The sequence below is a fragment of the Lontra canadensis genome, unplaced genomic scaffold, assembly GCF_010015895.1.
Source record: "Lontra canadensis isolate GAN:19392208 unplaced genomic scaffold, GSC_riverotter_1.0 scaffold240, whole genome shotgun sequence".
In the NCBI taxonomy this organism is placed as follows: Eukaryota; Metazoa; Chordata; class Mammalia; order Carnivora; family Mustelidae; genus Lontra; species Lontra canadensis.
The window spans coordinates 160,369-232,457 of NW_022631234.1; the positions used below are offsets into that span (position 1 = coordinate 160,369).

The 72,089-nt window shown below is 42.9% G+C and overlaps 2 pseudogenes; both read right to left on the bottom strand.

Moving 5' to 3' along the window:
• Positions 1-20,556: 20,556 nt before the first annotated feature.
• LOC116862397 lies at positions 20,557-27,578 on the bottom strand (annotated as a pseudogene).
• A 1,633-nt stretch (positions 27,579-29,211) lies between these two features.
• LOC116862398 lies at positions 29,212-37,433 on the bottom strand (annotated as a pseudogene).
• Between the last annotated feature and the right edge of the window lie 34,656 nt (positions 37,434-72,089).

Below are 72,089 nucleotides of genomic sequence, written 5' to 3' on the forward strand. Positions count from 1 at the left end.
CACTCTCCAGGTCATCTGCACACACACTGCCACTTGGTACATCCCTTCACCTTCAAAAAATCTAACTATCTCCTGAGCATCCTCCCTAATATCCACATCCCTGAGGGTTACTTCTGCCTGAATTCCTCACAGATGCTTCAAACTCAAATCCTGAACAGGTTCATACTTGGTCCCATCTTTGATAGCCTGATGATGAAAACATTCCAAACCTTCAGCCTTCCTTACATCCAGCTCACGCTCGGCCACATACTGTTAGTGCCTTCACACACTGCTTCTAGGCTCCATCAGGTGACTTGACTCAGCCACTGGAGAGTTCAGGTAATATGACTCCAGCAGTGGTTGGAAACTGCTTTTGCCATTTGCCTTGCCCTCTCCCATGAAAAGGACATGCTCAGGCTAGCACTGCCTTCCTAGCTAAGTTGTCCTAGACCAGCCAAGATCCAGCTAAACAACACCCATGTGAGCAAACTCAGTCAATGTCCACTGTCAGGACAAATAAAAATTAAGGCAAAGAGGCTTAATTGTCCCTGCTGAAAATAAAGGAAGAAAGTCCCTTCCTTTTTTTTTTTTTTTCACCATTTATTGAGAAAACTTGTGACTGTGGGTGCTTTTTCACCTCTTTGAAATGTACATAAGTCCACTGAAAAACACAGATAGGCCTTTTGCCAGCTTTGTGATCCAGGAATGTCTTTCTCAAAGATCTGGGAAACTTCTCTTTGAAAGGCTCACTCAAGGAAGACAATACCCCTCTTTCCTCCTTCCTGTGCCAGGGTAAGGACCTTACGTCAGTGGGCACCAGGATCCTCATGTAAAACCACTTCCTGTTATAAAAATGGGAGACTTTGTTTTTCTTCTGGATGAGGACAACTAGCTAACATAGATGGTCACCCTATTACTATGTAAATCTAGGGTGAACTGTTTGTGACAGATGGTGCTGTCATGTCCACTTACTGGAGAGCTAGTAACCATCTATCCTGAGAACATATGTGTAATGAGCTGTGTCTGCATGGCTATGGAAAAGAGTGATTTTCTTTGTCTTTGCATCTCTTCAAAGATTGCCTATGATACACATCACATTTTGGTAAATCTAATTCTATAATAAAAGGGTTTTCTTTCCCACTATCTGTGTGAAGGAGATTTCTCGGAGATTTCTCAGAGATTTCCTTTTAATTATATTTCCCCAACATGACCAAAGATGTATGAGCAAACCCAGTTAAGAGTAGCCAAATACTGCTCCAAATGGCTAACAGACACAAGAAAAAATGTTCAACATCACTAGCCATCAGGGAAATAAATATCAAAACGACACTGAGGGGTGCCTGGGTGGCTCACTGGGTTAAGCCTCTAACTTCAGCTCAGTTCATGATCTCAGGGTGCTGGGATCGAGCCCTCCGTCAGGCTTTCTGCTCAGCGGGGAGCCTGCTTCTCTCCACCCCCCCACTGCCTGCTGCTCTGCCTACCTGTGATCTCTCTCTCTCTCTCTATTAAGTAAATAAATAAAATCTTTTAAAAAATAACACATTGAGATACTACCTTATATCAGTTAGAATGGCAAAGATTAACAAGGCAGGAAACAACAAATCTTGGAGAGGATATGGAGAAAGGGGAGCCCTCTGACACTGTTGGTGGGAATGCAAGTTGGAGAAGTCACTTGGGAAAATAGTGTGCCAATTCCTCAAAAAATTAAAAATAGAACTACGGGACTTCATAAGCATCTCTAACTCAACAGTGCAAGATCTCAGTTGAACCCAAGTCTGCTCTCAGATTGCCTCAGCAGTTTGCTGCTCTGAGCCCCACACCCTGCTTCCAAGACCAATACAGGTGATGCTGGCTTCTCTTGTCTGAGAGGTAGTGGTTCCCAGGTAAGTGGAGAAGGAGAGCCTGGCACAAGTTGCAGGGGTCTCTCCTGAAACAGGGACCTGGGGCACTAAGCACTTCCAGATTGCAGAATATGCCCTGTAGCGACCCTTTCCACCATTTGAAAGCGAAAGCTTACAAAACACAATCCCAGCAGACTCTGCCCTCCCCACTGGATGGTGCACCCTAGTTATCCGGAAGGAAACAGCATGATCAGAGCCACAGAAACAGGACAAGTACAGGTACACTGACCCACTCTGCAAGAGGACACACAGAGACACAGATTTAGCAACAATTTATTGAACAACTACTACTCTTCTGGTCACCTAACTGTTCACTACTAAGATGACACCATGTCTGTGGGTGTATCTTAGGTGCAAGAGCCTTTGTGGAATCACCAGTGTAGCTGCTTTGCTCTTCTTCACCAGGAGACCACCCACATCATCCCACAACCTGGCAACAATTTAGTATTGGGCATCAGGATCCTTCAGGAAACTGTCCCAGCAGAAGTAAATGCACAGTGCTGTGTGGCTGCTTAATACTTTACTATCACACATGGCCAGGATGTACCATTCAGCTGCTCCCTATCAGGTCACAGTCTGCACCAGGAAATGTGGATTCTATGGCCTCTGAAGGAAAACCATGGAGCACTAGAGCTTCTTCTCCAGCCACTCCCTTGCTGCACTTCCTCATCTCAGTAAAGGACACCTGGCTTCACCCAGTTATGTCTGCCAGAAACTTGAAGCACATTCCTGATGCTCCACATTCTTAGTCTACTTCCAACATACTAGAAAGTTCAAGAGTTTCTCAAATTCATATTCACTGCCAGCACCTACCTACAGCACACTTATGTCCTCCCTGGTCCAAACTGGGGGTCCCTGCATCCTGATGAGTTTCCCTACCACCTCCAGCCTTACCTCCTCAAGCTCATTTTCTTTTCTTTCTTTCTTTTTTTTTTTTTTAAATGAAGGCCCATAGAGTGTGCTTTCACCAACATCACAGATTTGATATATTCCAAGGCTTATACAACCATTATCTCAACTTAGGTTTACAACATTTTCATCACAACAAAATCAATTCCTGTACACATTAGCAGTTATTTCCTATTCTCTCCCCTTTCCTCATCCTCTCCTAGGGAACTAAGCAATCAGGAATTTACTCCTGTTCATTTTCACTCCAAGGTCATGATCCTTTCAAGTCAGCTTATGTCAGGTCACCTCATCCCTTCGAGGGACCCCCCTGCTAATGAGATGAAAGGCTTCCCCCTCTTATCTATAGGGATCCCCCTCTCATCTATAGCTCTCAGGTCCTGTCTTTGTCTCTGACATCATCCATTACTTACCCAGTTGGGTGCTCACTGGCCTGGGTGAATTTCTCCAGTTCATGGAGCTTCCCCAGCCTCAGGCCTTCTCACAAGCCACTGAATGTTTCTCTCTCTCACTCTCTCTCTCTCTCTTTCTCTCACCCCTCAAACTGGTTACCAATGCAATCTTGCCTAATGTTATATTCCTCAGTGGGGCCTTCACCTACCTGCTCATCCCCACATGTGCCCCATACATGTGTTTGTTGGGGGTTTAGTGGCACCCTGTTCTCCTCCACAGTCCTGATGTGTGTTCTTCTGTGAACGGTTTGAGGCATCCACAAAGGGAGGCACTGTGTGCCCTGGTCACATGTCTAACACACAGCACTCAAGAAACTTTGCTTGAGTTCATGTGCAGAGGAGTCATTTCAGCAGCACATTGGCTACCCAGCCCTGTCCAAATTTGGAAAACATTTCAGTTCACTGAGAAACAAAAAGACTGTTAACTCTGACCTAAACAAGTCAGGCCCTGGGCGGATACAGCAATTCCACCATCTTCTCCACTCTTTTTTTCTTCCTACCCCAAACATATATGCAACACTGAAACATCACCAGAATAGAAACTGAGATTTCACACCTGACCTTTGTTTGCTCCCTCAAGCCTTCCCAGTGCTCAGGTGTTCATGTGTGACTGGTGTTAAAACACTAATTTGGGCCAGCACTCCATGGCCACACTTCTGCCAGCTTCCTGTCACTACTGTCTTCATTCTACAGATGAGGAAACCAAATCTCTCAGTTTCACAATCACGCACCCAGCAAAACCTCTCCCAGCCTTTTCACTCTCAACTGTTCTGAATGATCCACTGTATTTATTTTCAGGAAGCAAGAACTGACAGACCCATGATGCATGGGAGTGATAGTTTTCTGCCAGGACGTCTGGACTGAGATATTCTGGGCAGAACCAGGACTTCTGGATATATCTGAAAGTATCCCATGTTGTCATCCTCAATTATCCATTCTGACAATATACACTTAGACTCAGGAATACTGGGGAAATCCTTAATTTAAAAAAAAATATGGGATGAACAGGAGCCAGTATTTACTTCCAGATCCATCCCCACTGTCCCCACCACACCCTGGCCCACAGAGAGACTCCTCAAGGCCTGAGAGACATTAGGGAAATATTATTAAAAGACACAGGGAATGGGCACCTGGGTGGCTCAGTCAGTTAAGTGTCTCCCTTTGTCTCGGGTCATGTTCCCAGGGCACTGTGTTCAAACCCAGCATTGGGCTCCCCACTGAGCCTCTCTACCTACTTGTGCTCACTCTCTCTCTCAATTAAATAAATATTTTTTTCAAAAAATTCTCCTATTTAAAAAAAAAGACAAAGGGAAGAAAGTCATATTTTATTGAGTACCTCCTAAGTGCCAGGAACTAAACTACACAAGTTGTATTCACAAAACATGATTCTCACACATGCAAACAGAGATGAAGATGTCAGTCCTGCCATCTACTAACCTTTCATGCAGGAACTTCCCGGAGGAGGGAGGGCTAGAGCTGCAGAAACACTGCCACCCACACCCCTACACACCCCAGTTCTCAAGCCCAGCCCAGCCCCCAACTCTGTACAATGTAGGGTGAAAGAGGAGGAGGAGGGGACCTTGGACCCAGCAATGATGCAGATGATAGGGCCTGAAAGCTTATCCCCCTGCATACCCGCCCTTGGACCGTATGTTGAGAGGGGAGAGGAAGGAATGACAAAGCACAGGGAAGATTTTCCTGAAGGATAGTGGAAGGATATCTGAAGACACCATGGAAAGGAAACAAAACAAAAAAAGGAGCAAACTCCACTGTCTCCTCCAGTTTATCAGGCTTACGTTCTGGCTGTTTTATGTACAAACACTGTTCACTGACCATGAATGAGTTTTCTTGCTCTAAATATAGATTATTCTGATGATAATTGAGTTAATATTATACTATCTACTTTCACAGCCTTATAACAATTCTTTTTTTTTTAATTTTTATTTACTTTTTAAATTTCTTTTCAGTGTTCCAGAATTCATTGTTTATGCACCACACCCCGTGCTCCATGCAATATGTGCCCTCCACAATTCCCACCACCAGGCTTACCCAAACCTCCCCCCTGTCTCCTCCAAAACCCTCAGTTTGTTTCTCAGAATCCACTGTCTCTCATGGTTCATCTCCCCCTCCAATATTTGTTTTAATTCAATTATTGACATATAGTATATTATTAATTTCAAAGGTAGAATTAAATAATTCATCAATTGCATATAACACCCAGTGCTCATTACATCAAGTGTTACCCTTAATGCCCAACACTCAGTTACCTCTTCCCCTCCACTGCCCTCCCCTCCAGCAACCTTCAACTTGTTTCCTTTAGTTAAGAGTCTCTTATGGTTTCCCCACTCTCTGATGTTTAGTTGCTTCAAGTGCCTTTGAAGCAGTTTCAGAGAAATACCTAAGCCAGAAAACTAGGGCTAAAATAAAATGAATTATGATTTTATAATGTGCCAGTTGGTGGAAAGGATTAAACCCACTTATTAAAAACATGAAATAAAGTTTAATTTATTCTAAATTTTTATTAATTTTTTAATTTGAGTATACTTGACAATGACACATTCATTTCAGGTGTACAACATAGTGATTCACAAGTTAAACATTATGCTATGTTTACCCTGAGTGTACCTCCCATCTAACCGGGAGCCTATCTCCCTATCTCCACCATTTTGGCCCATCTGCCTACCCCATCTCCCTCCTGCAACCATGGGCTTGTTCTCTGTGTTTATAGACCTGATTCTTACTTTGTTTGTTTATTTATTTGTTTGGTGTTTTAGATTTCACATATGAGTAAAATCATATGATATTTTTCTTTCCCAGTCTGACTTCTTTCACTTAGCTTAATACCTTCTATGTCTGTCCATGTTGTCACAAACAGCAAGATTTCATCATTTTCTTGGCTGCATACATAATATTCCATTGGTTATAGACCTCCTCCTCCTTATCCATTCATCTGTCAGTGGACTCCTAAGTTGCTTCCATATCTTGGCTATGATAAATAATGCTGCAGTAAACATAGGGATCCATACATATTTTCCAAATAAGTGTTTTCATTTCCTTTGTGTAAATACCTGATGAGAAAAAAACAGAACAAAGGCTCAACTTTGCTGCAGCTTGAAGTGTCCAGGCTTATAGATGTAACACTCCTGCAGCTCCCTCAAGCACTTCCTTTCATGCTTTACCCCTATAGCTTTGTTCTTCTTAGCATTGCTTCCCTGTGACAGTAGTAAATAATCTTATCTTAACAGTAGCAAGCCCCTCAAGGTCCTGGAAGTCTTGCTTCCAAATTCCTTAGAGACTTAACACTATTCCTAACCACCACTAAATAAAAAAAAAATATATAACCAGTTGCATCTCACAATACCCATGCAGCTCTTTCTGTCCCTGTGCTAAGCATCTTCTTGCACCAAAAACATTTCAAGAATTATTTCTTGACTGTTTGCTCACTGGCCCCACATCAATATCCATAGTAACATTATTGGATCACATGGCCTTTCCATTGTTAATTTTTTGAGGAACTTCCATACTCTTTTTCACACTGTCTGTACCAATTTACAATCCCACCATCAGTGTACAATTGTTCCTTTTTCTCCTCATCCTCACCAATACTTCTTATTTCTTGTATTTGTTTTTGCCATTCTGACAGGTGTGAAGTGATCATCTCCTGTGGTTTTGATTTGTATTTCCCTAATGATGAGTGATGTTGAGCATCTTTTCATGTAACTACTGGTGATCTGTATGTCTTCTTTGGTAAATATCTGTTTAGGTCCTCTGTGCATTGGTTAATTGGATTGACTGGGGTTTTTAGGGGGTTGACTTGTATGGGTTCTTTATACATTATGAATATTGACACCTTATGGGATAGATCATTTCCAAATATCTTCTCCCAAAGAAGGTTACCTTTTGTTTTGTTGGTGGTTTCCTTCGCTATGCAAAAGCATTTTTTCATGTATTCCCAATACTTTGTATTTCTTACCATATCCCTTGTCTGAGAAGACATATCTAGAAAAATATTTCTATGGTTGATGTCAGAGAAATTATTCTCTATGTTTTCTTTTTCATTTATTTACTTGAGAGAATGAGAAAGCAGTGACAGAGCACAAGTGGAGGAGGAGGGGCTGAGGGAGAGGGAGAAGCAGACTCATCCCTGAGCAAAGAGCCCAAAGCAGGGCTTGATCCCAGGACCATATAAGATCATGACCTGAGCCAAAGGCAGACTCTGAACAGAGTGAAACATGCAGGAACCCTTCTGTATTTCCTTCTAGGAGTTTTATTGTTTCAGGTCCACTGAAATATGTCTTTAATCCACTTTGACTTTATTCTTCTACACTGCACCACAAAGTGACTCAGTGTCATTCACTGATGTGCAGCTGCCCACTTTTCCAAGCATCTTTTTGGAAGAGACTCTCTTTTCCCCGCTGTATGTTCTTGCTTTCTTTGTCATAGATTCATGTACCACAGATTTGTGAGTTTATTTCTGTGCTCTCTATTTTCTTGCATTAACCTAGGTGTCTATGTTTTTCAAACTATTGTACTGTTTTCACTACTACAACCTTGTAGTATATCTTGAGATCTGAAATTGTGATACCTCCAACTTTGGTCTTCTTTTTCAAGAATGCTTTGGCTATCAGGGTCTTTTGTGGTTCCATAAAAATTTTAGTATTGTTTGTTCTGGTTTTGAGAAGAATGCTATGGATATTTTTATAAGGATTGCCTTGAATCTGTAGACTGCTTTGGGCAGTAGGTATGGACATTTTAACAATATTAATGCTTCCAATTCACAAGTGTGTATATCAGTGGGGAGTCTGCTTCTCCCACTCTCTCTGCTTGTACTCTCTCTCTCTTTCAAATAAAAAAATAAAATCTTTTTAAAAAGAATAAAAGGGGATGCCTGAGTGGCTCAGTTAAACAGCTGCCTTTGGCTCAGGTCATGATCCTAGGGTCCTGGGATCGAGGCCCACATCGGGCTCCTTGTTCAGTGGGGAGCCTGCTTCTCTCTCTGCCTCTGCCTGCCACTCTGCCTGCTTGTGAACACTCTCTCTCTTTCTGAAAAATTAAAAAAAAAAAAAAGAATAAAAGGATGTTGAATTTTGCCAAATGAGTTCTTTCTATATCTTTTGACATGATCATACAATGTTTTCCTTCATTATGTAGCTGAAATTTGTCACATTGATTGACTTGCAAATGTTGAACTATCCTTGTATCCCCAAACTAAATTTCACTTCATAATGGTGAACGGTCATTTTAATGTATTGCTAAGTGTGGTTTACTAATATTTTCTTGAGGATTTTGCCTCTATGTTCATTTGGGATTTTGGCCTGTGTATTCTTTTTCTATGATGTTTTTCCGTGGATTCAATATCAGATTAATTTTGCCCTCATAGAATTTATTTGGAGTTTTTTTCTCTACTGTGGTTTGGAATAATTTGAGGAGAATTGTTGCTAGCTCTTCTGTAAATGTTTGGTAGAACTCACCCATGAAACCACCTGTCCCAGACTCTTGTTTTTGGTAGGTTTTTTTATTACTATTTCAATTTCAGTTGTAATAGGACTGTTCAAAATTTTATTTCTTCCTGATTCTATTTTGGAGGATTGTATGCTTCTAGGAATTTATCCATTTCTTCTAGGTTGTCCAACTGTTGGCAGATAGCTTATCATAGTGTTCTTTTATAATCCCTTGCATTCTGTGCTGTCAGGTGTTCCTTCTCCTCTCTCATTACTGACTTATTTATTTGGATCCTTTCTCTTCTTGAAGAGTCTGGCTAACAGATTTTTCAATTTTTGTGTATCTTCTCAGACAACCATCTCTTGGTTTCATTGATTTTTAGACTGTACCATTTATTTCTGCTTTGATCTTTATTAATTCATTCCTTCTAGTAACCTTGAGCATCATGTGTACTTCTTTTTCTAGTTCCTTTATGTGAACAGTTGGATTGTTTATTAGAGCTTTTTCTTGTTTCTTGAAGTAGCCTGTATCCATCAGTATTTTCCACCTAGAACAGCTTTCCCTATTTCAAAGACTTTTAGTATTGTGTTTTAATTTTCATTTGTTTCCATGTACTTTTTTCCCTCCTCTTTGATTTTTTTTTTTGACCCACTAGTTGTTTTGTATCATGTTGTTTTGCCTCTACATGTTTCTTTGGTTTCCAGGTTTTTGTTTCTTGTGATTAAATTCTAGTTCCGTCAAAAAGAAAACCTTGTATGATATACTTTCAGTTATTTTATTTTATTTTATTTTATTTTTTGGAGACAGAGTACATGAGCAGGGAAGGTTGAGGGGCAGAGCAGATAGAGAGGGAGACAGAGAATCCCATGCTAACTCCATGCCCAGTGCAGCGCTGAAAGGGGGCTGAATCTAAGGACCCTGAGATCATGTCTTGTGCCAAAATCAAGACTTGGAAACTTAACAGACTGAGGCACTCAAGTGCCCCACTTTCGATCTTTTTAAATTAATTAAGGCTTATTTTGTGCCCTAACAAGTGATATGTTCTAGACAATGTTGCATATGTACTTGAAAAGAATATGTATGCTCTTTTGATGGGCTGGACAATTCTCTATACATCTCTTATGTCCATCTGGTCTAATTTATCATTCAAAGACACTATTTCTTTATTGATTTTCTGCCTTGATAATCTATCAGTTGCTGTGGGGGAGTTAAGGTCCCCTCCTATTTTTGTGTTACAGTGCTTTTTCACCTTATGTCCATTAATATTTGCTTTATGTATTTAGGTGCTTCAGTGTTGGGTGGGCAGATGTTTAGGATTGTTATATACTTTTGGAGGATTGATCCCTTCGTATTAAATAATGTCTTTCTTTGTCTCTTGTTAAAGTCTTTGTTTTAAACTCTATTTTGTCTGATTTAAGTATTCCTACTCCAGGTTGCTTTGTATTTTTTTGTTTTTGTTTTTGTTTTGTTTGTGTATTTTTTTTGTTTTTTTCCTTCCAATTGCATGGTATGTTTTCCATCCCTTAACTTTTAGTCTGTAAGTGTCTCTACATCTGAGATGAGTCTCTTATAGACCCCATACAGATTGATCTTGTTTATTCAATCATTCTCTACACTTTGTCTTTTGATTGCAACATTTAGGCCATTTAACAGTTAAAGTAATTAATGATAGGTAGGTATTTACTACCATTTTGTTACTTGTTTTGTGGTTGTTTTTGTTATTCTTCTCTGTTCTTTCTCCATGTCTTCCTCTCTTTCTTCATGATAGATGAGTTTATATAGTGTTACGTTTGGCTTTCTTTTTATTTAATTTCATCTATTCATTATAGGTTTTAGGTTTGTAGTTACCATGAGGTTTTTATATAATATCCTAGGTTACAGCAGTCTATATTAATTGGATGGTCACTTCAGTCAAGCACAGTCTTTTTTTTCCCCTTTATTGTTATGTAAGTTCCTCCTTTTTTTTTTTTATGTTATGTTAGTCACCATACAGTACTTCATTAGTTTTTGATGTAGTGTTCCATGATTCATTGTTTGCATATAACACCCAGTGATCATTGCAATATGTGCCCTCTTTAATACCCATCACCAGGCTACCCCATGCCCCACTTCCTCCCCTCTGAAACCCTCAGTATGCTTCCCAGAGTCCATAGTCTCTCATAGTTCATCTCTCCCTCTGATTCCCCCCATTCATTTTTCCCTTCCTTCTCTTAATGTCCTCCATGCTATCTTTCAAAAAAAAAAAACCAAACTTTTTAAATCCCTCCTTCATGTTCTATGTATATGCTATTGTATTTCACATCTTTTCTTTGTATTTTACAACTTTTACTCATTATACTGATCTAAATTTATGAACATTTTTTCCAGTTTAAAAAGTCCTATTAACATTTATTGTAAGGTTGTTTTGTTGGTAATAGCCTCCTTTGTCCTTTGTTTATCTAAAAAAATATTTATCTCTCTCTCAATTCTGAATGATAATCTTCCTGGATAGATTATTCTTGGTTGTAGTGTTTTTGTTTTTCCCTTTCAACATTGTGTATATATTATGTCACTTGCTTCTGACTTGCAAAGAACTTCATTTCTTTTGGCCCTGTGAAGATGAAGGATTCAGTGGATTATCTTCCACTGCGTGCAAATATTTAAAGAACTGTTTCCTGCGTATTTGCTATTGGAAACAGGTGGAATATGACAGGATACACACACACGCACACACACACATACACACACACACACACAGTGATAGTATCTGTTTGGACATTCAGATTTATCCTCCTCTTAACCAGCATGACCCTTGTTGGCAAGCTGAATTCTACCCTCGCAGCCTGCTAAGGAGAATCTCAAGGGTACAACAGGAAGAGTCAGGATCCCCTGAACCCACAAATATGCCCCTCAGGTGTGCACAGCCACTCCCAATGGAGATTGTCTTCCCATAACTGAAATACCCAACCAAAGGTACCTTTAAGAACTCCTTAAGATCCTTATCACTCCCAAGGGTAGGGACCTGCCCAGACCCACCTAGAGATAGGCTACAGGTGCACAAGGCCAGGGGCTCCCGCCCCAGCACTCTCTAAGTGGGCAATCCACTCTGCTTCCAAAGTCTCAGTTTCCAGAGGAAGTGAAGATACAACATTCCCACTGAAGCCCTGAGTTTATGAAGGTAAAGGACTTAGACCAAGGACAAAGTCATTGTGATAGAAACTTCAATAAATTTATTATACTCATTAGTCAGCAATAGGTAAATAAGAAATTACCAGAAAAAGAAGCAGAGAGAAAGATGATGTAAGAATGGAAATAGGAGGAGGAAGGAGGAAGGGAGGGATTAAGGGAGAATGGAGGGAGGGAGGTAGAAAGAACAGAGGGAGGGAGGGGAGAAGAGGGAAAAAAGAAGTAGCAAATTCCTTCTGGCATTCATCCCTGATATATCTGGGGGACAAGACACCTGGATCAGACTCAGGTCTGCTCAAGTGTCTCAACCACATTCCCCAGGTGCTATGATGTCAGTAAATGATTTGCTGAGAATGAGTGCACCTATTGCCCATGTGGGAGACCAAGTCGGTGACCTGGGATGAATTTACTCACTCTCCCTTTGTTAAGACTGAAGCAAGCAAGTCCTGGTGGGAAGGATGTGGGTGCCGAGTTATGGGAAAGGACTTGGAGGACTGGCACTTTGGTATCTCACCTTGAAAGAATGAGAGGAGGGAGGCCTTGGGCAGAAAAGGCAGGAGAGTCCCTGACCAACCCTGAGAGGTTGACACCAACAGTCCCCAGGATGTCTGTCCCACACCTTGTTCCTCCATGTCAGGGAGGCTTGTCTCCATAGGCTGAGCTGTAGGTAAAGTCCTGAGACCAGGCTCCCACTTGCTACTGACTTTCACCAAATATTCAGACCCACTATATGCCAGTGCTATTTTACTCTGAACTTTAGCTAATTTATTTCAGCAAATTACTTCCTTGAATCTTGAGAGGAGAGTCTCTCTTCATTCGAAAGTTGTGAGACAGAAGCTCAACAATAGGAGGGGACTTGCCCAGGGTCACATGGTTAGGTGGCCAACACCTGCAGGAGTGAGGTCCATGCCACAGCTCAGCTGAGCTCTAATCAAATGGCACCAGACGGGGTTACCAACACTAAGACTGCTCCAGAAGTCTGGGGCACAGGAGGATAGAAAGAAATCATATTAGAACTTCTTTTTTTTTAAAATGTTATGTTAGAACTGCTATTATATAAGCTTTTAATATTATCTCTTTTACACATGCTGGTTGTGTTTCTTTTTATAATCTGTACAATGTTATAACAAATGTGTTTGTTAATCCCTCCCTGATGTTTTATGTATATGCTCTTGCATTTATATCTTTTCCAAAGGTGTGAATGATCCAACGAGTCCATGGTTCTACTTGTGTTTTTCCAGTTTTCTGAGCACCATTTCTTGAAGAGACTATCCTTTTCCCATTGGGCATTCTTGGCTTCTTTATCCAATATTGGTTGACCATATATGTTGGGATTTAATTCTGGACTCTCTATTCTGTTTTATTGGTTGATATGTCTCTTTTTGTGCCACTGCTACACTGTATTTTGTTACTATGATTTGGAATCAGCTAGAAGTCAAGAAGTACAAAACCTCCAGCTTCATTCTCTTTTTGCAGGATTTCTTTGGTTATTTGGAATCTCCTGCAGTTCCACACAAATTTCAGAATTATTTTTTCTATTTCCATCTAGAATGCCTTTGTTTTTTGGATTGAGATCACATTAACTCTGTAAATGGCTTTGGGTAATATCATCATTTTAACAATACAATTTCTTTCAACCCAAAACATGAGCTGTCTGTCCATTTGCTTGTGGCTTCAACTTCTTTTCGCAAAGTGTTGTGGTTTTAATTGTACAGATCTTTGAGCCCCTTGGTTACATATATTTCTAAGGATGGTATTTTGATGCTGTTATGAGTAGAATAGTTTTCTCTATTTCCTTTTCTCATGCTCCATCATTAGTGTAAAGGAATGTCACGGATTTGTGTAAGTTTATTTTGTAACATTTCACTTTATCAAATCTCTGATTACAATAGAATTTGACGTCTTAAGTTTTTCTATACTCAAAATGGCATCATATGCAAAAAGTGACAATGTTACTTCTTCCTTCTTGATGTGGATGTTTTTTATTTCTCTCTCCTGCCTAATTGTTCTAGCTAGGACTTCCACTACTATATTGAATAAGGGTGCTGTGAGTAGCCTTCTCTGTTATGTTCCTGTTCTTTGAGGAAAGGTTTTCACTTTTTCTTCATTGAGTACAATGTTAGTTGTAGATTTCTCATAATGGTCTTTATTATGATGAGATACAGTCTTTTTTATTTTATTTAAGTTCAATTAATATATAATGTGTTATTTATTGGTTTCAGAGGTAGAGGTCAGTGATTCATCAGTCTTACATAATACCCAGTGCTCACTACATCACCTGCCCTCACTCTCTATATCCAATCTATCAAGAGTTTTTATCATGAAAGAATGGTGTATTTTGTCAAATTTCTTTAGGCAACTATTGAGAGGATCATGTGATTTTTATCTCTCATCTTATTGGTGTATTGAATTATACTTGCTGATTTTATATGTTGAACTATCTTTGCATCCCATGGATAAATCCCATCTGGTCACAGTGTACAGTCCTTTTAATGTGTTTCAATTTGGTTTGCTAACATGTTGTGAGAATATTTGCATCTATAGTCGTCAAACATATTGCTTTAAAGTATCATTATCTTGTTTGCTATCAAGGTAATACTCATTTTGTGGAATGGTTTAGAAACATTGCCTCTTCCTCAATATTTTGGAAGAGATTGGGTAATTTGTTTGATGCTGAAGGAGGTACCACAAAGTATTTTAAGCAGCAGAACACAAAATCAGTACATTTAGAAGTCTGCTACAGTGACTGGGATTGTCCATGGCTTAAAGACGCTAAGGTCAAGGACGCTTGGGAAATCCCAGGTGGGACAGTTTGGCCTCAGGGTACCTGGGGTTACAACAAGTACTGGGGTGCCTGAGTGCAGCAGAGTTCCCAGGCATCACAGCAAAGAAAACGACTAAAAACAACATGTCTAGGCACTGGCTTTCTGCTCAGTTTTGTCATAAATTACAAACTGCTACATGATCCCACTATTGCTCTCTGGGCAGGGGCCCAGCAAAGGCAGAAGTGTGCCAAGATGCACCTCCTTCCCCTGAGAGGAACAGCACAGGTCTGCACCACGGGAGCCTGTAAAGTTTGAGACTTAAAGTGGGATTTCATGCCTGAGATAAAAATGTTCAGTCACAGGCTGGGTAAACACAAAGTTTGTAAGGAAACCAGGGAGACAAAAGTGATTAACTACTCATCCGTGAGGGCTCACTGAAGAGTGGGGGAGTGTGTGAACTTTCAACTCCAGGTATAGATTGGGGCACCATCATATTCATCTCCCCCCGGCCCCCATTGGTGCTGAAAGCCTTCGAGGAGCGCATACTGCAATCTGGAGCCACGGGCACTGAGCCCAGCCCCCTGGCAAGGGAGGGGAAATTCCTCCCCTAGAAGTTCACTAAGAATCAGCACAAGAAGCTTCTCCCCCAGTAGACTAGCAGGAACATCCAGCTAAGACCAAGGTTATGTATCATAGAGAACACCTAAACTTCAGCCTAGGCAAAAACAGTTCATAGCATCTGTGAGTATTTGATGACAATGATGATGATGATGATGATGATGTAGTCTTGGGGATTTGTTTATCCATTCTCTTATTTTATCAGTTCTTTTAAAATTATTTTAAAAATTTTATTTTATATATAATATATGTATAAGTAATTTTTCATTTCCTTTTACTATTTTCTACTTTACATATATATGGGTTTTTTAAAATTTAATTTTATTTTTTTCAGTGTTCCACGATTCACTGTTTATGCACCACATCCAGTGCTCCATGCAATACATACCTTCCTTAATACCCACCACGAGACTCACCCAACCTTCCACTCCCTCCCCTCCAAAACCCTCAGTTTGTTTCTCAGAGTCCACAATCTCTCATGGTTTATCTCCCTCTTCTATATATATGTGTGTGTGTGTGTATATATATATAAATATACATAAAATGTATACATATACACACACACATATAAAAGTAAAACAGAATACAGTGAGAGGAAATAAAAATATTTTTTTTTCTTTCTTTCCTCTTTTGGGACCTTGTATTTTTTAACAAACAAACCAAACACCCAGAATCTAGTGTATTGTTTTGTTATGTTTTACTGCTTGTATGCTTCTTTCTTATTTTGTTTTGTATCTGTTTTCCTCTGTTTTGTTTTGTTTATATTTTTCCCGTGTTGTTGTTGCTATTTTTAAATTTTTTTTTATTTTCAATTTCTTTTTAGTGTTCCAGAATTCATTGTTTATGCACCACACCCAGTGCTCCATGCAGTATGTACCCTCCACAATACCCACCACCAGGCTCACTCAACTTCCCAACCCCCTCCCCTCCAAAACCCTCAGTTAGTTCCTCAGAGTCCACAGTCTCTCATGGCTCATTTCCCCCTCTAATTTCCCCCAAGTCTCTTCTCCTCTCCATCTCCCCATGTCCTCCATGTAATTCTTTATGCTCCACAAATAAGCAAAATCATATGAAAATTCACTCTCTCTGCTTGACTTAATGCTATTTTTGTCTTTTCTCTGTCTTTCATCTATTCTTCCCTGGACATAATGACTAGACAGAGAAATTCACCCAAAAGAAAGATCAGGAGACAGTAATCACTGCCAGGGATTGAATCAATATGAATACAAGTGAGGTGTCAGAACTAGAATCAAGGGGCGCCTGGGTGGCTCAGGGGATTAAGCCGCTGCCTTCGGCTCAGGTCATGATCTCAGTGTCCTGGTATTGAGCCCAGTATTGAGCCCCGCATCCGGCTCTCTGCTCAGCAGGGAGCCTGCTTCCCCCCCACTCTCTCTGCCTGACTCTCTGCCTACTTGTGATCTCTCTCTCTGTCAAATAAATAAATAAAATCTTAAAAAAAAAAGAACTAGAATCAACACAACAATTATAAAGATAATAACATAGAAGACAGTAGAGAATCTCTTACTGGGGAAATAAAACAACAAAAATATAATCAGGCTGAAATTTAAAAAGCTATTACTGAGATGCAGTCTCAAGAGAGATGTATAAACTACCAAAACTGAAACTGGAAGAAAAAGAAAACCTAACAGACCCATAACCAGCAAGGAAATTGAAGCAGTAATAAAAAATCTAGCAATAAACAAGAGTCCAGCCCAGATGCACCCAGAATTCTAACAAGCATTTAAAGAAGAATTAATACTTATTCTTCTGAAACTTAAAAAAAAAAAAAAGAAATGGAAGGAAATTTTCCAAAATAATTCTAGAAGGCCAGCATTACCTTGATCCCAAAACCAGACAAAGACCCCACCACGAAGGACAATTACCGACAAATATCCCTGATGAATGTGATGCAAAAAGTCTCACCAAGATACTAGCCAACAGGTTCCAATAGTACATTAAAAGGACTATTCACCATGACCAAGTGGGATTTATTCCTGGGTTACAAGAGTAGCCCAACACCTGCAAATTAATCAATGTAATACACTACATTAATAAAAGTAAGGGCAGGAAATGATATGATTTTCTCAATAGATGCAGAAAAAGTATTTGACAATATACAGCATCTTTGCCTGATTAAAATTCTCCACAGTGGTGAGATAGAGGGAACATACCTCAATATCATAAAAGCCATCTAGGAAAAATCCACAGCAAATATCATTCTCAATGTGTAAAAACTGAGAGCTTTTCCCTTGAGGTCGGGAATATGACAGGGATGTCCCCTCTCACCACTGCCGTTCAACATAGTACTGGAAATCCTAGCCTCACCAATATGACAAGAAAAACATAAAATAATTAAAATAAATTAATCCATAGTTTTTTGTTTAAGTTTTAAAGTTAAAAAATAAATAAATAAAAGGCATCCAAATTGGCAAAGAAGTCAAACTCTCATTCTTCACAGATGATATGATCCTCTATGTGGAAAACCCAAAGAATTCCACTCCAAAATCATGACAACTCATACAGCAAATCAGCAAAATGGGAGGATATAAAATCATGGCACAGAAGTCATTTGCATTTCTATACACTAAAAATGAGAAATAAGAAAAAGAAATCAAGGAATCAATCCATTTACAATTGCACCAAAACCCAAAAATCATTTTACCTAAGTAGCCTAACCAAAGTGGTAAATAATCTGTACTCTAAAAATGATAGAACTCTCATGAAAGAAATTGAGACTGACACCAAAAAATGGAAAAACATTCCATGTTCATGGACTGGAAGAACAAATATTGGTTTTTACTTTGTCTTTTTTTAAATCTTTTTAAAAATTCTATTTATTTAATTATGAGAGAGAGAGAGAGAACAAGCACAGGCAGGGGAAGTGGCAGGCAGAGGAAGAAGAAGACTCCCCACTGAGCAAGGAGCCTGATGCGGAACTCAATCTCAGGACCCTGGTATCATGATCTGAGCCAAAGGGAGATGCTTAACGGACTGAGCCACCTAGGCATCACATAACAAATATCATTGATATGTCTATCCTACCCAAAGCAATCTACATATTCCGTGTAATCCTTATTAAAAACACCATCAACATTTTTCACAGCACTGGAACAAATAATGCTAAAATTTGTACGGAACCAGAAAAGAACCCGAATAGCCAAATGAATGCTGAAAAAGAAAACCAAAGCTGGTGGCATCCATCACAACTCCATACTTCAAGCTGTATTGCAAAGCTGTCATCATCCAGACAGCATGGTATTGGCACAAAAACAGACACATAGACCAATGGAACAGAATAGAGAACCCAGAAATGGACACTCAACTCTGTGGCCATCTAATCTTTGACAAAACAGGAAGGAATATCCAATGGAAAAAAGATAGTCTCTATGGTGCAGGGAAAATTAACAGCCACATTGGAAGAATGAAACTGGACCATTTTCTTACACCATACACAAAAATAAACTCAAAATGGGTGAAAGTGCTAAATGTAAGACAGGATTTCATAAAAATCCTAGAGGAGAACACAGGCAGGATCCTCTTTATACTCAGTCATAGCAACAACCTGCTAGACATGTCTTCAAAGGCAAGGGAAACAAAAGCAAAAATAAACTATTGAGATGTCATCAAGACAAAAAGTTTTTGCACAGCAAAGGAAAAGGTTGAGAAAACTAAAAGACAGCATACAGAATGGGAGCAGATATTTGCAAATGTCTTATCAGATATAAGGCTAGTATCTAAATCAATGCACAGAAATCGGCTGCATTTCTTTACACCTGCAACAAGACAGAAGAAAGAGAAATTAAGGAGTCAATCCCATTTACAACTGCACCCAAAACCATACGATACCTAGGAATAAACCTAACCAAACAGGGAAGGAATGTATACTCAGAAAACTATAAAGTACTCATGAAAGAAATTGAGGAAGACACAAAGAAATGGAAAAATGTTCCATGCTTATGGATTGGAAGAACAAATATTGTGAAAATGTCTGTGCTACCTAAGCAGATATAAGGCTAGTATCCAAAATCCATAAAGAACTATCAAACTCAACACCCCAAAAACAAAATATCCAGTCAAGAAATGGGCAAGAGACATGGACAGACATTTCTGCAAAGAAGACATACAAATGGACAACAGACATGTGAAAAATTGCTCCATATCCTTTGGCATCGGGGAAATACACATCAAAACCACAATGAGACACCACCTCACACCAGCAAGAATGGCTACCATTAACACCTCTGGAAACAACAGATGTTGGTGAGGATGCAGAGAAAGGGGAAATCTCTTACACTGTTGGTGGCAATGCAAATTAGTACAGCCACTCTGGAAAATAGCATGGAGGTTCCACAAAAAGTTAAAAATATAGCTACCCTACCCTACCCAGAAGTTGTACTGCTAGGTATTTCTCCAAAGGTTACAAACATGGTGATCTGAAAGGGAACATGTACCCCAATGTTTATAGCAGTGATGTCCACAATAACCAAACTATGGAAAGAGCCCAGATGTCCATCAACAGATGAATGGATAAAGAAGAGGTGGTTCTGGATAAAAGAACAGAATATTACTCAGCCATTAAAAGAATGAAATCTTGCTATTTGCAATGATGTGGATGGAACTAGAGGGTTTATGCTAAGTGAAATAAGTCAGAGAAAAACAAATAACATATGATTTCAATCATATGTATAACTTAAGAATTAAAACAGATGAATGTAGGGAAAGGAAGGAAAAACAAAATAAGACAAAATTAGAGAGGGAGACAAACCATAAGGCTCTCTTAACTATAGGAAACAAACAGTGTTGCCGGAGGCAAGGTGAGTGGGGATATGGGGTAAGGAGGCATTGGACATTAAGGAGGGCACTTGATGTAATGAGCACTGGGTGTCACATGCAAATGATGAGTCACTAAACTCTATCTCTGAAACTAATACGCTACATGTGTATTAACTGATTTTATATAAAAATAAAACTATTGTTATTATTAAAGATAAATAAAAATAAATAGATATAAATGTTTGTTAGAATTCACTAGTGAAGTGATTTGACTAGAGGTTTTATGTTTGTTTGCTTGTTACTGACTCAAATCTTGAATTACAAGTTAAAAGTGCATTAGGCCCTCCCTTGAGGTCCCCAGGCCCACCCCTTGTGTGGAATTTAGGTGCCACCTGGACAAACCCCTTGCTTTTTCTCATTCTTGGGATCCCTCGTTCATGTTAGAAAGAGGATCTAGAGGCAGAGTGGAGTCTCTACTGTCCAGGGGAAAGGGAGAAAAGGGACAGTGATGGGACAGGTCCAAGAAGAATGATGCTGAGAAACCCCTCAATGCAGCTACTCACTGCAGAATGAATCCTACACAACAGGATCACAGAGCAGGGCACAAGGTTAGCTCAGCATGTGGAGCCCATCCAGGCCCAGTTGTTCCATGCCCAGCTCCTCCTCCATTCCCAAACCAGCCACAGCCAGGCTGTGGACACCTCACGTCAGGCACTCTAGCCAACTCTGTCACAGTCTCCTTAGAGAAACCTAGGGAGGACTTTCCTGGGAGGGTCATGTTGGGTCCTGAGCAATGGGACAAGTTCTGGTGGTTGAGAGCATGGGAGTCCTGGAGGCCATTAACTACTCCCTCACCCCATAAAAGTCCAGGCCCTTCGGAAAACATGGGAGATCCTGCACAAGGCTAGTTGCTGGGCTCTCCCTGCCGAACTGCTCCAGCTGCTGGGACCAAGCTGTGCATGCCAGGAAGAGTTTGAGTCAGAGCAGCAGTCATCAAAGAGCATTCTATATGGAAACAGTCCCCAGGCTGAAGTCACTCATTGGCCAGTGGTAAGATTGTTCCTTACACCCATGGAGCTGTGTGGGTAGTGCACCATAGTGCCATGGCCTGCTCAGGGGCTGCTCACTAGGGAGCTGCATTGAGCAGGCTTGAGGAGACAGTCCTAGCTGAGGTAGAAGTTTCAGGGTGGGTGGCTGGGTGGGCAGAACCATACTCAGGGGCCGAATGGGTATAGAGGCAGCCATTGGTCAGTGGGTAGTTTGTAGGTATCCAGGGAGCATCCTGAGTGAAAGAGGATGATGTAGGTGACATTGTTGGCAACAACTGTTTGGGCAGCTACTGTTGGGACTTTCTGGTGTCAGGTGGGCCCATGAGCAAACCGAGGGGGCTGAGGGGCACATGATGGTGTGGGTAGGTCCCAGATGTAGAACCCGGGTAAGGGGAGGAACCCAGCATAGGAGATGAAGAAGGGGAGGAGGAATTGATGGAGGAGACAGCCAGTCCACTGAATGAGAGGGAGGAGTCAGGTAGTGATCAGTAGTTGTAGGAGCTTGGACCTGTGGTGGGAGACTGGTCAAGAAAGTCTAGAGGTCAGGATTGCTGGCAAAGTGTTCCAGGATGAGTCGCTGATCAGGGAATAATGTCATGGATCATCATAGTCCAAGCTCAGGCCCAGACACTGGCCCCCACTGATGCCAAGGGGGATCACGTTGTGGTTCAAATTGGAGGTACTGTTGCCCCACTCAGGCTTGTGTAGGCCATCTCCTCAGGGTCCAGTCAGGTGGAAAGTGCCAGGGGAAAGCACAGTTTGGTGAGATCCAGTAGGGAGCCTCCTGTGGTCATGGCAGATGGGAGGACAGGCACACTGGCAAGCTGGTCAGGAGATAGAAAGATGTTAATTCCATGAAGTTCCAGGGGGTCAAGATGGCAGAAAAGTAGGAGACCCTGTTTCAACAGGTCCCCTGAATTGAGCTAAATATCTACCAGAACACTCTGAACACCCATGAAATCAGCCTGAGATGTAAGATTATACACTTCTGCATCTCTACGGGGGCAGAAGAGCATCAGTGGAGAGGTCAGTGGATTGGGAATGCTGGAAGTGATATCAGAGGATAAACAGAAGGGGAGGGAGCCACCAGAAGCAATGCATTAGAAAGTAATACCCCAATATGAAAGTGCCCTGTGCTTGGGGACCAGCTTTTACCTGGAGTCTGGTTAAAAGCACTCAGAAAGAACAAAGGGTCTTAAGGGGCAATTGGTGGAATTGGGCAGTCACAGTCACGGACATAAGGTCACAGCCAGTGCCCACTCATGTCTGAGAGAGCCCGGCAGGGGCCCCAGTTGGTGGTCCCTGAGCCTGCTGCTTTCTGCTGCTTGCACCACTGCACAGGCTGGGCACACCCTCATCTGCGCCTGAGAGAGCCTGGCTCAGGCTCCTGCCATAGGTCCCTGGACCCACACCCTTCTGTGACCTGCACCGCTGCTGGGTGTGAGTGCACCCAGTATGGGCATGGACCCCAGACAGCAGTCCCAACCACAGCAGCCACCAAGATTGGGCTTGCCCAGACCAATATCACCTGTGGTTGTAGTGGCACAGGGATGCAGAGATAAGCAGGGGCCTCGGGCAACCACAGAGATGATGGCTGGGGGTGAGCACCACCTGTGGGAGGTTGCACTGTTCAGTGGAGTTTGCAGAAGGAGAGCCTGTTTGTTTTGGACCACACAGAGGGGAGCAGACTGAGGCTTCTCTCTGAAGCCAAGGACTAGGAGCAGACCATTTATTTGCACTAACCCTCTGAAAAGCCACAAAAAACCGCCAAAGAACAAAAACCTCCAGAGAACCAAAGCCTGAAAAACTGGTTTCCACAGCCCAGCCCAAGCAAGACTGACTGAAAAACAAGGAGGCAGGTCCCTTCCCCAGAAGACAAGCCCAAGGAATAAGAGAACAATAACCACAGGGTCTCCATTAAACTATAAAACCCCAACATCGGGGGAAAACAATATATTAAGCCTCTGGTATTGTCACAAAACCTGTACATTTCATAGATACAACTTTTTTTTTTAATTCGTTCTCACGATTCTTCTTCTTTTATTTTTTAACCTATTTACCATTACAACTAGATGTTTAATACAACATATTACAAAATAACTTGAACTTGAACATTTTTCATACGTACACCCATGTTTCTTTTTCTTTTTCTTTATAGATAGAGAGATAGATACATGATAGATATAGATATAAGCGTCAAGGTAATCCTTTTTCCCTGTTCAATACCACCCATATATGTACAACAGTTTTAATTTCCCTATATCTCTGGAAAGTTGAATCCTTTAACAAACATAACAAGATACACCCAGGATACTGAAATAACCTTCCTCACCCACATCAAAGCTTTATAAACACCTTCCTATTTATTTCTCTGTCACTGTTTCTGTGTATTTGTGGTTTTTTTTTTTTTTTGTATTATATAAATCTTATTCTTTGCTTTCATTTTGGCTGTATTGTCCCTTTTTTTTTTCTTTCTTGTCTTTTACTTTTATCGATCTTTTTGTCTGTTTGTTTTCCTTTATGTATTTTATAAATCCAGGAAATTCACAGGACTGAGGTCAGGAGGAGCATGAAGATAGATTCCTAGCATCCTATGGCTTCAGCAAATGTTTGTCTCTAGCAAGATCCCCTACATAGCAGAGACTTTTGAGTCCACTTCACCATTCAGAAAACCTCCACAGTGGCTGGGCATGTGCAGGGAGGCTTTGGGCCTGGATAAGTGTCCTGAGGGCTGGTTTTGTCACACTGCTGTGAAGGGCAGAGTGACAGGATTCCTGTTCAGTGCAAATGGTAGTCAAAACAATCAATCCTCTGTGTATGGAAATTGCCCCAGGGCACCATCCTCCACCAGCTGCATTCCAGGGGAAGCAACAAATAGGCAGGACCACAGAGACAGCTATCATTGTGTTGGGCATAGCAAGAAGTGGGGACACCATTCTTTGGGGATCTTGCTGCACCTGTTTCACAGCCCTGGTGTCCAGTGCTCCAGGATGAATACGGAGGCAAGTGGAGGGGGCTCTGGCACTCAGCCAGGTCACAGCCAATCTCATTATCACTGGGCAGAAAACCACCATAACCAGAGATCCTTGTGTATGCCTGTCACAATTTGGGGACATGTAGGCCCCCACATGTCATAACCCGAGACCGTCATCTCCATCTACCTCAGCAAGCCTGTCTTCCTGCCCCTCAGCTTCCACCTGCACCTTACAGATGGTGGAACTGATCTGTTCTGATTTTGTACATCCTCCTAATTCAGTCTTGGTTGGTGCATGTTTCTAGAAATACACTCATTTCCTCTAGGTATGAAGTTATTGGTATTTAATTGTTCATAGTCTCCTATGATTCTATATATTTCTGTCTCCTCAATTGTAATAGCTCCCTTTTATTTCTAATTTTATTCAAATCTTTCTTTTTTCTTAGACTAAGTAAAAGTTTGCCATTTTCTTCATCATTTAGAAGAACGACCTTGGATTTCATTAATCCTTCCTGTTATTTTTCTGGTCTCTATTTCTTTTACTTCCACTCTGATGATGATGATGATGATGATGATGATAATGATGATGATGATGATGATGATATTTCCTTCCTTTTGTTGACTTGGGTTTAATTTTCTCCCCGTTTTCTAGTTACTTGAGTTGTAAAGTTAAATATTTTATTTGAGATCTTTCTAATTTTTGTTGCTATAAACATCCTCTCAGAACTGCTTTTGCTAAAACCCACAGAATTTGGTATGTTGCATTTTATTTTCACTTCCTTGAGATAATTATTTATTTCACTTTTATTTATTTATTTTTTATTACATAATGTTAGTCACAATACCATACATCATTAGTTTTTGATGTAGTGTTCAATGATTCATTAATTCCATATAACACCCAGTGCTTGTTCCAACCTGTGCCTCCTTAATTTAATACCTATCACCCAATTACCTCTTTGACATATTGGTTGTGTCACCAATATCACATTATTCAAGCACCCAGTGCCCAGTAAATCAATGTCTGAAATGCTGATTTTGAAGCCAAGAAAGCTTTTTTATCACAAGGATAGCCCAATGAGAAGGCTTGGGATCCTTCCCAAAGTTGCCTTGCCCCTGTGGAGACAAGGGACACCTTCTATATGTTTGGAGAAGGAGGTGAATACATGAGAGGTATGTGAGGTGTTTCTAGAAACCTTGGGAATGTGGGTCTTGAAACATCTGGAGCTCTCTGTTCTTCCAGAAAATGAGGCACCTTCAGGACTTGGTATGATTAGGGATGTCGCATAGTTTCCAGACAAATGTTTCCATCTGGTTCCCATTTAGTTTCTATAACCAGTAAGTGAATGGGAGCAGAGGTAAAAAAAGAAAAGTTAATGATTGATCCTGCGTAAGGTTGAGAGGTACATAAAACATAATTAAGGACAGAATAAAACACAGTGTGAAGCTAAAGTGATAATGGAACTGATACAACTATAGTTCTACATATGCTTACAAAACAGGTCCAGGAACCATGGGTCCATGCTCAGTTGTTTAGAATTATTTTCCACATATTTTTAGGTCTACTCACTTTCCTCTTGTTCATTTCTTTTTTTTTTTAACATCTTAATTTTATTTTATTTTTTTCAGTGTTCCAAGATTCATTGTTTATGAACCACACCCTGGGTTCTGTGCAATACATGCCCTCCTTAATACCACCACCAGACTCACCCAACCTCCCAACCCCTCCCCTCTGAAATCCTCAGATTGTTTCTCAGAGTCCACAGTCTCTCGTATTTTGCCTCCTCCTCTGATTTCCCCCAATTCACTTTTCCATTTCTTCTCCTAATGTCCTCCATGTCATTCCTTATGCTCCACAGGTAAGTGAAACCATAGGATAATTGACTTTCTCTGCCTGACTTATTTCATTGAGCATAATTCCGGTCCCATCCATGTTGATACAAAAGATGGGTATTCATCCTTTCTGATGGAGGCATAATATTTCATTGTATATATGGACCATATCTCCTATATCCATTCTTCTGTTGAAGGACATTTTGGCTCCTTCCACAGGTTGGCAATTGTGGCCATTGCTGCTATGAACATTGGGGTACAGGTGCCCCTTCTTTTCACTACATTTATATCTTTGGGGTAAATACCCAGTAATGCAATTGCAGGGTTATAGGGTACCTCTATTTTTAATTTTTTGAGGAATCTCCACACTGTTTTCCAAAGTGGCTGCACTGACTCACATTCTCACCAACAGTGTAAGAGGGTTCTCCTTTCTTCATATCCTCTCCAACACTTAATGTTTCCTATCTTGTTAATTTTTACCATTCGAACTGGTGTAAGGTGGGGGTATCTCAATGGGTTTCTTTTTTTTTTTTCTTTAAAGATTTCATTTATTTATTTGACAGAGAGAGAGAGAGATAACAAGTAGGCAGAGAGGCAGATGGAGACGGAGGGGGAAGCAGGCTCCCTGATGAGCAGAGAGCCAGATGCAGAACTGGATTCCAGGACCCTGGGATTATGACCTGAGCAGAAGGCAGAGGCTTTAACCCACTGAGCCACCAGGCGCCCCATGTCAATGTGGTTTTGATTTCAATTTCCCTGATGGCTAATGATGGAACAGAATAAAGAGTCCATATATGAGCCCTCAATCTACGGTCAAATAATCTTAAACAAAGCAGGAAAAAATATCCAGTGGAAAACAGATGGTCTCTTCAATAAATAGTGCTGGGAAAATTGGACAGCTATTCTCCCACACCATACACAAGATAAACTTGAAATGGACAAAAGACCTCAACATGGTGCAGGAAGCTGTCAAAATCCTAGAGAAGAACATAGGCAGTAACCTCTTCGACATTGGCCACAGGAACTTACTTCAAGACATGTCTCCAAAGTCAAAGGAAGCAAAAGTGAAAATGAACTTTTGGCATTTCATCAAGGTAAAAAGCTTCTGCAAAACAAAGGGAACAGCCAACAAAACAAAGTGGCAATCCACGGAATGGGAGAAGATATTCGCAAATGATACTACAGACAAAGGGTTGATCTCCTCTTGTTCATTTCTACCTTCATAGCGTCGTGGTCAAAGAAGTTGGTTGATATGATTTCAATCTTCTTAAATTTGTTATGATTTCTGTGCTCCATCATATGATCTAACATGGAGAATATTTCATGTGCATGTAAGAGGAGTATACATCTGTTGTTGGACAGAATGTTCTGTAAATATGTCTTTTGTTCTAAAGGGTGGTTTCATTCCAATGTTTCCTTGTTGGTTTTCTGTTTGTTTGTTTGTTTTTTTGTTGTTTGTCTGGACAATCCATCCATTGTTGACAGTGGGGTGTTGAGGTCCCATACTATTTCTTCTGCTATGTCTTGCTGTTTACCCTCTGGTGCACTATACTGACCACAGCTAACAGTATTATTCCACATGACAAAAATGAAATTGTTATGGGATCCAGCACCAGTATCAACAAGTAGGGCAAATACAGGGTAGATTTGAATCCAAAAGGCAGTAAGTTGATAATGGGCACAGTCCGTACCTTTAGTTCCTCAGCTTCCACATGCACCATTTACCAACATTGTAAGTTTCATATAACAACACAACAAATCCACATTTTCACCCATCTACAAAGCTACCATTACAAATGAAGAAGTTCTCTCTTTCTCCAAAATGAAACACACATTGAATCCAACACTGTTATATTATTTATTCCTCAATTTCAGTCAAAATCCCTTTGACTATTCTGTTACGTAGAGACAATATTTTAAGTATCACCAACAGAAACCTGAATAAAATCACATTTCTAAGAGGAAGAGACAGGAATAAAGTAGATAATAAAGACAAATAACACATCTACATGATAAGAAGGAGAAAATATGCAACGCTTCTACAGTTCTTTTTTTGTTATCGGTCACATGCAGGAACTGGTATCTGTGACTTCCATCTTCCACTTCTAATTCTGTGTCTTCTCATTTCTCCCAGAACCACAGCAGGTCAGCATTCTCTACCTTGGAAGTGAACACACCTTCACCTGAAAGTCTGAGTCCTCAATAGTCTGGTTTCCTTTTCTTTGCTGTAGTTTTCTATGCACCTATACCATTGGAATTGGAAATACTGAGAAACAGTACAGTGTTCAAGGTCAAAACTTTCAGCAGTTCACCAAGGGTTTAAAATTCTCTTCTTCATATACGTCTTAATTCTTGTAGCAGTTCTGTTCTTTCCAACTGGTGTGGCACACCAGGGAATTCAGACCCACATCCTTCATTCCCTGAAGTAACTAGCACAAGTTTCACAAGTAACAGACAGGTAAGTGTGTTTCATCCATCCCAGGATAGGAAGTATATAAAGTAGAATATTAGACTGTTCTCCTCTTAAACACCCAACAACCATCATTTCTCCAGAAATTTTTGGATGACTAATGGCTCTGGTCAGAGTGCACATTTGCAAAATAGAGCTAGTGACCCACCCATAGGTCCTCTGCACAACTCAAGCTGTGTTTAATTTGCAGAGTCATTCAGCCCTCATCTCCTTCATATCAAACAGTATAAAGGCTCCATGAAAAAACACACACACACGCACTAAAAAGGAAAAAAAGCGACAAACACAAAAGACTCAACTATAGGGAACAAACTGGTCGTTGGTGGGTGACGGATGGGTGAAATATGTGAGGGGGATTATGGCGTACTTACACTTACCATGATGAGAACTGAGACATGTATAGAATTGTTGAATCACTATATGGTACACTTGAAACTAATCTAACCCTGTACATTAACTCTACTGGAATTTAGAGAACAATTTTTTTAAAAAAATTATAAACAAATAAGAAATAAGAAACTCTAGGACACTTTATAAATTCATTTTTTGCTGAATTTACATAGGGACACTGATAATATAAATGAAATATAAATGATGATTAAAAATTTTTTTAAAAGAAGTAATTTTCATTACCAAAAGAAACATAATTTCCTATAGTAAAATTCAGCCTACCCCAAATCAGCTCAAACAAGAGTCAACTTTTATCTACTCCTACCTGAGCATAAGGTATGAACTAACTATTCTCATAACCACACCAGGAGTCTGTATCCAGAGCAGGAGGGCAGGACACCAGCTCACCCAGGACAAGCCTCAATCCTTTTGCTTCAGGGAGTCTGGGGTTCCAATAAGAACCACCATGAGGGGTCTGAGACTATGTTGGGGCCCTAAGGGGGATATAACATTGGGCTACAAGAAAGTAATAAAGATTTGGCTCCTTGGGAAGCACCATCAACACCAGAACCTGGGCTGAACCCCTGCCCTGAAAGGTTCACAGTCTCTTCCAAAGAAGGAAAAAGCACAGGGTCCTCCCCAGGCCCACCCACCACAGAGAAAATGGTCAGGGACACATCTCCTGACCTAGACATGATGTATAGAAACAGAGAGCCAGTGGAGGAAGCTAAAGGGAAGGAGAAAATGTGGAAGCTATCAGTCATGTTATAAAAGCGGACATCATGTTTGTTGAGGTCCAGGAAAACCCCTACCCTGTGGAGAACTTGCACAAGGATTAGTTGAGTCACAGTGATGGTGCAGGCATAATATATATTGGCAAAGTGCCCACAGTCCGGAACCCATTTTCTGGGAACTCTTGTGCCAGTCCTACTTCTTCACATCTTCCCTACAGACCCCCAGAGCCCACTCATTTCGGTTTCCATAGTTGATATTCACCTTGCAATAACATCACTGTGATGTTTTGAGCTCACAGTCCAGGATACTGTGTCTCTCCTGTATCCTCAAATGTGTCCATCCAGATCATATTGGTCTTTTTATTGGAGACATCAAGGTCAGGATGTGCAGACTCTGGATCTACAGTGCCAGACACTGCAGAGAGTGTTGCCAATCATGCAAGGCCTTCCCCTACCCTATAAGAAGGCACACCACCACCACCGCCACCACCCAAGACACCTAGCTGCAGGGAGAGCTAAACCTTCTGAGATTAGAGCCTTGTGATTCAAGCCCATAGCCCTCTAAACAAGAGAAGTAACCATGAGAGTGATTAGGGGGTTAGAGATATCACAGGACACTTAAGGATCAGATGATACTCCATGGACTGAGGGATATCTCTTCAGCATCCAATATATCACTCACACCCACCAATCCCAGCTACATGACTTTCACTGCCCCATCTGAGCCCACCACCATTGATGGTGCCAGCATCTGTATCATCACAGCAAGCTGAAGGAGATGTCAGCAGCCATCAGGCAGATGACACCTAGAAAGAAATCAAAGTAACTCACAGGCCTGGAACTTCTCCTTCTGCCAATCTACAAGGGAAACACATTTCCCAAAAGTGAACAAAAACTAGAGATTTAAGGAGACTGTACACAACAATGTCAATATCTAGGCATCTGAAATACAGTGATGCAAAACTTACAGGGAAATATACTTTGGAAACATTCAACAATAAATTTATTTCTTTTACACACACACACACACGCACACACACACACACGTACGTAGCCATCCTACTACACCCTTCCCAGGAAAGAGGCCATAATACTTAACACCACTGAGAGGTTGGGTAACAATCTGAAAATAAGATTCTATTCCCAGATTTCACTATCAAATTATTCTTTCTTAAGCCCTAGATACACATCCACCCTGAAAGCTAAGTTTTCTTAAGAAAGAATTGGAGGGATCAAAATTTCTGAGTTCTCTGAGGCGTTTGGGTGGTTCAGTCAGTTAAGCAGCTGAATCTTGATTTCTGCTCAGGTCATGATCTCAAACAGTCATGGGATCAAGCTCTGTGTTGGGCTCTGCACTTGGTGGGGAGTCTGCTTGAGTATTCTCTCTCTCTCTCTGTCTCCTTCTGCCCCTCCTCCCACTCATTTTGTCTGTCTCTCTAAAATAAATAAATAAATTTCTTTAAAAATTCTTGAGGCCTCCATTTATTTAACGGATTGAACAGAGCTTGTAGGCTGACAATGTAGAGACAATGCTCCTTGGTGGAGCTGCACTTGGAGGATGACTATCAGCCATGGGTGAGGAGAACTCAGGATACTATATTAGAGAAATTTGGCCCAGTCAGGAGGCAACAGAGAGAGTTCAAGGAAGGTAAAGAAAGAAGTTCAAAGAAAGAATGACATACACCCAGTGAGAGGTCAGACACTAATGAATATGCTTCCCTTTTCAATGCAGTATTGGGAGGAATATCATCACTATATGTATGGGGAATCCTGAAATTATTGGATTTACTCATCCACTTCTCTCTGTAATAAGTCACAGTGATCAAAAGCACCAGGAGACACATTATGTCTGGTAGTATGTCTACCAGACACATTATGTCTGGTAGACACATTATGGTGGTAGGTTCCAACTATGGTCATGTCCAATGCCCCAGAAAGTATGAAATTGTTGCAACAGAGAGAACATTACGGATGTGATTAAGATTAAGAAACTTGAGATGGGGTTGGCACAGAGGGAGAAAACAATGTCCCCAAACACCTAAATGGAACCCCAAACCCAAGTGTCCTATGCATCAGGTCAAGTTACCCTCTGTAGCCTGAGGTCCTGAATTGAGCAAGAGGAGAGCACAGGGCCCACCTCCCGCAAGGGCCCAAGGACACATAAACTCTTTCAACCTTCATACACCCTTTTAGGAAGACAAAGGACGCTAACTGATAAAGCAAAACTTACATATGTCAGAAGACTGAAATGTCTGCAGTGGGAGAGCTATTACCTCCAATAGGGCAGAGACTCTGGAACAAAATTAGAACATTCATAAAAATAAGGAAATGACATTTTCTTGAACATTTGGGATGTAATTCTGTGACCACCACTCCCACTTACACAGATTTATTCAGATAAATGGGCTTTTCTGTCTGCGTTGATTTGCTTGATGGAAACAGATCACTTAAAATGGGCTGACCCCTGTGACCCTTTGATAAAAAGAAACTTTGTTTACTTGTTCTTCACTGAGAGATTAGTTGACTCCCAACAAACACATTTCTATATAAATACTGATACGCATTAGCAAAGAAGAGGAATCAGAAGGAGAAGGAGAAGGAAGAGAAAAAAGGGAGTTGGCATTCCATTCTGAGACTCTACAATGCATCCAGAGCTATGCTATGCATTTCAGAGGCTGAAGTGCATTCTTCACTTCATTTCCACAGCAAGTCTTTCATTATGATTTATTTTTCCAATTTCATGAATAAGATGAGGTAAGACATTAATCCACCTCACACTATGAGCCCATCAATGTGAAAATGTTGATTCTACTGTAAGAGTGTTCTGTCCTGACAAAATAAATAGGTATACAAAGTTCACATTATTTTCCCACATAGGCTTCTTTTTCTTTCCAAGTTTTTATTTAAATTCTAGTTAGTTACCATACAGTGTAGTATTAGTTTCAAGTGGAGGATTTGGTGACTCATCAGTTACATACAACACCCAGCGCTCATCACAAGTGCCCTCCTTAATCCCTGTACCTCATCTAGCCCACCCTCACCCATGCCCCTCCAGTAATCCTCAATTTCTTCTCTAGTGTTAAGAGTCTGTTACAAGGTATACTTTGAAACACATGCACTTCAGTTCAATAGGGAAGGGAGAGATGCTAAAAGAAGAATAGTTGATCCCCATTTTTAACAAATAAATTTCAAGAAACAGTAAGGCTCTCTGAAGGGATTTCCTCATACATCTGGCCCCCATGCCTCCTTCACCCATGGCACCCCCTTCTCTGCAGTCACAGTCATTATCCCTGATCCTGAACACAAACAGCCAAACACAGAAGACCACATGTTACACAGGTTCAAAGGGCACAGATCTTAACTCATTGTTAAAGGATGCTCTGGATAAACTCTCATTGCATTAGGATCATCCTGATCACACTCTGGTCCCAATTCCACTAGAAGGTTGAGATGGTCCCATTATCAGAAGCAAACTCACTTAGATAATTAAAATAAATATAAGTCTTTTTAGAAATGTCTCAGACAGATGTCAAAGTTTATTACTTTTCATGCACCCAAATACCTTGCACACCCTCGTAGTACTTCCCAATTTAACCACTGTGACTGCGATTTCTGGTCTCACTTCCACTGCTCTGAGCCGCCCAAAACCTCTCCAAGAGGAATCATAGGATCTCTACTTTCCTTCTTATCTCCTCCTCTCTTCCCTACCAGCTTTCCCTTCCCTGATTTGCTCCCCACCTTTCTGTGGTAAACAATTCTCACTCCTCTAGATGTGTCCTTCTACAAACTTCACACATTGCCCCCAATAAACCCAAACAAGGTGGAGCCCATCAGGCAAGTGCAATATTCTCCTAAAAGGAATGACAATGGTTGGGAACAATCATTAGTAGCTGTTTTTTGAAATCTATACATATCATCTATCATAATGTTATATATTAAAATATACTATAGATTACAGTGTAATATATTTTAAAATATGTTATTCCTCAAGCTACACAAATATATATACAAGATTTTGTATATACTGAGGGTGGTTCATAGACCCCACTCCTAGGAATACATAACTGTCCTGGGGGTTCTGGATCTCACATTCAGAACACCTGGTCTAAAGCATTTAATTCCTCAGCAAATAAGATGTTTAAAGGAAGAAACCCAGCTTGGACAAGGAGTCAGCGCATGAGAAAGTGAAATGAAGAACATACCAGGGGACCAGCAAGAAGCAGGTAAACCAAACTTAGAGCTATGAAAAGTAGGAATTTCAGGGTAAAATGGATTCAGGCCCAAGAATCCACTTAGGAAGATCTAAGTACTAAGCAGGCAAACATGATTTCTGAAATCTTCTAGACATGGGAATTTCTAATTATACCATCACTACCCTTTTACAGACTCTCCTTATAAATGACCTCTTTATTGACATTGAATAAACTAAAAAGGTGTGTTCAGAGGGTGTTGCTAACCCAACAGCCACCTATAGCCACCTATAGTAGAGAATGGGTCAGAATGGAGGCATATCTGTGTTCCCAAGAACAGTCCCTGCAGTCTTCCAGAGGGAGAAGACAGAAGTTACAAGGACAACATGTACACCAACCCTGTCCTGATGTGGGGTACATGACACAGAATGGGGCAGAGTTGAGGCTAGGGAGGTAAGGCCACCAGGAACCCCAGAGTCACTTACCTGCATACAGCTGTGCCTTCCTCCTGGCTGAAAGGGAGCACACCCTGGTGAGAACTCAGTCAGAACAAGCCTGCTCAGCGTTCATCTACTGACCCTTGCCTGCCCTCTGGAATATAGATGACACTAGCTGCAGAGCAGGGAAAATCTGGAGAGGAGATGACCTCCTGCCACATGCTGACAGCAGGGTATTGTGGGAAAGTCCCTGGACCACAGGTCAGGAAGTCTGCATCGCAGGCTGAGTTTCACTCCTGTCTACAGCCATTTTGAGACCTTCGCCAAGTAATTTAGCTGTCATTTTCCTCAAAACCTTAAAAAAAACTTATTCTACTTGCATTGAATTTTGCACCTATTAACTGAGAATTATACAATATAGGAAAATATTTTAGGGAATAAAATGTACGTTATTCCATAATTGTAAAAATTATTACTAAATTCAGTAATAAATAAAGAATTACTAAATTTTCAATAACAGAGGTACTTAAGAAAGAAGTCAAAAGGGAGGATGACGTCAGGACAGGGATGTGAGGTGGCCAATCTTTCTCAGATAACACATCGCTATTTGGGGGCATTGACAGTTCATCCCACCGTATTCTCACACATAGTCTTTCCAGTCCTCTACCCACCACTTTGTGACCACAACTTCCAGGAACTGGAGAAAACACACTCTCCCCAGTTTGTATTATGTGGTCAGGACCACTCCTTTGTTTAATGAACCCGATTTATTTCAATAGCTTCTTTAATAAAATATCAGAGCAGCTGGTTTTGGATTCCTGGTGCTAACAGAACTAGTTATATTAAAGGCTAAAAAGCAAGCCATGTGGTGGGTAGGTCAGCATTAGAATAAAGCCAAGATGCACAACAGACTCCAGGGACCACCATCACCCCCAGATTCCCAAGCACTGGGTAGGAAACAGGGGCACAGATCAGGGAAAGATAACAGAGCAGGGTCTGCCTCCCACCAGCTTCCACTTCTGGCTCAAGGAAGGGTCCACATGCCTCTGCATGACACAAGGAGAGGGGATACCTCTTGGCTTAATTAAGATGAAGACACAAGGATATCTGGAAAGTCACTCACCAGCCAGGTAAACGTATTTCCTCCAGTCTGAAAGGCAACACAGGAAACAGTGAGCTGAAAACCAGAACATCTCCTACAAAGGGGAAGCAGAAAGTCCTGGAGAAAGAACAGAACTTACCAAGATCTGCTTGCAGATCATCTGAAAGAAACTGAAAGATACTCATGAATTCCCATCACTAAGAACAGCAACGACTGCACCTGGAAAACCCACAAAAAGTTCTCTCTGTAACCTATAAGAAGATCTAACTCCAGACCCCTTGAGCCTCCACAGCCCAAACTGTCCTCTCTGAAACTACTTGGCCACCTTCCCAGGCCAAGGGCCTTCCTATCCACTTTTCCTCCACACCAGCTTCCACATTCACAGGCCTTGGCCCCTGCCCTGCCTTACCTCAGCACATTTTCCTTTGCGTTCTAGTCCTTTTGCTTGTCCTTGTGTAGTTTCTCCTGTTCCTGCATCTCCTGCCACTTTGCGGTATGTTCTCTCTTGCTGTGGTAGGCAGCCCCAAGGGTTAAGAGCATCAGCAAGTTCAGGCTCACCGTGAAAGCTGGCTTCCAAGGAGAGGCCCTAGGAAAGAAGGCCTCTGTGCCCAGCCAGAGACCCTGTCAGGGACACGGACCAGAACAGACCAGCCAAGCACACCCAGGAACACCCGCCCCTCCCTCCCAGAAAGAGCACTGACTTTAAATGAAAAAAGCCATTGCCTTCTGGCCCAGAATGAGGTTGAAGATGCGCCAGATCACATTGCCTGAAGAGCTGTTCCTCACCCACCAGAGCAGCCTCCACACTAAACAGCCTCCCACTGTCTTGGGCATATATCTCAGAGAATACCAGGAACTTCTCCCTTCTAAGAGCTCTCCACTATACCTAAGGCTTCAGAAACCACCCCAAGGCCATGCACAGCACTTGGACCCGATCCTCCTCTGGTGCTTGGATGTGCACTTGAGGGGTAGAGCCCATACCTGCAAGAGAGAAGCTGGAGAATCCAGGAATCCCGGCAGAGTCTTTCTGTGCACAACTCTAGGGACAGCATTGCATTCTGGAGTCTCTTTGAGGAGTGGCCTCTACAGGGAGCAAAACAGTAGCCCTGCCTCAGGGAACAGAAGGAAAGAGCACAGGGACTGCTGCAGGCAGAGTACGGTCTCCTCTCTCCAATCATGAGGGTAGAGGTCCATCATCCAGAGGGACAGAAGGAGGAATTTGGTCCCAGGATCCATCCTTCTCTGCTCTTTTCACCTCACGCACTCTCTAGGGCATCTGCTTGCACAACCACTGCCACTTGGTTATCATTTCCACCATTGACAACCCTACATACCTCCTGAGCTCCTTCCCTAATATCCACATCCCTGGGGGTTAGCTCTGCCATTTCTCACAGATACTTCAAACTCAAATCCTGAACTAATTCATGATTGGACCCATCTGTGGTAGGACAATGATTAAAATATCCCTAATCCTTCAGCCTTCCTTACATCCTGTGAGCCCCCTGACTCTCTGTAGTTTTCTGTCCCACCTCTAAACTCTGTCCCCAAACCTTCACACTCAGTTGAGTCTACTTTCCAAACCTCTCTGAAGCCAGATGCCTCCTCTTCCACCCAGCTGCCCCTACATGGAGTCAGACAGCCAAACTTCCTCTGTGTAAATACATCCATGCCTCCAGTCTCCATCCTTCATGCTGTTAAAGCAAACCCTTGCACAGTTCTGTTTAAATTTTCCTTAGGTCTGCATCCAAACTCCATTACACAGCACACAAACACTTCTCTATGCTGACATCTGCCTCCACCTGCCCCCCCCACTCCCCACAAAATCCCTGTCCACTTCCACCCAAACTCCATACCTGTGCCCCACAGAGCACACACATTCCAGTCTCTGGACTACTTGGTTAACTCATAACCACAGTAACCATGCTCTCTCTGCCCCTGATAGTCCAGTCCATCAAACTGCACGACTATTTGGAACACTATGTACTTCACTCAGGTACCAGCTCAAGTGTGTCCTCCTCATGAGCTTTTCATGATTGATCTCTTCTCTGTGCCCATGGACCAGGAACACCTCTTTATTCCAGGATTGTCTCTTCTCCCCACCTTCCCATTCACCTTTCTTACCAACTATGTGGACTCTGGGTGTGCACAGACTCACCAGCTACCCTCCTTCCTCAAGTGTTTCACATGCATGCTCCTCTTCTTGGAACTCTCGCCCTCAGATATCCACTCTTCAAAATGCCTATTCACTAACATCTAACATCCTCTAGCCCCCATCCATGTGTCAATTTTTTGTCTCTAGAATATAAATGCTGCAATGCAGGGACCGTTCTTTGGTTCACTTATGTGTCCAATTATCTAAAAGGGAACCTGGTACTTAGTAGGGTGTTCTATATATTCATAGTGAATAACTGAATAAGTTAAAGACTTCCTTTCCTTCATCTGAAAAATAAGGGGCTGATACTTGGCTCTGAAGTTGTTCCTAACTCTAATACTGCAGGACCTAATATAGGTCAACCACCCATCCATCACTTTCACCTCCGAACAGACAGATTCACAGTTGCTTCCAGAAGCAGGCATACAGCCTGTTGTCGAAAGCCTGGACATTATGGATGTGCAGGATGGCCTCCTTCCAGGTGAGGAAGGTCGTCACCAGTGAGGCCATGAACTCCGCTGTGGACACAGACATAGGAGTGAGAAAGGCCAGAGGCAGGGAACAAACTGTCAGTTGGGAGTCCCAGGCAGGAGGAGGTAAGTGTCAGGCAGGAGGCCCTGACCTGAGGGACTCAGCTCTGACAATTCTGAATCAGGGAAAGATCATCTTACAATTTTGAGACCCAGAAATGGTGTCAACAAGACTCCTCAGCAGCCTGTGCTCCTGGCTCCAGGAGGTCCTTCCACGAAGGAATCTAACTCAATGGTTCGAACCTTCCACAAGCATCACAATCACCAGGAAGGCCTGTGAAACACAGACTGCTGGGCTCCACCCCCAGAGCTCCTGGTTCAGTAGTTCTGGAGTGGGTCCAAGAATGTGCATTTCTAAGGAGGTGGTGGGGATGCTGAGACTGATGTCCCAGGGACCACACTCTGAGAACCACAGCTCTAACCTGCCTCCTCTTAGGACAGGACTGAAAACGAACCAAAGAGCACTACTGTGGCCTAGTTGGGAAATCTCTGCTCATTGGTCCACACCCAGCAACTTCCCCACACCTGCTCCTAAGTTTATTATTTCTGTACATGTGTTTCTTCTCTGCTGAATTCCATGTGCACTGAAAACTGGAGCCCACAGCTGCTTCCACTAAAATCTTCCCCTATTCTGTAGGTCACAGGCACCAAATCAGTACTAGCTACAGAAGAAAATTCCCTGCACCACCACCTCCGACAGCCCTTGGCCTTCTGAGGTCTGGTGGACAAGCCATGAAACAATCTTCTGCAGGACCAGCCCTGCTAGACTTCTGAAGGGCTCTATCAACTCCTGTGCTACTCAAATGTGGCTGAGTTATCTGTCTCACCTGGGGGATGACAGTGACTAGTCTCCCTGGGACTATCCTCTCCCCAACCCCATGTATGTGACCCTTTTAACCTGTAGGTAAAACCATGTCCTTACTTGGCTCAAAGCCCTGCAATGGCTCCCCAGTTCCCCACATGGTCTGAAATCCCAAGAGGAAGACCTTACAGAGCTCTCTGACTCTCAACTCCTGCTTTTCTCCTTCTCATTCAGTCTGCTCCAGCCAATACTTGCCTTTTCTTCTCTTTGATGATCCAAGCACTCTACCAGGTTTGCTCTGGCTTTTCATCCCTGTGGAGACACTCTTTCCATTGGGATCCTCACAGGCTGGTACCCCACCTCCTCCACATCTTTGTTCCTATCTCACTGCCTACACTGGTCACCTTATGGAGCACCGCTGCCTGCCCACAGCAACTCCTGCCCCCACAACTGCCCCACCTGCTCTACTTCCTTGTCCCATGATCCCCACTCCTCTAACAGATGTAGATTATATGGCATTGTGGTTTGCTGTCTCCTGACAGAATGTAAATTCTGTGAAGATAGGGATTCTATAAGCTTTGTACATAGACTATTACCTAACACATACTCCATACCCTGTAAATAGCTGTGGGTGCATTGAATTCATTGGAGAATAACTGCTTAGATACCAACAAAGCCAGGAAACAAGAAATTGGGGCAAATTTATTTTCACACTTTTCATGGTGAAATTCACATTTTTCATTTTCTAAGACATAACCTCCTCATTAGACAAGCATCATGGTCCCTTGTTCTTGTTTACATTTGGGAAATCTTCTTAAAATTTAGATACTACTAACAGTTGGAAGATCACAAGAATCTTTCAAGAGCCAGGGCCTCCACTAATAGGACAGATGGAGACACCAGCGGAGCTCCCTGGTGTTCTCACCCACCCCAGGGAGACACAGGGAGGCGTAGGGGACGCACTCTCCTGCAGAGTCCCCAGCAGGCAGCTGGAAGAAGAGAAGCAGGGAGGACACTGTGGATCCCACCACACACACCTTGTCCTGCTACTCCCTAGCGTTTTCCTGCTTGGGAGCAATGACACTGCCTTGCTCCCAGCAAAGCCTCTCTCAGCCTATGTTCACTTTTGGTTGTTCTGAATGATCTGCTACATTTGTTTTAATGAAACAAAGACTGACCCATCAATGCATGCAAGTTTCTGCCCAGATATCTGGTCGGACATATTAAAACTCTGGGTAAACCCATGACTTCTACATATACCTGAACACATCCCATGCTGTTATCCCCCAATGTGCATTTCTGCCAATATCCACTTAGAGTCAGGAGTATTGAGAAAACCCATCTTAATTGAAAAATAATGAATGAACAAGGACCAATATTAACCTCCAGGTCCACCCCCCACTGCCACCAACTTTCCCGGCCCAACAGGGAGACTCCTCAAGGCCTGAGAGACATTAGGGGAATTCTATACAAGAACAGAGGGAAAAAAACAAAAAAGAAGAACAGAGGGGGAAAAAAAACCAAGTTGTTCTTATGACACTTCTTTCTCACACATGCAACAGAGATGAAGGAAGACATGAGCCCTGCCATCTAATAATCCTTATTCCAGGAACTTTCTAGAAGTAGGAGTGCCCGAGCTGCACCAACACTGCCCCCCCCCCCACACACCCCAGTCCTCAAGCCCAGTCCAGCCCCCAGCTCCACACAACTCAGGATGAGAGAGGAGAAGGAAGGGGACCTTGGATTCAACAATGGCTCAGCATATTGGGCCAGAAAGTTTATCTCCCTTGAATGCTGGCCCTTGGATCCCATGTTGGAAGAGGAGGGGAAGGAATGACAAAGCACAGGGAAGATTTTCCTGAAGGACACTGGAAAGACACCTGGAGACATTGCAGAAAAGACACCAAACAGCAAATTTCACTCCCCCCACCACACACTGCCAGTTCATCAGACTCACGGTCCAGCTATTTGTTAACAAACACTATTCACTGGCCATGAATGATTTTTCTTGCTCAAAATAAATTATCTAGTGGGGTGTTAAGATTGCACTTTCTACTTTAACAGCCATATAATAGCTGTTAGCATATAATATAATAGCACATAATAGCTTCACGTGCCTTCAAAACACTTCCAGACAAACAACTAGGCTTTAAAACAATGGCTAAGGTAAAAATAATTGTGAATTTCTAATGTGCCAATTGGTAGAAAGTATTAAACCCACTTTTTAAAAACCTCTAATAAGGTAAAACTTAATTTAATTTCTTATGACTCATTTTTATCTGAGTGTAATTGACAGACAATGTTATGTTATTTTTCAGATGGCAGTACGCTGATTCAACAAATTAAACATTATTCTGTGCCCTCCAAAAGTGTACTTATCATCTAACTGGGAGCCTATCTCCCATTCTCTTCACCCACTTTGGCCCACACCTAGGGAAGTTGACTGTAAAGACTAGGTGCATTGGGATGTTACTTAGACCATGATGGATTTCTATCTTTACAATTTTTCATCAGTGTCCTCTAATGATAGCTTGAATCACAATGTTTGGGTAATTTCTCCTCATAAAACGTCTATTGTTTTCCATAGGTTAAAAATGGCAGGTTCTTCAGGGTATGTCACGATATTTCAGTGAATTCACCAGCACCAATTTGTAGTCTAGAATGCTATGGGGAGGTGGGGGCCAACAGCATCCCTCCTATATCCCTCCTACAAGGCTGGAAGTGTTCACAGCTTTGTTCTAGGCACACCTCCAGTCGCTTTGACACTGGGAATCTCTGACATATCCTGCATAGGATGTCACAGGGGAGTATGGGGGATTTTCTTGTTAATGGACCTGCTTTGCTTCTCTAGGAACATGGGATCTTCTTCAGTCCCCAAGGGCTCTCCCTTGGGGTGTCTTTTAACCCACTAGCATCAATTCAGATCACAAGATTTAAGAAAGACAAAACTGATTTTCTCTGTAACCGTTCATGGCCTCAGTACTCCTTATTAGATGAAGAAAAATGGCCAATACATGAGACGCTGAGTTTCAGTATGATCTACCGTTTAGATCTATTCTGCAGGAAAAATGGCAAATGGACTGAGGTACCCTATGTCCAGTCCTTCATGACCCTAAATCAGGATTCTGACCTTGACAGAATATGTCTGGCCACTCACCAGGCTAATAGTAACCCGCCTGATGTGTTGGATGATGATATCTAAATAAGCCTACTCCTCCTAATAAACACAGCTTGCCAGAGGAAGCTAATAAAGGGGACACTGACTCTTTCACTGTTCTTCCTCTTAATAGACCCAGGTTATTCTTCTTGTATGTGGGGCCTTCTTCCTCATTCATTTACTGGTTAATGGTTATGATAATTGGAGCCAATTATCGGTTAGTCTACCTCAGAACAGGGCCCTGAGGGAATATTCCCATGCAAAAATATTCCTTTTGTTTCAGGGACATTCCCTGTCTTTGGCCTGGAATGGACTCCCTGAAATGGACATCTGCTCCTCTGTCTGAACTGATGAGCTTTAAGAATGGGAGTCCTCTTTCTTTTGTCTTTTTTTTTTTTTTTAAACCATGTGTTAGCTACTCTACTATAAAATGTGATCAAAACTCAATCATGAGAGCTCAAGAAGACATTAAAAAACCATACATTTCAATTTTTTTATAAGCTTTAAAATCTAGGAGTAGTTTGCAAAAAATGTATCTGCTAATTTCAGCCCAAGGTTAATATTTTACAAACAAATGAAGAATCACTACAGGCAAACATCAATGCAACAAACAAGTCCAATTTACAAACCCAGGTCACGCACTTACTAACAAACTCACTAATCATGGTAAGGGACACTGCCAAAGTCCAGCTGATGCCCAGTTAAATCAGAAAGAAACCTTTCTTAATATTCATTTGTTAATCTATTCATTAGTCAATTAGTATTTAAAACTTTTCTTAACTTTTTATTGAAATATAACACACATATATAAATGTATACAAGTCACAGTTTTTACAGCTCACTGAATTATCACAAAATAAACACAACTTGGTGACCACCATCTAGACCAAGTACCTTTGAAGTGCACTACTTCTCCCCAAAGTCATCACGGTCCTGATTAGTATTTCTTGATTTTTAAGTTTCATACAAATGGAATTACGCAATATGTAATATTTTGTGTCATGCTTGCTTTATGGTAGTCCATTGTTTTGAATTTACTCCAGCTCTTTGTCCTACTGTTTTTGGGATTTGGAGTGTGTCCAGTTTGAGACAATTATGAATAATGTTATTGCAGGCATTCTTGTGTGTGTCTTCTGGTGCACATGCGAATGCATTTTCTGGGGGCACGCCTAGTTCTGGAATCGCTGGGTATGCCAGTGCTTAGCTGTACAGCAAATGCGGACAGTGCTCAGAACTGGTCTTCCATTCACACCCCATCAAGGCTTCAGAAAGCTGCTTCAACAGCCTGGTCAGCTTTGCAGTTTTGACCACTCTGGTGGTGCTCAGGGCCATCTCCTCATGCTTCCAGTGTGTTTCCCTAAAAAGGAGGTGGAACATCTGTCCACCTGTCAGTAGGCCTTCTGCTGCCCTCATTAGTACTTTCTAGCCTCTTGGCCTTTTTTTTTAAGTTTGGGTTGCCAATCTTTATTTCTCACTGATTTGGATCATTCTCTATACATCTGGATGTGAGTCCTTTGTCAGTTGTATGTATTACAACCATCATCTCCCAGCCTGGCCTGGCTTTTTCATTGTCTTAATGTTTTTTTTTTTTTTTTTTTTTTTTTTATGAACAGAAGTTTTTAATTTCAGTGTTGTCCACTTCATCAGTCTTTTTTTATGGTTGGTGCTTTTTGTGTCCTGTTTAAGAAATCTGCTCCTATCCTAAATTTTAATCCCCTTCTCCTATTTTGCCCATCCCTCCCACCTTCTCCCTTCTGACAACTACCAAATTTTTCTCTGTGCTTATGAAGTCTGTTTATCTTTCAATCAACAGATATTCTTGAGTGGTGACTATAAGCCAGACACTGAGCTAGTGCTGGGAATATAATGATGAATGAGAAATACATAAACACAGGCCCATATCTAGTGTGGAGGACATGAAATAAATAACTGAATGTCTACTTTGTTATAAAAAAAAGAAAAGAAAAGGAAAGAAAAGAAACTTTGCCTTCTGTGAAGGCAGAAAAACATGCAAATAATTCTGCTTTAAGAAATTTGCATAGAAGTAGAAAATGCTAAAGCCTCTACCACAAATCAAATTGAAAACATTCAACATATTAAATTTAATCCAAGGAGCACCAAATATTAAATTGAAGCAAAGGGAGAACTCAAACTTTTAATTTCCAGGTATGCTACTAACAGAGGCCAGGAATTTCAGGTGTGGAAATTAGCTGTAGGCAAGCTCTTTAAAAACATTAGTTTATACTCTTTAATTTTAATACAAGGCAGGTGTTTCTGCAATGTTAAGATTTTACAAGGGCACCATAAGGTCTCAGGGTCTCTTTTCAAAGTCATTCTCAAATACTCTTGATTTTCGGTTGGCAGCAATGACATCTTTACAAGTTAATACCTTTTCAGATACACAGGCAACAAAATCCCACTTTCTGTCTGGTCCAAGGTAATGTCTGTTTGTAGAATGACTTGACATTAAATCTGTTAGGGTATGGAGTTGACCACCCCTCAATTAGACAGAGAACACTCTCGATAATACAAGTCACACAGCGAGGTTTATTTCCAGCTAGCTGGGGTCCAAGTATCCGCCTGGCACAGCGGGTTTCAACAAGGACCCCAAGCACTCAAAGCCAAGGGTTTATATAGCATTTTCAAGGCACTTCTTCATGGCTACATATATATCTTGCACCCCACTTTGACAGTCTTTGTTTAACCTTTTGCCACCCTGGCGTCACCCTGGCGCCATCCTGCCGGTTAAGGGAGATTTAGGTTTAGAAGAACTTTCACCTTAACTACATTTCCTTCTGCCTCAGCCTCCCACAGTTTTGTGGTGGGGAGGGCAACCTTAGGCCTTGAGGAACTGAGCCATTTTTCTCTGGAAATTGGGCCATTGAAGAGATGGCCTTTTTGTTGTAAATCACCAGGACATTTGCAAACCAAGGGAGACTCCTGACTTGCAGGATTGTGATCTCTGCAAGTTAACTATTTGTTTTTCTTTAACATTTGGTCCCTGTGGCGCCATCGCCTAACCGCCCTGGTGGTATGTGATTAAGTTGTTTCTTAGGTTTTAGCTACTTTCTCTTATCTCGTTACGTGCGCCCTATGGGCTGGTTAGGGACGCTCAGTAAAATGGCTTCCCGGCCTTCAGGATGGCCATTCTTAATGCTAACCCACTCTTACAGTGCAAGGTGCCAGCTTTTGCTTTGCCAAGATGGCTGTACTTATGTCAGGGCTAGACTCGAGGTGGGTACAGCCTTGTTTTTCTTGGCCTCCACACCTGGAGCTGGTTTCCAGGACTTGTTTTTAAGTCCTTTGGGGGAAGGGGAGCAGGGACAGTTTAAGGGTTAAACAACAAAGTTGTTCAATGGAAGCCTCTGGCTAAAATGGAAATATAAAATAGGTCCTTACAAAATCAATTCATGGCCTAACTGGCACAGAAGATACTATTTCCTGGGCATGTCCACGTTTTGTTCCCATCTCATTGGCATGGACTGTCTCTCAATCACTTCTCCTTCACTTTTCCATCCCCCGTCAAAATCTCCAGGGGATCCCGGAAAGTTGCACAGATGTCCACGCTGGAAGCTCTACTATTGCTTATTCCCCTGCTGGCAGCCAAAGCAACAGTTTTGAAGAACTGTGCAAACAGTAATTATTTATAAATTCATTTTTGTGCACTTTCACGTACTTTAAAACCTGGTGTAGAGGGCACTTTCAGGCAGCAGTCTTGAGCTCTGGAACTCTGAGTAAGGAAGAAGGGCCCGAGGTGACTGCCAGGCTGAGGACAAACAGGCACATCAGGAAACCCATCTGGAAACAGGAGGAAGCCCTAGTTTCTGACCAATGGGCTACTTATGGCTGGGCACAGGTACCAAAAAAGGAAAAATCCATACCTTTCCATACCTCCTCGCTCCCTGAGTTCCCTGTAGCTACACCACCACTGCCCCCTGGCGGACAGTATCTCCTTTGCTGTCCTGTCCACTGCTCCCATGCAGTGCATTCCATAAACTCGTTATTTCCTGTGTCCGGCCTTGGCCGAATTCATTCACCACAGGAGCTGCCGGTCCCACACCAGGGACTTCTACAACTGCTCTTCAGAGTCTTTTCTGGAGGGTAGTAGAATATACGGCACCACAAAACGACACTTTATTTCCACAGGAAGAAAAAGGTTTAGCTACATAATAATTGTGTGCATCAAGGAAGCCATAATAAAAAATTGAAGTGCCCCAGAACGCTGAATTTTTATCAACCCTGCAATTTCCTGCAAGAAGAGAACCTCAAAGAAGTCACTGCTTTTGCTTTCAGTCAATTAGGAGTTGCCATGGCTGTATAACTGATTCTCTGAGAAAGGCACCAGATGAAACTCACACTTTTTAAAGTAAATTAGTGACTAACTACAGAGCACGCAGCTGCACACCCTTATCTGTAAGGGCCTATTCAGCCAGAGCGGCCCCACCCTGGTTGAACCGCCATTTTGTGGTAAAACTTAAATTGACTTTGCCCCCCCACCCAGGGGAACTTACTTAAAACCAAGTCTGGGAAACCAGACCCAGGTAACAAAGTCCAAGTACAAAGGTGGGTCAGGCCAGGTGGAGGTATTCAGTGGGCGCGCATACTGTCTCCTAACCAACAAGGTGATGGGCTAGTTTCCATGGCTACTGTGGGATGAATTGTAAATCAATTAGCCACCTGTGTGTGGCCAGGCCCAACCACATGGCCTTTGCTCTATAAAAGTTAGTCTGGAAAGCAGGGAGGGGTTGTCCTCGCTGTAAGGGGCGGCCCCGACAGGTCTGTTTGAGGGTCAGTTTGATTCTTGATGCTTGGTGTGAAATAAAGCTTTGCTTGACTTTCGCTTTGAATCAGTCTCGCTCCTTTAATCATGGACCCATTATTGGGGTACCCATTTTTTGGGGGGACCTAACATCTGTAAGGACCTTTAGAAACTGTCCCTGTTCCCATTCCTCAGGGGACTTACTTGGAGACAAGTCCTGGAAACCAGCTTCAGTTAACAAAGCCCAGATACAAAGGTGGGTCAGGCCAGGTGGAAACATCCGATCAGTGGGGGGATGCATACCGTCTCCCTGGTTACCAAGGAGCATGGGCTCCGCCCTTTGGGAGCATTTTGGGCGCCAATCCCAATCAAGGTGTAATAGGCTGGTTCAAATGTCTACTAGGGTAAATTGTAACTCAATTGGTCACCTAGCATTAATGAAGTTCTGGAACCTAGGTGAGGTTCGGTGGGCTGAGGTCCGGAGCCGCTGACCAAGAAAGAATTCTTGAGACATCTTTGGTGCAAAATGGTGGTTTATTAAAGCACGGGGACAGGACCCCATGGGCAGGAAGAGCTGCTGCCCAGAGTTGTTGAGATATGGCAGGTTATGTACCTTGCAGCTGGGGGAAGGTGAGGGGAAGGGGGGTTTCAACGGAGCTTTCATATGCTAAAGAGGGCCTACCTTGCGGCTTGATCAGTGTTGTCTTTTGGCAAGCCATTCACATTTCTGCTATCAAGCGTCTGCGTTAGTGAGATTTGGGTTTAGAAGAAATTTAACTTTATTTAGGGCTTGAGGAACTGAGTTATTTGCCTCTGGAAATTGTGCTATTGCAAAGGTCACTTCTTTGTTTGTAGATCTCTAGGACATTTGTAAACCGAGGGAGACTCCTGTCTTGCGGATTGTGATCTCTGCAAGTTAAGTATTTGTTACTTGTTTATGGCAGTCAGGGGTGCCTGAGGAATGCTATTACACATTACCGAGGGGAGCGGGTGGAGAAGGGGTGCAAGGTGCCAGCTTTTGCTTTGTCCTCAGCCAGCCTCCTGCTCCCTCATCAGCATTACTGTGGAGTTTCCTGTGTGTGTTACGATCTCATTGGCCACCTGTGCATGGCCAAGGCCCCACCGCATGGCCTTTGCCTTTAAAAGCTAGTCTGTGAAACAGAGAAGGGTCTCCCTCTCTTGGGAGAGGTGCGGCCCCAAACGTTCCATTAGATTCTTGATGGTTGGCATGAAATAAATCTTTGCTTGACTTTCGCTTTGTATCAGTCTCGCTCCTTTAATCACGGATCCATTATTGGGGCATAACATATGGGGGCTCTGTCTGGGATTAAACGACAAGAACTGAGCCAGCATCGGAATTTCTGGGAAAAGCCTCGAGGTAAGATCTCAGATTTTACTCTGTGGGATCCGCCGATCTCCGGGTGCTCTGTGAGATCGGTTGGTCTGTCTGGGTGGGACTCCGGGTATAGCCCACCGGGGTGAAGCTGGACGCGGCCATGCTCCCCAGGGCTGGAGAGGATGTGGGGATGCCCCTTCCCTCCACTGGTAAATCGCCAGGGGGTTCGAGTCCCCCTAGGCGGTCACGGGGTTCGAGTCCCCCCCCAGGTGGTCACCGGGGGTTCGAGTGCCCCTGGACGGCCAGAAGATCAAAAAGTCCCCACTGGTGGTAGGTTGGGTAAGAACTGCTGGGCCTGCGTTTGTCTTTGTCTTGTCTTTTTATTGTCTGCTGTGCTGTTTGTTGTGTTTGAAGGAATGGGGCAAACAGAGTAAGGGAACTCTGACTCTTAATGGCTATAACTGGAGCCAACTGGGGTTAGTCTAACTCAAGACAGAGACTCTAAGGAATATTCCCTAGCAGTTGTGGAAAATTTTTTTTTGGGAAACATTCCTTGCCCTCTCTGGCCGGTCGGAGACTGCCTAGCCCCTCCCCCTTGCTGGCGGGAAAGCATAGCGTGTGCTCCTCTCTTGGAGCTGATGAGCCCTAGAACTGGGAACCCCTTCTCTGCCTTCTGGTGGCACCTTTTTCTGTTCTTCACTGTCAGGAAACAAAAAGAGCACCCCCTGTACCTAACACCCTCTACTCCGGATCTTCCCACCGGGTCTCAGGTAAACATTCAAAATGGAGTGGGCCCAGGTGGAACGTAAATCAGTATTTGAACTAAGTTAAGCTTGTTGGGTTAATTAGGATAAACATGTCTTTTGAGTTAACAGTAGTAAAAATCTGTGTTAAAATCTGTGTTGAAATCTGTTAGCAAAGAGATGACTAAACTGATGGTTAATTGTCTGTCTCAGAGTTTTAATGGGTAATTGTTAAAGTAGCTTTCAAAGTCTTCGCTAACCTGAAACTTCAACCAAATGGGATAAAATGCTAGAGCGCTAGTTGCTGGAACTAGGTTTGTGCTTTTGAAATCTGTTGGTAAACCTGTTTTGTGCTTAACCTGATTGATAAATTTGCCATCTAAAGAATTCTGTTGTAACAGTTCACAATTGGTTTATATTTAATCTTCAGTAGAGGTTAAGATATTTCTGAGAGTACAAAATTCTGTTAAGTGAAATTAAGACTGATGGAAATAAGGGAAACAACTTGGTAGAAAAGTAGGAAATATGTAAAAAGGAGAGAAAAATACCAGATGCCTGATCGTGTTTGAATAAGAAAGAAAAACAGGCCCGGGGCCACTGTCTGAGCTAGATCCATTCCTAAAGAATGGAAGGGGAGACCCGGTGGGGGGAGATGTCCAACCTGTTTGAATCTGAAGAGTGCCTGACTGTGTGAATGTGTCTGTATGGCTCCACCGCTTTGGTTATGGAGTCTGAGTGGGCTGCACCCTGAGTCTCGCGGGGCGTCATATGGCATAACGGTCATCTACTCCATGGAGTAGCCTGGTCCAGGGTTTATACGGACAGACCTTAGCTAAGATGCTCCTAAGTTCCCTTGAGAGATGCAAGCAGGACAGCATCTGAAAGATCCCCCTCCCTTTGTCTGCGACATCATTCATGATGGTGATGAAGTTCTAGAACCTAGGTGAAGGTCAGTGGGCTGAGGTCCGGAGCCGCTGACCAAGAAAGAATTCTTGAGACATCTTTGGTGCAAAATGGTGGTTTATTAAAGCACGGGGACAGGACCCCATGGGCAGGAAGAGCTGCTGCCCAGAGTTGTTGAGATATGGCAGGTTATGTACCTTGCAGCTGGGGGAAGGTGAGGGGAAGGGAGGTTTCAACGGAGCTTTCATATGCTAAAGAGGGCCTACAAGGTGCGGGGATACCAGAGGCCTTGCAGCTTGATCAGTGTTGTCTTTTGGCAAGCCATTCACATTTCTGCTATCAAGCGTCTGCGTTAGTGAGATTTGGGTTTAGAAGAAATTTAACTTTATTTAGGGCTTGAGGAACTGAGTTATTTGCCTCTGGAAATTGTGCTATTGATAAGGTAACTTCTTTGTAGATCTCTAGGACATTTGTGAACCAAGGGAAACTCCTGTCTTGCAGGATTGTGATCTCTGCAAGTTAAGTATTTGTTACTTGTTTATGGCAGTCAGGGGTGCCTGAGGAATGCTATTACACATTACCGAGGGGAGCGGGTGGAGAAGGGGTGCAAGGTGCCACCTTTTGCTTTGTCTTCAGCCAGCCTCCTGCTCCCTCATCAATGGGAGGGAAACCCAGAAAACTCACACCTTAAGGCTGCACGCTTAAGAATAAAAAAAGGAAAGACACTGGTATAGAAAAGCTGGTTCTCTCCGTTTAAAAGGGCAAAGTTTTCTTCAGTTAATTGAAATGTAAATGGTTTTCTCTTGGCCTGCCCAGAGTTGTAAATGAGATCTCTTTGGCTCATAAGGCTTCCTTGATATGCTAAGTTACTGATAAACTTTGGGTTGCATTTGAGTAAATGCTGTAATTATTCTAGAGGTTCTATACATTTCCTAAAATTTTAATGTTTTGATAAGGGTCATCACTTGATATTTAACTACATCTGTTTTGAGTTTTGTCATTTGTAATTGTTTTACTTCTCTTGTAAGATGAATTCTGCCTTAAAGGAAATTTCATATGGGAAGACTTTCAGGACAAATACAGGTCTTTGATATGTTAACTGGGAACTTAAATGGGTAAAGATTTACAGAAGTAGTAAGGGCTACATTCAGACGAAACCAGAATTAGTAACATGGGACTAGATGAACTGAAGGGTTGTAATGTTGTGTCTCAATGTTTTAGACATGACTGGTTCTGTAATGTTTGCTCCTCTAGACTAGGGAAACCTTTCCTTAAGTTACCTGTAACTTACATAGATGTAAAGGTGTTCATTTGTAAATGAATCAAGGCATTCAACTTTTCTCTCTATCTGAACCCTCTGAAACCAAAAGGGTCAATAAGTTCTTCCTTGGCAATCAGTCATTTGCATAAGTTCAATAAGAATCTGTTCTCCTTGTAACAGGACAGCATTGGAAACTGGTTATTTTACCAAGGTTTTGACTGGGATGTCATATTTGAAAAGACTAAGATACGACCAGACAGTTTAAAGGAACTAAGGTTGAGTTTATGAAACCTGGAGCTGTGAAGCCCTTTGGAACTGTTGGCCTGATACCTTGCTTACAGAGTTCCCAGCAGCCTTACCAGGCGAGTAAAGAATGTCACTCCCTGGCAGGGGCAGGACCTCAGGAACAGTAATTCGCCCAAACTGACAGGTATTGCAGGCATGTCTGATGGCAAGTACGTGGCTTGGCTTCTGGCCCGGAGAGGCTACTACAAGTTCAACCTAGAGATTCCTTATAAGAGGTTCCAGCAAAGCAGAGTCTAAAAGATCTATATGATCACACTCACTGTTCTTGCTGAGCTTATGTAAATAATTAGGCCAAAAACTGGACTTGTTTTTCAAACGAGTTAGTCCTGATTTGGCTATCTCTGGAAATGAGGGTTATTTAGAGAGAAAAATTGTTTTAATAACATGCCTTTAAGGGTACCAACTTCTAGATTAGATTGTTACTAAATGTTTGCCTAAGCTAGACAACTTAAGGTAAACTTCAGAGAAGTTGCACGATAACTCGTGCAAACGATCTTGCTTTTGCCAGTCAGTCAGCTCCAGATAAAAGGAGGAAACTTCAGAAAATTGAAGGATTTGAAAGGAAGAATCTGAGTTCGGGGAATAGTAAAAATAGCCGCTGAGGACTGGGTCTTGCTTGCAGGGGACGAGAGCTCTCTTACAGACTGCAGGAAAAAGTGTATCAGGTGTAAGCAATGAAAACACAGCTTTGTAAGAGCCACGCCACTTACTTATTAGGCTTTGGTCTCCATGAGGGAATTTCTTGGGATGTTGGGCTACTGAAGGCTGTGGATACCATGGTTCGTGGAGATGGCGCGACCTCTCTACGGACTGACTAAGGGAGGACTCACTGTGGTTGAGTGGACTAAATTAGACTATAAAGGAGATGGGGCTAGGACTAGAAGAAAATTAGTAAGCCAGATACATCAGGGCACTCATTTGGGGACACACAAGTTTAAAGAGCTTATGGGCAAGCAGTTCTAGGTTTCTAAATTAGGCCGTATGGCTCAGGATGTGGTTGGTTGATAGATCTGTTCAATGTTAGGCGGTAAATGCGAAAAGAACTAGAATGGGAAGAGGGAAAAGAGAAAGAGGTTGCTTTAGCAGAAATGACTGCTCAGTCTGTACTCCAGCCACTGCAGGCATTACAGTCTGTCTTAAAAGAGCCCATACAGGGATCTGGACTGCCCACACTGGGACCGAATCAGAGGTGGAGCCACATCTTCGCCAACCCAGGGACTTAGTTTGGATGCGCTACCTCCAAATGGGAGGCTTGGATCCTTGCTGGAAGGGATCGTTTACTGTCATCCTGACCACCCCCATGGCAATAAAAGTAGAAGGCATCAGGGCCTGGATTCATGCAGGTCACGTCAAATGAGCGGAGGACGAGAACGCCCCCCCCAGAGGTGGATGCTGCTGCCAATGGACCCCGCCAATCATGGACTAAAAACTAAGACTCAAAAAACAATGAGTTCATTAAATTCATTGTTGGCCCTGTTGTTAAGATACAAGCAGGAGGTATAAGCAATTGCGAATAAAGGGGGGGCTTAACTTACTGTTTCTGATAAAAGGAGGAGGGGGGCTCTGCATAACCTTAGGAGAGAAATACTGTTTCTGGGTAAATCACACTGGAATCATTAAAACAGTCTAGCAGCCGTTAAAAGGAGGGTATAGAACTGGCTAAGAAGTCAAAGATTTGACTAGTCTCCAAAGAAAAGGGGGGAATGTAAGGACATATTTAGAAACTGTCCCTGCTCCCCTTCCCCTAGGGGATTTACTTAGAGACAAGTCCCAGAAACCAGCTTCAGGTAACAAAGCCCAGCTACAAAGGTGGGTCAGGCCAGGTGGAGACATCCAATCAGTGGGGGGATGCATACTGTCTCCCTGGTTACCAAGGCTTATGGGCCCCGCCCTTTGGGAGCCTTTGGGCGCCAATCCTAATCAAGGTGTAATAGGCTGGTTCAAATGTCTACTAGGGTAAATTGTAACTCAATTGGTCACTTAGCATCACTGTGGAGTTTCCTGTGTGTGTTACAATCTCATTGGCCACCTGTGCATGGCCAGGCCCGACCGCATGGCCTTTGCCCTTAAAAGCTAGTCTGTGAAATAGGGAAGGGTTGCCCTCTCTTGTAAGAGGTGCATCCCCGAACGTTTGGTCAGATTCTTGATGCTTGGCGTGAAATTGTGGAGGCCAAGAAAAACAAGGCTGTACCCACCTGGAGTCTAGCCCAATTTCCAGAGACAAATAACTCAGTTCTTTAAGACCTAATGTCACCCTCCCCTCCATAAACAAAACTGAAGGAGGCTGAGGTAGAAGGAAAAGTAAAGTTAAATTTCTTCTAAACCCAAATCTCACTGACAAGGACGCTTGATAGCAAGAATGTGACATTCCACCAGGAAACTCCCCAATTGTCTTCATGCTAGTGGCTCATTAAAGGGAAAAATGGCCTTGGCTTGATAGTAGCCAGGCCTTCAATATCCTGACAGTCTTCTTTACCCTGATAGCCCTTCTGAACACTCCCTTTGTCCTCACCCACCACCAAGTCCACCCCTACTCTGCTTTTAAAAACTCCGACTGTAATCTGGCTCGGGATCCAAGTCCCTACTCCACTGTGTCGGGCATACTTGGGCCCAGGCTTAAGCTTGTCAAATAAACCCTCGTGTGATTGCATCGGTGCTTGGCTACTTGGTGGTCTCTCAGACACAAAAACTCGGGCATAACAGAAATAAAGCTTTGCTTGACCTTTGCTTTATATCAGTCTCGCTCCTTTAATCACGGACCCATTATTGGGGCATAACACCTCCATCTGCTCAAAGTCAAATTGCCAGCAATTCTCTAGAAGGACTCTACTAATATTTTGGTATTATTACCACAATAACAAATTTTCAAGCAGGAAAAATAACGTGTAATCACAAATAAGAGAATGGCAGCCTGAGTAAAGTTTTTTTTAATTTTCTTTCCTTTTTAAAAAAAATTTTTTTTTTTTTTTATTTTACCTGAGTAAAGTTCTATTATGTCCAATGTCCAATTTCCTGGTCAACCCACACTACAGAGACACAAGGAAAACTACCATTTTGGTTCCCAAATTTTACAAGAACCCCTATGAAATACTCCAGATAAATGAGTTTTAATCCTCCCCTTCCTCACCCTGGTTAATCTGGAAGGTAACACAGTAACTATCTTAGCTGTTAGCAACTATGCACACAATCATGTAGATGATTATTCTTCAAATAATTTATGGTGAGATATTTAAAATACCTTTTTGGAAAAAGGCACCTCAGAAGCCACAATGATCTTGCTCCTTTAATGGTTACAACCTCTCTACCAAGACTCACAGGTTTTCCATTCACTGATTCTCTCTTGAAGAAAATGCTTACAATTGGCAGCATCCAGGACTCTCATCTTCTACTGGGTGGGTGCACTCAAGGGTAAACTTGAGAACTTGCTTCTTTCCCCCTCTACCCCTTCACCACAAGCTTTTCAAAAGATGCAATGGCAGCAGCAGAGGCAAAAAGGAAGTTCCCTTCTGCCTGAGCTTTTATCCACCTCCAGCCTTGCTGGCAGCCTCTCCCCTCTCCTGTCTCCCCCACTCCCTCCTCCTGTATCTGCACCACCATGGTTGTAGCTTGTACAACCAGCTCCTATACCATTCTGGATGCCTCCATCATCCATCGGCTGCTGCTTCTCCTGCCCTCACTATCAGGGAACAAATAGCACCCTCTTGGACTTAAACCACCCACTATAGATTTCCCTGTAGGTACCCCAGGTTGAAAATAAATGACAATGAGGAACAAATTGATTTGACTTTTAAGTGGACATAGGTGCAACATATTCTGTATTAAAGTTAATTTGAGTTTGTTGGTTTAATTAAGATAGGCATGTCTATCTCAATTAGCTCCCAACATTAAATATAACACTTTTATTCTACAAAGGTTTCCTGAAGATAAAATAGGTTCATGTTATCTCTTGCAATTTTTCAACAAAAGATGGTTTCAAATGATGGTTAAATTTGTCTTTCACTCTTAATGTCATAAAACAAACAATGTGGCTGGGGGTAGGGGGGTAGGGAGAGGGTGGTGAGGTTATGGACATTGGGGAGGGTATGTGCTATGGTGAGTGCTGTGAAGTGTGTAAACCTGGTGATTCACAGACCTGTACCCCTGGGGCTAATAATACATTATATGTTTATAAAAAATAAAAATATATATAAAAAAATTCATCTGTCTCAAAGTTTTTATGGATAATTGCTAAAATGGCTTTCAGTCTTTGGTAACCTGAAACTTTACAGTTTTACTTGGATGACAAATCAGATTGAATTTGTTGGATAGCTAAGTCTTTTCCAAATTGGACAAAATACTGAATCATTAATTTACTAAACATAAGGCTTACTTTCTTTTGGTTTCCTATTGCTGAGGGAACAGAGGGCTGGCTGATGACAAACCAAAAGCTGACACCCAGCAACCTTCTCCCACCCTCACTCCTGGGTGGGACATACTATGACATTCTTTAGGAATCTCCCAACTATCTTAATGTTAATACCTTGCTAGAGGGAAAAATGACGTTGACAATGGCAAGGCCTCAAGGCCTTGTATGTCCTCTTTAGCATATGAAAGTTCTATTGAAACCTCCCTTTTCCTCCCCCCCCACAACCAGGGTGCATAACCTGCCACTCCTCACAACTCTAGGGCGGCAGCTCTTCCTGCGCAGGGGTTCTGTCCCCATGCTTTATTTAATAAACCACCATTTTGCACCAAAGATGTCCCAAGAATTCTTTCTTGGTCATCGCCTCTGGACCTCACCCACTGAACCTCATGTATATTCTAGAACTTCATCACTGTTGCAGAGAAGCTGAGGATACTTCGGTCTATCAGTAAACATACTTGATGCTTTATCAAAAGACTGCATCACAGAAAAACATGTTTTTACAAAGTAGAAAATATATCAATAAATTTCAGGTCTAAAGAATTCCAGTTGTAACACACAGTTCACAACTGGTTACTACTTAGTTTTCATTAGACACTAAGGTTTCTAAGTGTTAAAATTCTGCTAAATGTAATTAAGACTGATGGAGATAATGAAAGCAACTCTGCAGGGGAAAAAATGTGTTTTTGATAAGAAAGATACAAGGAATGGGAATTCATTTTGTTGAGGTGAGCGAGGTAATTTTGTCCTAAAATAAGACTTGTAGTTTAGAGAGAAAAGCTTAGGCCAAGGCTGAATGAGGGGGGGAAAAAAAAAAAAAGCTATAGAAGGATTGTGAAAGGAAATCATTGGGAAAGAATTTTATGTGTGGTCAGGACTAATGTTGAAATACATTTTTTAAACAATTTAATTTTTTTATTATTTTCTTATATAATGCATTTTTATCCCCAGGGGTACAGGTCTGTGAGTCGCCAGGTTTACACACTTCACAGCACTTACCATAGCCCATACCCTACCCAATGTCCATGACCCCACCCCCCTCTCCTGAACCCCCTTCCCCCCCAGCAACCCTCAGTTTGTTTTGTGAGATTAAAAGAGTCACTTCTGTTTTTTCATTTAAGATGGGTTTTCCCAATACTCCTGACTCTAAGTGGATATTGGCAGAAATGCACATTTGAGGATAACAGCATCGGATGTGTTCAGGTATATCTAGAAGTCCTGGGTTTACCCAGAGTTTTAATATGTCTGACCAGATATCTGGGCAGAAACTTGCATGCATTGATGGTCAGTCTTTGTTTCATTAAAACAAATGTAGCAGATCATTCAGAACAATCAAAAGTGAACACAGGCTGAGAGAGGCTTTGCTGGGAGCAAGGCCAGGTTGTTGGTCCCAAGCAGGAAAATGCTAGGGAGCTGCAAGACAGGGTGTGTGTGGTGGGATCCACAGTGTCCTTTAGGAGAATGTAATCTGACTCTTACACTTTTCAGTGATTCACTGGTCATATTGAAGGATCAGGAGAAGAAAAGCATGCAGAAGCTGGCATGTCATTCATGGGGAGGGGCCTGTGTCTGGGCCCTGTGTCCGGGCCCTGTGTCCCTGCACCTCCGTGGTGGCCTGTGACTCTTGCAGACATGAAGGAGGCCATTGTGCTGAGGTGAGAAGGGTCTGGTCCTGTGGGCAGAGCAGGCTGGGAATGTTTCCAAAGGGCTGGGTGGGCTTTCTTGGCATCACAGTTGTGGGGCCCCCACTTTATCACCATACTGAGCAGTAGGAAAGGCTGTGCTCTTGCTGGGGACTATTGCCAGCCCTGAGCCCTGCTGTCTTCTCTGAGGCCCAGACCTGTGGACAGGTCTCTGGAGGTGTTGACCTGCTTCCTGTCCTGTGTTTCCCCAGCTCTGAGGAAATGGAGGATTGCTGCAGGGGCTATTTGGTCTCCCATCTCCCCTCCATGCTTCTCCTCTTGCAGCTGCCTGCTAGGGGCTCTGCAGGTGGTGGGTGAGAGCCCCTGGAGCTCTGCTGGTGTCTCCATCAGGACAGATGGCTATTGGTGGAGGCCCTGGCTCTAGATAGATTCTGAAGATCCCCCAACTGCTATTTGAAATTATACACAGAAGAATCCCAGAACTGCAAAATAAGGGCAGAGGAGCATGACAGTTCTCTAATGAGGAGTTTATGTCTTATAAAGTAAAAAATGTGAATTTCACTATGAAAAGTATGAAAATGAATTTCCCCTCATTTCTTGTTTCCTGTCTCTATTGGTATCTAACCACTTACTTTGTTATTAATTCATTACACCCCCAAATACCGACAGGGTGTCCAGTGTGTGTTAGGTGCTACTCTATGTACAAAATTGTAAGGGCCTACTTAGCCAGAGTGAGCCATTTTGTTGTTTATGCAGTAAACTTAGATTGAACCTGCCCCTTCCCCCAAGAGGAAAGCGCTTAGAAACAGAATTGGTGAAATATGGCCAAATAGCCCCTGATAATGGAGTCCAGATTCAAGGACGTGTCCAGCCAGATGGAAACATCCAATCAAGTAAAAGCGCACGTATTACCCACCAGGGAATGTGAGCCCCTGCCTTTTGGGCACCAGAGAAAGGCGCCAATTCTAGCCAAGGTCAGAGGCTGAATTAGATGACTATCATGGGGTAGAATGTAATTCAATTGGCCACCTGTGTGTGGCCAGGCTCAACCGCCTGACCTTTACTCTATAAAAGTTAGTCTGTGAGGCTGGATTGGGGGGGGGTCGCCTCTTTGCAAGAGACGGCCCTGGCTGGTCAGTTTGATTCTCGATGTTGGCATGAAATAAAGCTTTGCTTAACCCTCGCCTTGTATCAGTCTCGTCCTTTTGTCTACGGTCCCTTTCAGTGAGGGCTCATCCCAGGATAAAATGGAGAGGACTGAGCCAGCATGAGAAAGCCTCCGGAGGTAAGATCTCAAGACCCCTTGAGATCCTGTCTGTCTGCGGAGCTCCAGGGCAATAAAGCCCACCAGGGAGAAGCTGGACACAGTATAGCTCCCAGGGCTGGAGTGGATGCGGAGACGCCTCATCCCTCAGGGGGGTATTGCCAGGGGGTCCGGGCCCTCCCAGGCAATCAGGGGACCGAGAAAATCCCCACCAGTGAGTACATCTAGGGGACTGGGAAAATCCCGACCAACGAGCGTGTCGAGGGGACCGCAACTGTTGGGTTTACGGATGCACGTAGGGAACCGAGAAAATTCCCCGCTGGGTCAATGGATGCTCATAGGGAACCGAGAAAATTCCCTACAGCGGCAGGTTAAAGGCCACTGGGTCTGGTTGTAGGGGGCCGGGTAACCCCTGTAGGGGCTGGAAAAACCCCCACCCAGGGCAGGCTCTGGATGAGGGCCACTGGGTTTGCAGTTGTCTTTGTCTTGTCTTTTTGTTGTCTTGTTTTGTTTGAAGGAATGGGGCAAGCAGACAGTGAGGGGACTCTGATTTTCATCTCTCCGTTCCTCCTCATAGATGTGGGGCTTCTCTCTCTCTCATTTCCCGTGTTAATGGCTATAACTGGAGCCAACTGGGGTTGGTCTAACTCGAGACAGAGACCATAAGGAATATTTCCAAGCAGCTGCCGAAACTTCCTTTGTTTCAGGGATGTTTCCCTGTCTTCTCTAGCCTGACTTGGACTGCTTAACCCCTCCCCCTTGCTGGCGGGAAAGCATGGTGTCTGCTCCTTTGTTGGAGTTGATAAGCTCTAAAACCGGGAATCCTTTCTCTGCCTCCTGGTGGCACTTTGTTTCCTCTGTCTCCCCCTTCTTCTGTTTCTGCACCAATGTGCAGGCAGCCTGCATGACCAGCCTCTAGATCACGCACCGCGGCTCCTTCTCTCTTCACTGTCAAGCAGCAAGAAGAGCAGACCCTGGACCTAACACCCCCCCCCCACTCCAGATCCTCCCACCCATGTCTCCGGTAAACATTCAAAGTGGAGTGGGCCCAGGTGGAATGTAAATCAGTATTGGAACTAAGTTAAGTTTGTTGGTTTAATTAAGATAGACATGTCTTTGAAGTTACAGCAGTAAATGTAAAGCTTTTATTCTATCAAAGTTTACTGAAGGTCAAATAAGCTCATGTTATTTGTTAAAATTTGTTAGCAAAGAAATGACTAAACTGATGGTTAATTGTCTGTCTCAAAGTTTTAATGGGTAATTACTGAAGTAGCTTTTAAAGTCTTTGCTAACCTGAAACTTTAAACCAAACAGGATAAAATGCTAGAGCGCTGGTTGCTGGAACTAGGTTTGTGCTTTTGAAATCTGTTGGTAAACATGTTTTGTGCTTAACAGATTCATAAATTTGGCATCTAAAGAATTCTGTTGTAATAGTTCACAATTGGTTAATAACTGACTAGAGGATAAGGTGTTTCTAAGAGTACAAAATTCTGCTAAGTGTAACTAAGACTGATAGAAATAAGGGAAACAACTCTGTATGTAAAAAAGTAGAAGATATGTAATAAAGACTTAAGGAATGGGAATACATTTTGTTGAGGGTAAGAAAAGGTAATTTTGTCCTAAATGAAATAATGGTTTAGAAGGAAATGGCTTGGGACAAAACCTGAATACAAAGGAAAGTTGTAAAAGGTTTGTGAAGGGAAATCTTCAGAAAAGGAATTTTAGATATGGTCAGGACGGACTAAGGAAAAAAAAAAGGGAGAAAAAGACGAGATGCCTGTTCTGTCTAAATAAGCAAGAAAGAAAAACAGCCTCCAAGGTGATTTAGCACTCTCCTGACCTGCCTCCACGTAGATTATACTTCCAAGTGAAAGGGCCATTTGGCCTTGAGAGATTAAGAAAGCAGCTCGACCTTGAGGGACTGCTAAAACAGCCTGTTACCATCCTCCATTGCCTGTAACCATAGAAACTCACTCTAATTTGTAAAGAGTGAAAGGGGAGACTGATCACCTCCCATTAGCCAGGGATACCCAAAAAGGGGAGGGTGTCCAACCTGTTTGAATCTGAAGAGTGCCTGACTGTGTGAATGTGTCTGTATGGCTCCACCGCTTTGGCTACGGAGTCTGAGTGGGCTGTACCCTGAGTCATATGGCATAATGGTCATCTACTCCAAGGAGTAGCCTGGTCCGGGGTTTATACGGACAGACCTTAGCTAAGATGCTCCTAAGTTCCCGAGAGGGATGCGAGCAGGACAGCATCTGAAAGATCCCCCTCCCTTTGTTTGTGATGTCATTCACAATGGGAGAGAAACCCAGAAAAAACTCATATCTTAAGACTGCATGCTTAAAAATAAAAAAGGAAAAGACACTGGTATAAAAAAACTGGTTTTCTCTCTGTTTAAAAGAGCAAAGTTTTCTTTGGTTAATTGAAATGCAAAGGGTTTTCTCTTTGCCTACCCAGAAAACCTAATTTCTATGTTTTGTTTTATCAGGTGTTTAACATCCCTAATTATATTTAGGCATATGTTTTAAAACTTTCTAAGGTTTTAGCAATTGTTGACAAGATTTAAACCAATAATAAACCTTGGGTTACATTTGGGTAAATGCTGTAACTATTCTAGAGATTCTATGCATTTCCTAAAGTTTTAATAAGGTCATCACCTGGTAATTTAACCATATCTATTCTGAGTTTTTGTCATTTGTAATTGTTTTAATTCCCTTGTAAGATGAATTCTGCCTTAAAGGAACTTCATATGGGAGACTTTCAGGACAAATACAGGTCTTTGATATATTAAAATCCTGGAATGGAAATGGGTAAGAATTTCCAGAAATAAAAGCTGCATTCGAACTAAATGAGAATTAGCAACGTGGAAAGTAATATGGTACTAAATGAACTAAAAGATTATAGTGTTGTGTCTCTTAATGTTTTGTCTTATTTTAAACATTGCTGGTTCTCTAATGTTTGCTCTTCCAGACTAGGGATGCTTTTTCTTGTTATCTGTAACTTACAGAGAGGTAAAAATATTTATTTACAAACAAATCAAGGCATTCAACTTTTCTCTCTATCTGAACCCTCTGAAAATCAGAAGGTCTCAGTAAGTATTCTTTCTTCCATAGCAATCAGTCATTTGCATAAGTTCAATAAGAATCTGTTTTCCTTGTAACAGGACACTATTGGAAACTGGTTATTTTACCAAGGCTTTGACTGTGATATCATATTTGAAAAGACTCAGATATGACCAAACAGTTTAAAGGAACTAAGGTTGACTTTATGAAACCTGGAGCCTTAAAGCCCTTTGGAACTGTTGGCCTGATACTTTGCTTAGAGTTCCCAGCAGTCTCACCAGGTGAGTAAAGAATGTCACTCCGTGGTAGGTGCAGAGCCTCAGGAAGAGGAATTCGCCCAAGTCGACAGGTATTACAGGCATGTCTGATGGCAAGTATATGGCTTGGCTTCTGGCCCAGAGAGGCTACTAAAAGTTCAACCTAGAGATTCCTTATAAGAAGTTCCAGCAAAGCAGATTCTAAAAGGTCTATATGATCACACTCACTGTTCTTGCTGAACTTATGTAAATAATTAGGCCAAGTTTGTCAAAACTGGACTTGTTTTTCAAGTAAATTAGTCCTGATTTGGCTATCTCTGGAAATGAGGGTTATTTTAGAGAGAAAAATTATGTTTTAATAACATGGCTTTATGGGTGTTAAATTCTAGATTTGGTTGTCTTTAAATGTTTGTTTACCTAAGCTAGACAACTTGAGGCAAGCTTCAGAGGAAGATTTAAAATATTTACAAAAATGGGTTAAACTAGACTATGAAGGGGACTGGGCTAAGACTAGGAAGAAATTAGTAAGCCAAATACATCAGGGCACTCATTTGGGGACATGTAAGCTTAAGGTGCTTATGGGCAAGCAGTTTCAGGTTTCTAAATTATGGCGTATGATTCAGGATATGGTTGATAGATGTGCTCAATGTCAGGTGGTAAATGGGAAAAGAACTAAAATGGAAAGAGGGAAAAGAGATAGAGGTTTGGGTTACCTCTTGCGATCAGGTCAGACAATGACTCTGCATTTGTGAGTTCAGTCTCACTTGTATTGGCCAAAGCTATAGGCACTAATTGGAAACTACCCTGTGCCTACTGGCCCCAGAGTTCCAGGCAAATAGAGAGAATGAACTGGACTCTTAAAGAGACCTTGACAAAACTAATTCTGGAAGCTGGTGGTGGATGGGTGGCTCTCCTTCCTTTTGCCCTCCTCACGGCATGATGTACACACTATTTAAACAAGATGACCCCATTTAAAATAATGTTTGGGAAACACCCCCACCCGCTCTGCCCCCTGCTACAAGAGGTTGCCCTAGCAAAAATAATTGGTCAGTCTGTACTTCAGTCACTGCAGGTATTACAGTCTGTCTAGCCCACACAGGGATCCAAACTGCCCACACTGAGACAGAGACAGAACTGGAACCACATCCTTACCAACCCGGGGACTTGGTTTGGATATGTCGCCACCAAGTGGGAAACTTGGAGCCTCGCTGGAATGGACCTTTACTGTCATTCTGACCACCCCCACAGCAATGAAAGTAGAAGGCATCCGGGCCTGGATTCATGCGGGTCACCTCAAACGAGCCAAGGATAAAGACGACCCCCAGAGATGGAAGCTGCTGCCAATGGACCCTGCGGATCGTGGACTAAAGCTAAGACTCAAAATACTATGAGTTCATTGTTGTTCCTATTGTTACCTGTTTTTGTAAGAGCTTCTAAGTCATCTCATAAGACAGAAAAGTATAGGTGGGAAATTAAACAGAATTAGGAGAAATAGAAAGTTATACAAAGCGGTGAATGGCTAACTCATCAGTCGACTGTGCAATTTAATGTAACCTTATGCCAATTGGCACCCACTAACCCCTGTTTAGATGACTTATAACCCCTTACAACAGAAAAACATAGAACTGGCTAAAAAGTCAAGGATTTGACTAATCTCCAAAGAAAAGGGGGGAATGTAAGGGGCTACATAGCCAGAGTGAGCCATTTTGTTGTTTATGCAGTAAACTTAGATTGAACCTGCCCCTTCCCCCAAGAGGAAAGAGCTTAGAAACAGAATTGGTGAAATACGGCCAAATAGCCCCCGATAACGGAGTCCAGATTCAAGGACATGTCCAGCCAGATGGAAATGTCCAATCAAGGGAAAGCGCACGTATTACCGCCCTACCCGCCAAGGACGTGTTTGGCCAGGTGGAGATGTCCAATCAAGTAAAAGCGCACACATTACCCGCCAGGGAGTGTGAGCCCCCGCCTTTTGGGTGCCAGACAAAGGTGCCAGTTCTAGTCAAGGTCATAGGCTGAATTAGATGACTATCATGGGGTAAAATGTAATTCAATTGGACACCTGTGTGTGGCCAGGCTCAACCACATGGCCTTTACATCATATCAAAAAAATGGGCAGAAAATATGAATAGGCACTTCTCCAGTGAAGACCTACAAATGGCTATCAGACACATGAAAAAATGTTCATCATCACTAGCCATCAGGGAGATTGAAATTAAAACCACATTGAGATACCACCTTACACCACTTAGAATGGCCAAAATTAGCAAGATAGGAAACAACATGTGTTGGAGGGGATGTGGAGAAAGGGGAACCCTCTTATACTGTTGGTGGGAATGCAAGTTGTTGCAGCCACTTTGGAGAACAGTGTGTAGATTCCTTAAGAAATTAAAAATAGAACTTCCCTAGGACCCTGCAATTGCACTACTGGGTATTTACCCCAAAGATACAGATGTAGTGAAAAGAAGGGCCATCTATACCCCAATGCTTAGCAGCAATGGCCACGGTCGCCAAACTGTGGAAAGAACCAAGATGCCCTTCAACAGACGAATGGATAAGGAAGATGTGGTTCATATACACTATAGAGTATTATGCCTCCATCAGAAAGGATGAATACCCAACTTTTGTAGCAACATGGATGGGACTGGAAGAGATTATGTTGAGTGAAATAAGTCAAGCAGAGAGAGTCAATTATCATATGGTTTCACTTATTTGTGGAGCCTAACAAATAGCATGGAGGACAAGGGGAGTTAGGAGAAGGGAGTTGGGGGAAATTGGAAGGGGAGGTGAACCATGAGAGACTATGGACTCTGAAAAACAATCTGAGGGTTTTGAAGGGGCAGGGGGTGGGAGGTTGGGGGAACCAGGTGGTAGGTATTGGAGAGGGCACGGATTGCATGGAGCACTGGGTGTGGTGCAAAAACAAGGAATACTGTTATGATGAAAAAAAAAAAAAAGTCTGTGAGGCTGGGCGGGGGGTGGGGTGGGGGGGTCGCCTCTTTGCAAGAGATGGCCCTGGCCGGTCAGTTTGATTCTCAATGCTTGGCGTGAAAGAAAGCTTTGCTTGACCTTTGCCTTGTATCAGTCTCGTCCTTTTGTCTACAGACCCTTTCAAAATGATAGTATCTGTATTCACAGAGCTCTTCCTGGCAGGTGACAGGGAGTAGTAAATACCACAACCCCATTCAATGTATGACTGTTGGAGGAATGGAGAGCATGGGACAAGGAAGTAGAGGAGGCTGTGGAAGGGAGAGACGCAGGAGGCTGTGGGCAGGCTGTAATGCTCCATAAGGTGGCCAATGTAGGTAGTGAGATGGGAATGAAACGTGGTGGAGGCAGTGTGTCATCCTGTGAGGATCCCCCTCGATTGAGGGATTCTATGATGTGGAGCAGCCAGAGCAAAGCTGGAAGTGTGCTTGTGTGTCCAGGGAGCCAAGGAAGTAAGTGTTGGCTGTAGCAGAGTGAGGGAAAGGGAGAGAAGCAAGGGTTGGGGGGTCGGAGAGCAGTGACGGGTCATCCCTATAGGGCCTACGGGCCATGTGCGGAACTGTGGAGCCATTGCAGGGTTTTGAGCAGAGGAGGGACATGGTTTTGTTTGTGGATTGAAAGAGTCATGCACAGAGGTTTTGGAGAGAATAGTCACAGGGAGTGTAGTCACTAACATCCCACAGGTGAGACATAGAGTGACTCAGCCAAAGTTGAGTAGCACAAGGGGTGAGAAGTCACTCTTCTGAGGTCCAGCATGGGTTTTTCTTGCAGAAGTGTCCTGTTGTGACATGTCCATCATTTCTCAGAAGACCAAAGACTGTGAGGGGGTGGCGACAATGAAGTGAACCTTTTGTTGTAAGAAGTCATGATTTGCGTCCTATAGGTGATGGAGTGGGGGCAGGCTTTAACAAATAGCTGTGGAGGGGCACCTAGGCTGCTCAGTGGCTTAAAGCCTCTGCCTTCAGCTCAGGTCATGATTTCAGGGTCCTGGGATCGAGCCCTGCATCAGGCTCTCTGCTTAGCGGGGAGCCTGCTTCCTCCTCTCTCTGTCTCTGCCTGCCTCTCTTCCTATTTGTGATCTCTGTCAAATAAATAGATAAAATCTTAAAAAAAAAAAAAAAGAAATAGCTGTGGACTCTAGGTTTAGTGCAAATGTAATTCACCAGAGTACTAAGATATGGGGACAAATATCTAACTTAGGAGTAGGTGTGAGTAAGTTCCTGAGTTGGCTGAATGAGCAGTGAGTTCCCACCTAGGCCACAGGTGTTTTGTGGTCAGTTTTCAGTCCTGTCCTAAGAGGAGGCAGGTTAGAGCTATGGATCTGAGTGTGGTCCCTGGAGCATTAGTAACAGAGTCCCCACCACCCCCTTAGAAATACACATTCTTAGATGCACCCCAAAACTACTGAACCAGGAGCTCTGGGGGTGGAGCCCAGCCTTGTTTCACAGGAATTTCTGGTGATTCTGATGCCTGTGGAAAGTTAGAACCACTGAGTTAGAGAGTCCTTCATGGAAGGGCCTGGAGTCAGGAGCACAGCCTACTGAGAGAGTCTCTTTGACATCATTGCTGGGTCTCAAGTATGTGGTAAGAGGATCTTGCCCAGAGTGGTAAAAGCTGAGCCCTTTGGGTCAAGACCTCCTATCTGACATTTATCCCGACTTGTCTGGGCCTCCCACCTGAGAATGTGTTCCCCTCACTGTCCTGCATCTCTCTTGCGTTCTTACCCTTATGTCTGTGTCCACAGAGGAGTTCATGGTGATTGGTTCCTCAGATCCCATTGTGGCAGCGCTGGGTGGGGACACCATGCTGCCATGTCATGTGTTCTCGGCCATGAATGTGGAGAACATGGAGCTCCGGTGGTTCCGCTCAAATTTCTCAGAAGTTCCACTTCCAGTCCGCGATGGGAGAAGAATTAGGCACAAACAAGTCAGCTGCAAGGGATTGGGAACAGAGGACAATAGTCAAAAAGGACTGCTGCCACGAGCAACTCCACAGTCTCACTTTTATTAGATAGAAACAATAGCCAGGAGAAGGACCGATGAAGGTCAAACGTTAGTCAAGTCTTGCGGAAAAGGAAGGAGGAGGATAAAGTTTATAGTTAACCAAGCACATTCAAAGGACTCATCTAATTAACAATGGGCGCTTCTGGGAAGAGAAAGGAGCGATAGCAGAAAAGGGAAGCAGGGGGTATTTCTTTCCACCCTGAGCTGCCCGGCTTCTGTGAAGGGGCGGCCTCCCCCCCTGAGCGAGCCGGGCATCCCCCGCTGCCCAGCTTCACAGTCTTATATCGTCCTTCTCCCCAAAAACCTGTTGCCAGTATATGTATTTTTTAAGACCATATCTAAATGTGCTTGGCAACTAGTAAAATCCTCCAGTGGTTACAGTTTAAGTAACAAATTGTTCCCAGGGGCAGCAGCAAGAAGCAGTGTTCGTCTATCAAAACCAGCAGGAACAGAGGGAAGCGCAGTTGGTCCAGTACACGAGGACCTCACTGGTGAAGGAATTCGTCACCTAGGGACAGGCCATCCTGCACGTCCAGAAGGTTCAGGCTTTCAACAATGGGCTATGTACCTGGGCTACATACACCTATGTACCTATCTGTTTTGTGTGTGTTGAGTTTTAGGAGTTCTTTATAGATCTTGGATATTAGCCCTTTGTCTGGAGTGTCATTTGTGTATTGAATACCTCTCCCATTCTGTGGGTAACCTCTTTTTTTTGTTGACTGTTTCCTTTGCTGTGCAGAAGCTTTTGATCCTGATGAAGTCCCAAAAGATCATTTTTGCTTTTGTTTCCTTTGCCTTTGGAGACAGGTCTTGAAAGAAGTTGTTGTGGCCGATGTTGAAGAGATTACTGCCTATGTACTCCTTTAGGATTTTGACAGACTCCTGCTTCATGTTGAGGTCTTTTATCCATTTTGAGTTTATCTTTGTGTATGTGTAAGGGAATGGTCAAGTTTCATTCTTCTACACATAGCTGTCCAATTTTCCCAGCACCATTTATTGAAGAGACTGTCTTTTTTCCATTGGATATTTTTTCCTGCTTTGTCAATGATTAGTCGATCATAGAGTTGTGGGTCCATATCTGGGCCCTCTACTCTGTTCCACCAGTCTATGTGTCTGTTTTAGTGCCAGTATCATGCTGTTTTGGTGACTATGGCTTTGTAGTAAAGGTTGAAATCAGGGAATGTGATGCCCCCACTTTTGTTTTTCTTTTTCAACATTTCCTTAGCAATTCGGGGTCTTTTCTGGTTCCATACAAATTTTAGGATTGTTTGTTCCAGCTCTTTGAAAAATGCTGGTGGAATTTTGATCGGGATGGCATTGAAAGTATAGATTGTTCTAGGCAGTATAGACATTTTAACAATGTTTATTCTTTCAACCCATGAGCATGGAATGCTTTTCCAGTTTTTGATCTTCTTCAACTTCTTTCATGAGTGTTTTGTAGTTCCTTGAGAATGGATAGTACATCATTAGTTTTTGATGTAGTGTTCAGTGATTTATTATTTGTGTAGAACGCCCAGTGCTTATGACAACACATCCCCTCCTTAATACCCATCACTGCGCTAAACCATCCCCCCACCCTCTCCCCTCTGAAACCCTCAGATTGTTTCCCTGAGTCCATAGTCTCTCATGGATCATCTCCACCTACGATATCCTCTTCAGGTTTCCTTTCCTTCCCCTAATGTCTTCCATGCTATTCCTTATGTTGCACATATGAGTGAAACCATATAATTGTCTTTCTCTGCTTGACTTATTTCACTTAGCATAATCCCCTCCAGTGTCATCCATGTCAGTGCAAATGGTGAGTATTCTTCCTTTCTGATGGCTGAGTAATATTCCACTTATATATGAATCACTTCTTGTTCATCTGTTCATCTGTTGAAGGCATCTCAGCTCCTTCCACAGTTTGGCTGTTGTGGACATTCCTGCTATGAATATTGACTTCTTTTCACTACATCTGTATCTTTGGGGTAAATACCCAGTAGTGCAATTGTGGGGTCATAGGCTAGCTCAATTTTTAATTTTTTGAGGAACCTCCACACTGTTTTCCCAAGTGGCTTCTCCAACTTGCATTCCCACCAATAGTGTCAGATGGTTCCCCTTTCTCCACATCCTCTCCAAGATTTGTTGTTTCGTGCCTTGTTAATCTTTGCCATTCTAACTGATGTAAGGTCGTATCTCAATGTGGTTTTTTTTTAAAGATTTTATTTTTTTATTAGACACAGAGAGAGAGTTCACAAGTAGGCAGAGCAGGAGGCAGAGAGAGAGGGGAAGCAGGCTCCCTGCTGAGCAGAAATCCAGATGCAGGGCTCAATCCCAGCACCCTGAGATCATGACCTGAGCTGAAGTAAGAGGCTTAACCCAATGAGCCATCCAGGCACCCCTCAGTGTCGTTTTGGTATTTATTTCCCTGATGGCTAGCAATGTTGAACACTTTTTCATGTGTCTGTTAGCCATTTGGAGCAGTATTCAGCTACTCTTAACTGGGTTTGCTCATACATCATTGGTCATGTTGGGGAAATATAATTAAAAGGAAATCTCGGAGAAATCTCCTTCACACAGAAAGTAGGAAAGAAAACACTTTTATTATAGAATTAGATTTACCAAAATGTGATGTGTATCATAGACAATCTTTGAAGAGATGCAAAGACAAAGAAAATCACTCTTTTCCATAGCCATGCAGACACAGCTCATTACACATATGTTCTCAGGATAGATGGTTACTAGCTCTCCAGTAAGTGGACATGACAGCACCATCAGTCACAAACAGTTCACCCTAGATTTACATAGTAATAGGGTGACCATCTATGTTAGGTAGTTGACCTCATCCAGAAGAAAAACTAAGTCTCCCATTTTTATAACAGGAAGTGGTTTTACACAAGGACCTTGGTGCCCACAGAGGTTTGGCTCGTACCCTGGCACAGGAAGGAGGAGAGATGGCTGTTGTTTTCCTTGAGTGAGTGGTTCAACGAGAAGGCTCCCAACTTTTGAGAAAGATATTCTGGATCACAAAGCTGGCAAAAGGCCTATCCATGTTTTTCAATGGACTTATGTACCTTTCAAAGAGGAGAGAAAGCACCCACAGTCACAAGCACCCACTTCACAATTAATGATGGGGGGGAAAAAAAAAAGGAAGGGACTTTTCCCTTGTTTTCAACAGGGACAATTAGCCTCTTTGCCTTAATTTTTATTTGTCCTGACAGTGGACCTTGGCTGGGTTTTCTCACATGGGTGTTGTTTAGCTGGCTCTTGGCTGGTCTAGGACAACTTAGCTAGGAAGGCAGTGCTAGCCTGAGCATGTCCTTTTCATGGGAGAGGGCAAGGCAAATGGCAAAAGCAGTTTCCAACCACTGCTGGAGTCATATTACCTGAACTCTCCAGTGGCTGAGTCAAGTCACCTGATGGAGCCTAGAAGCAGTGTGTGAAGGCACTAACAGTATGTGGCCGAGCGTGAGCTGGATGTAAGGAAGGCTGAAGGTTTGGAATGTTTTCTTCATCAGGCTATCAAAGATGGGACCAAGTATGAACCTGTTCAGGATTTGAGTTTGAAGCATCTGTGAGGAATTCAGGCAGAAGTAACCGTCAGGGATGTGGGTATTAGGGAGGATGCTCAGGAGGTAGTTAGATTTTTTGAAGGTGAATGGATGTACCAAGTGGCAGTGGGTGTGCAGATGACCTGGAGAGTGTGTGAGGTGAGAAGAGAAGAGAAGGATGGAATCTGAGAGCAAATTCCTCCTTCTGTCACTCTGGACAATGGACTTCCCACCCTCATGTGTGGGGGGAAGGGCCTGCCTTCTTTGCCTACCGTAATTCCCCATGCTCCTTCTGTTTGTTTTCTGTGGTAAGAAGCCTGCTTTGTTCCCTGCCATGATCACTCACCACTGGAGCCCTCAGAATGCAATGCTTTGCACAGGAAGGTGTGCCCAGGAAGGCTTTGCTTGCATCCCTGGGCTCTGGGAGACCTCCCTGTACTCTCCAGCTTCTCTCTTTCAGGTATGGGCTCTGCCCCTCAAGTGTACCTCATAGGGTTAGAGGAGGACGGGTTCCAAGTGGTGTGTAAGGGTCAGGGTGGTTCCCAAAGCCCCAGGTGCGGTGGAGAGCCCTCAAGAGAGAGAAGTTCCTGACATTCTCTCAGACCCATGCCCAAAATATTGAAGGGCTCTTCAGTGTGGAGGTCTGCACTGCTGGTGACATGTTGCTCTTCAGAGAATGTGAACTGCTCCCTTCTTAACCCAATCCTGAGTCAAAAGAAGGCAATAGTCATTTTAATCCCAGGTCTGTTCTGTTTCCCTCTCCCAGAAGGGCCATAGAGAGGGACTGGGAGTCCCTGGGTGTGCTGGGTGGACTCTTCTGGGCTGTGCCTCTGACTGTTTTTTGGCCGAACACAGAGGACTTCTTTCCCTGGACTTCTCCCTAGATGTTAGCTTTCATGGTGATCCTGACCTTGCTGATATTCTTACTCTTTGGGACTGCTTACTATACCAAGAGAGAACAAACTGCTAAGTGCCAGGAGATGAAGGAATGGGAGAAACTCCATAGGGAAAAGGACGAGAACCAGTGGGCAAAGGAGGAGGCACTGAAAGCCAGAGGTAAGGGAGGGCAGTGGTCACAGTCTGTGAGTATGACAGCTGGTGCAGAGAAAAAGTGTACAGAGGGCCCTTGCCTGGGGCAAGTGGCTGAGGAGGTCCAGGGAGGACATGGAGCTATGGAGGCTTGATGGATCTGGAGCTATATAACTTCTAGGATACTGACATGTGCACTTGTGGGTTTGTCAGGTGAAATCTTTGCTGTTCTTAGAGATGGGGCTTCTTGCTTATTTCTTACTCTCTTTCAGATGAACTCCAAGGAGATCTCAGTAAGTTCTGCTTTTTCTGTAGAAGTTTCTTTGTCCTCTTTGGAGGAGACATTCTAGTTCTTAGCTCACCTGTTTCCTGTGTTGCCTTTCAGACTGGAGGAAATCTGTTTACCTGACTCGTGAGTGACTGTCCAGGTCTTTGGGTCTTTGTTCCACCTAAGTCAAAGGTGTCCCTTCTCCTTGTTTCAGGCAGAAACATGTGGACCCTTCTCTGGGGCAGAAGCAGAAGCTGGTGGGAGGAAGAACCCTGTTTCATGAGCTTTCTCCATTCTAGGCCACTGTTCCCACCCAGTTCTTGGGAACCTGGGGGTGATGGTGGTTCCTGGAGTCTGTCATGCATCTTGGGGTTATTCCAATGCTGACCTGTGTGCCATACTGCTAGCTCTTTAGCCTTCAGTGCAACTAGTTCTGTCAGCACTTGGAATCCAAAAGCCAGCTGCTCTGAGACTTCAGGAAGAGAATTATATAAGTTAATGGGGTCAGTAA